Source organism: Cyprinodon tularosa, unplaced genomic scaffold (assembly GCF_016077235.1).
Source record: "Cyprinodon tularosa strain WSP-4 unplaced genomic scaffold, ASM1607723v1 ctg1753, whole genome shotgun sequence".
In the NCBI taxonomy this organism is placed as follows: Eukaryota; Metazoa; Chordata; class Actinopteri; order Cyprinodontiformes; family Cyprinodontidae; genus Cyprinodon; species Cyprinodon tularosa.
In genome coordinates, this window is record NW_024038577.1 from 1 (window position 1) to 60173 (window position 60173).

A 60173-nucleotide genomic window follows, 5' to 3' on the forward strand; every position below is an offset into this window, starting at 1 on the left:
TTGAATTCATCTGTGCAGTCAGTTCATCAAGATTATGATCCTGCCTTAAAATATTACTTTTGCTGTCGGAGCAGCTCAGAGCCCTGTACACTGGCAGTGCGCTGTCACTGGAAATCCCCTTCAACGGCAGCCTCTGGCCTTTGTTGCCTCTTGGGGGTTTTCTGCTACTGTTCGCAGTGGCTTGAAGGTTTTTTTCATATACGTAATCCTAACTACAGGCACCAAAAATAATGAACGTATTTTTGCAAGTAGTTTTCGACATTTTAAGTTAATTTAGTCGTTAATAAACTGTTTTATAGGAGTGATTATAACACTGTCGGTCTCCCTGTCAGCTCCTAGATCAGCTTCTCTGATTGGGTGATGTGATGCATCTAATGCTAAAGTTCCATTTCAACACCTCCAGCAGCTGCTGCTTTGACAGCGCATCCCCCGCTACAGATGCTCATGAGGCGCTGCCCCGGCTGCATCAAGATGTGCTGCTCCTGCTGCTCTAGACGCATTGTAGGACCTTTTGATGTGCCTTGATGCATGTCAACCATAGACTTTGCATGTAAACCAGTTACTTTATGCTACTTCTACAGTGTGCGGTCTGAAAGTAGCATAAGAAGTTTTAACTTATTTAAATAAAATGAGAGAAGTTATTGTGGTCTGAATTCCACATTGCTTACTGGCAATGCATATTTTGCACATGCTCCTTGGAGCTCTGTGGACTTCACTCCTAGGTGGAGTGAAAATATTGTAAATTAGGAGGACAGGGAGGTTTGCACTTGCAGCACAGTGGAGCGGGGCAGAATAAAGCCGAGCTGGATCAAGTGTAGATTATGCCTATATGGCTACAAACACAATTCTACATTCCAACTGGATAGCAACAATATATAGTTACCAAATACAATGCAATCATTCAGGTAAAATCATAATTTTGTTTATAAGTCCGAAGTTACTAGATCTAATTTGTGGCTAAACTTTAATTTTATGAAAAGTAATGTGCATAATATGCAAAAGTGATAGAGACAGATGAAAGATAATGTCATTCTACAAAAAACTTAGTGAAGGAAGCTAGCCTGGGTGCCAGTCCGAACTTAGTCCCGCCCACAAGGTTTGAGTTCGGGGAAGTTCTGTCTGGCTCTGCTCCATAGTAGCGCGAGTATTAAAGCCCACTGTCAGGCGATCCAATCAAATTGTCAGGGCGGGCTTTATACGATGATGGACAGATGAGCAAGAGTAACGTTATCAACCACGTGACCAAAGCGCGCTTGGGTGACAACAATAATGGCTGCCGCTGGAGAGTTTGGGTGAGTAGATTCTGCTATTAGGTCTGTTCTAGAAGATATCGACAGCAAATTAATTTTAAAAGAGGAACAGAGAAATGCGATCAAGGCTCATCTTCTTATTCTAGGCGTGCAACTGCATGCTTTGATTTTTGTGGACAACAACTATGCCTCGCTTAAGATACGTCACGCACTCCGTTGCTCTTATTGGTTGTAGGTCTATCCAATTGAGTGCAGAGGCATTTTTTTTCCTGGTTCATTCGAAACACGCCCCATAATCACAGCTCTATGGAGCAGTATCAGACTCATATTCTGACTAGAATTGAGTCGGACTATGTCAGGCTAGAAGGAAGCTTGTTATTTTCAGCTGTTTTTTTTTCAATCATCTTTAATTTTCTCTTCCCTCTCATAATCCACCCTTTGTGTTGTTCCATCTTAAAACATCTAGTAGAAATACTTTACAATTATGAACAAATGGGGCCAAATATAAAAGATCATACTTCCATCTTTAAAAAAAAAAAAACACACCTTGTAAAAATTTGCAGAACAACAATGTCCAGACTTCTTGTATGTACTATAAAAGTGCAGCTAATGCAGAACTAGCTGAAATGTCAAAAGAATGCTTATAGTTTTGACATGTGCCAGACATGTATAACAAGGATAAATACAATAAAAAAACTAAACAGCAAATTTTATCATCAACACAGAGATGTAATATTTAACAGTATAGACAGGCTATATTTGTAATTCTAAATCCTTTAGTTTGTTAAAGACATGCTACTCGGGATGATTAGGGTGTTTTATAGTCATCTCAGTTGATACAATCTCAAAACCGGAGAAAGATACGGATCAAACTAAGAATAAACAGGTAGATTAGATAAAAGAGGTGTGTTTTGGTATTTAGTAACACAGCAGGAATTTTTTCTGCAATCTTCATGGTGTTTAACATATTTTAAGTTCATTTGCATCTTAGTGATTTCATGCTCCATGATCTGAAGAAAATCCTCCAAGGTCCAGATGTTGTCCCCTCTTGTTTCATTTAACACTGTGTGTGCCGTTGGCAATGTGCCATCTGCTCTAAAGTCTAATCTTGATTAACTGACAATTCTCAACATATTTGTTTCAGAGTTATACTTTTTCATTACAGATATTCGCTCATGCTTTTTGTTGTTTTTATTTTGTTTTGTTAAGTTCACTATTTTTTCTAGTCATATCCTGCTTTTATCTAAAGCTTTGTTTTTAATCTGTTCCATTTGGGGGAGTGTTGGCCTAGTGGGTTGGCGCAGTGCGCTTGTGTTCTGAGAAGGTTGCAAGTACCTTGTTTGATCTCCACAGCATCCATTCTGGGTTCCTGAGCAAGACCCTTAACCACACACTGCTCCGTGGGCGCCACACAATGGCAGCACCCTGCTCCCCAAAGGGATGGGTTAAATGCAGAGTTCATTTTGTTGCTCTGTACTTGTGACAGTGTAATGACAATAAAGTTTAATTATATACTTTCCAGCTCTTATCACACTGCTTTCGCATTTTATTTTTCACTATTTGATTTGTCCTTTGTTTTCTTTCATCCTACTTCTTTTTTTCATGACTTCTCAATTTTCTCTACCTTTCAGTAAACTTTTGTTAATAGTAATTATTGAACATAATTGATCTCACAATGGAGAAATTCACTTCTGCATCATAACCTATCCCCTTAGGGAGCAGGGGGCTGCCACTGTGCGGCGCCTGGGAAGCAGGATTAAAGGTCTTGCTCAGGGACCCAGAGTGCAGGCTGTGGGGATCAAATGGGGTACTTGCAACCTTCTCAGAGAACAAGCGCACTGCTCTAACCACTAGGCCCCCTTTTTTTTAAATAATTATAATAATTGCACATCATTGATCTCACAATGGAGAGATTTTCTTTCTTGACCCTCACTTTCCCCTCCTTTTTCTCTTGCAGAGGATGCTTAATGTCCGTGCTTACTCTTTGCCTTCTTACTTTGAACTTTTAGATGCCTATGGCCACACAATGGAGGGAAGTTTTACATGGTTTTACTGTTTTAAGTAACAGCCACCACGACCCACATTAACCCCAAGTCAGTGCGTGTCTTTTGGCTATGGATCTCTGCAGCTCTGCTCCTCTTGTCTGCCTTACTGATATTCTTGCAAAGCCTTTCAGTTAATGTTAGGTTGATGACCATGCATTGATTGTTTATATAAGCCAAATTCTTTTTAATTCCAGTTCAGCTTCTTAAACTGTAAGCCCGACAAGCTGCTGTTGTTATCCTGAACTCCCACTTACTTTGTAGATCAGAGGCTTTCTTATCAATATGGCCCCTGTGATGAGAATACAAAGCAAAACAACTTGATCTTTGGTCCTGAACATTGGGAGACCCTGGAGCGATCTGCTCAGTCCACTCCTCCTCACTTTATTAACACTTACCGTATTTTCACGACTATAAGGCGCACATAAACGTCCTTTTTTCCCCTCAAAATGTGCGGTGCGCCCTATGGTGCGGTGCGCCCTATGTGTGTTGCAACTGCGACTTTTGAGACCACCTCATTGAGCAGATGATGAAAGAGTGGCTGAATGTAAGGAGACCAGGTGGGTTTTTTTCCACTCATCACCACACCATCGCTGTTAATCTGACTCCATGCGTGCCCATCTCACAGCTGATGTGAAAAACATGGTGAAACAAATTAATGCTGTGCTCGCTGTGAACCGGACGCAGCAGGTGCAGCAGAAGCAGCGAGTTTACATGCAAAGTCAACGGTTGACGAGCGTATAGACGCAGCAAAAGGTCCCGCAGCGCAGCAGGTGCAGCAGAAGCAGCGAGTTTACATGCAAAGTCAACGGTTGACTAGGGTATAGACGCAGCAAAAGGTCCCGCAGCGCGTTTTGAGCGAGTCGGGAGCGCACCGCCAACGCGCTGCTGCTGCTCGAGATGGAAAAAATTGAAGTTTTGCTGCTGGAAGCGCCGCATCAACGAATCAGAGAAGCTGATCTGGGAGCTGACAGCGAGACCGACACATCGCTCTGATGACATATGATTTTAAAGCAAATGAAAGGGCTGGATGGATAAGGAGATGATGAAAGCGTGGCTGAGGGAGGTGTAGGCTATGTGAGGAGACCAGGTGGTTTTTTTCCATGCATCACCATCGCTTTTAATATGTGACTCCATGCTTGCCCATCTCACAGCTGATGTGAAAAACATGGTGAAAAAAAATAAACGCTGTGCTCGCCGTTATCTCGGGGGTCTGACAAAGGAACTTCAACCGCTCGACATCGGTGTGAGGCGGCCGTTCAAAGTAAGGCTGCGAGCGGCGTGGGAGCGATGGATGACAGACGGAGACCACAGTTTCAGGATAAGTGGAAGGCAGCGCCGGGCAAGTTACGCCACAGTTTGCGGATGGATTGCAGATGGACTAACGTGTCTGCTGGCTCTGTTGTTCAAGCTTTTGCAAAAGCCGGCATTATTTCTGAGGAGCTGCGCTGCATGGAAAGTGACTCTGACAGCGAAGAAGGGGAAACTGGCATGTCTGATTTAGCGCAGCTGTTTAATTCAGAAACAGAGGATGATGACTTTGATGGGTTTGATTAATACTTTGTAATAAATACATGAATAAAGCACAATCATACTCAGTTTTGCTCCCGCTCTATTTTTCTACCTGAAAACTTAATTCAACAGCAGCCTCTGGGCCGGGTCTCCTCCTCTTCACCGCGGCGGCTGGCAGGTGTTTTTTCATCTAAATAATCTAAATCTTGCAGCTATATTTGCTGTGATCAGTGGGAATAAAGTAGTTTTAATATGTTTTTAAGTGAGAAAATACACCTGAAAACTTCATAATTGCAGTCAGTTCATCCAGATTATCTATTTCTGTCGGAGGCTCTCAGACCCCCACATACCAGCGGTGCACCGACAGCAGAAATCCATTCATCAGCAGCCTCTGGGCCTGGTCGCCTCCGGGTTCACCGGCGGCTGCCGGCAGGTGTTTTTCATCTAAATAATTTAAACTGCAGGCACCAGGATACCAGTAATAAAAGCGAACATATTCCGTCGGCAGGTTTCAGGATTTTAAGTTAATTTAGGAGTAATCACAGCGCACTGTCATCTGCGATGTGTCTGTCTCATGGCCAGCACCCAGGTTTGATTAATACTTTGTAATAAATACATGAATAAAGCACAGTCATACTCAGTTTTGCCCCCGCTGTATTTTTAAATACGCAGTAGAGGTATTTAAAGGTAGTAGAGGACATGTACTGGTATATAAAAAACGCGCCCTATAGTCCGGTGCGCCTTATGTGTGTGTTAAATACAGAAATGGGACACATAACTGAGAGTGCGCCTTTTAGTACGGTGCGCCTTATGGTCGTGAAAATACGGTAAGTGCTCTGCTATCCACTTCACCAACCTTATATTTGAAGATACCAGAGGTTACTGCAAGTGGGTCTCATCAAAGACAACGACAAGACTCCCTACAGAGAGGTGATTCACCACCTACCACCTGAACTGGTGGAGTTCAAGCAATCATTTTGACTTGAACACCAGCAGAACCAAGTTGTTACTGATTTGAAGAGAAGCAATTGAACAAAACATCCCCTGCTCTTCATAAATGGAAAGACAATAAAGCGTATTGAGAGCATCAAGTTCCAAAGCCTTTGTGTTTTCTATGACCTGTCCTAGATGAAGGACATCTTGGCCCTGGCCATAAAAGAAAGCTAAATAGAAGATTTTCTTTACACTGAAGGTAGTCAAAATTGCACAGTGTGTCGGATGTGGAGCTTAGTCTGATCCATACCACTGACAAGTTATAAAAGCGAGGAAGAAGACCATCTCTGCTGATTCCTTCCTACCTGTTAAAGGACAAATATGATTAATATTAGACTTTATTACAGGAGTTACGATCATATGGTCATGTTGTCAAACTAGAGACACTCTCACTGAACATATTTCTTTAATTTTTGTACAAGGCTGTATTAATGATTTAAAACTACTAAAGGGTAAGGTATTAGAGCCCCATGAGAACCATAAAATGAGTATCCTCTCCTGGGGGCTAACAAATAAATTATTTAAAGCCCTGCAGGAGAGATTCTGCTTGTGTTATTACAGAAGGTCAGAAAGACTTCCTAGAATAAACATACCAGGGAGATCTGGTGAGTGACCTCCCGCGAAGTTTCCAACAAGCTGTCCGATGAGAGAGCTTATCTGTGTTGTTTTTATGACTTAAGAATTCTAGAAATGCTCAGGACAAGCTGTTTCTTCCGCCTATTTTTCTTTTGTTAAAAACAAAGAACAAATGACACCCAAGATGTCTTGCAGTAAATAAGTTGGTAAGAAGCCCTAGCATGTCAAGATGGCATTGGATTGGAGGACCGGGGCCAGCCGTCCCTTTTTTGAAGATGGTATTAGATATCAAGGAGGATAAATGCTTTGCTCAATTTAGATAGTTACATCGAATCAGATTATATGCGCTTTTATTGCAAACACTCCAAAGGAACAGTCTTGTACGTCTTGTACCTTCTTTCCTCCAATGTCATAATTGAGAAATGTCAGTCTCTCTTGAGGTATGATTCGCAGGTTTCTTGAGAGAGTAAAGGAATCTAGTCGTCATTGTCCTTATTTTCTAAGTTCAAGCAATGATGTGATTCCCCCTTAATATTGGGAGCGATAAACTCTGAGTATAATTCTTCTGTGATGTCAACACGCCTTTGCTGATTATTCATAATCTATACCCAAACGTCATGCTCGCACGGGTGGTACCTGGAGTAGTGGAATAAAAATGAAAAAGTAAGGTCCAAAACACCTTTTTTCCTAAGTGTAACTATGTTAGAATATTTTATCTTCCTGTTACAATTGGGGGCTCTTTGACCGGGTTGCAGAGAAATCGTCTGCGCTCGTGCTGTTTTTGTGGTCCCTGATCTGATCCGTTTCGGGCCGCGAGCTCTTTTCTGGTGGAATAAAGACATATTAAATGTTGATTTATTTTTTTCAGTTGGCTGAAAGCGCCGTGTGTCGTAAGATACCGGGGCTGATTTGTCTGTGTGCGGCCACACAAATACATAAGTACTGAGCAGAGGATAGATAGGATCCCTCCCTAAAATGAGATATGTTCCGGTTTGTTTCAGGATTAGAATATAATACACACATTACAGGGAAAGCTGGCAATTTCAAGGTACAGAGCCTATTTACTTAACTCTGACTTTTAACCTAGGGTTTTTTAAAAAATGTATATTCCTTTTTTACCACTGAGTGAACACTTCCTGAGTGTCCTCTAAAAAAGAATTTCTGAGTGTCTGGTGATTAATTACAGGGCTTGTATCAGCCGGAATTTCGACTCATCTCAGTCTGGACTTATAATTTTTTGGGTTAAGTTGAGATCGAAGTTGTATCACTCAGGGAAATATGAACGAATAGCAGTCGGTTATATTGGACCGAGTGTGTATCACCTTCGTTTTGAGGAAAAAAAAGGACTTAATTAGCGGTTGTCTTCTCCTTTTCGTTTTGCACCCTTACATGGGTGGTTGCTTTATAGTATATATAAATGGACTAAAAAAAATTATTATGATTTAAAATACGAGTTCCATGATCGACACTCTCCCAGCTGAAAAAGACAAAAAATTCCTTTTTTTCACTGCGGCGGATTGTATTAGAACGAGACATAAAGCTTAAATTGAGAGGCTTATTTTTCCGCCTCGTAGCTTGGCGAGACCCAGCGTCTGAAGTGAGAAGAACTAGTAGACAAGTTGAAATGAGAATAAAAGGGATTGTGAGTATACAGTCAAGTTTGAAAATTGACAATCTTATCTAAGTATGCGTCATACATTCTCCTTTAAGCCTGCACCTGACTATTTCTTTCTTTCTTCTTTTGTCTGTTCTTTTTCTTGACTGAACTTACAACTTTGTCTAGTAGTTTCTGTGTTTTGTATGTGTTCTTTATGTGTATGTGGCCTGAGTGTTCTTGGTCTTCCCTCGCCGTTATACTGTAGCCTATGTTATTCGCCAACCGACTTCCTGACAGGTCTTAATCGTCTTGTTCTGTGTCTGAAAATGGAGTGCTAGAAGCGTTGTAGTGCGTGTGAGTGTGAAGTGATTTGATTGATTCTAAACATTATATGTTCATGAAGATATTGATTAAATATTTTTCTGATTGTTGTATTTACTAATTTTCAGTATCAGAAATGTCATCATGTGTGACATGAGCGAGTCTCCGAGATCATATTGTAATGCAAGTTTTGTGAGACACAGCAGGGGACATAGATTGACCCACCCCTTTATATTGCAATCATTGGTGAGTCTGTGCTTCATTTCTGTATGCACACCCCCTATTTCCGGCTTCACCGTCTTTCAGTGATTCTTGGATTTTGATGTGAGAATGTGCTTTAAGGACGTGTGTTATTATGGTGTTGTAAATCGAAAAGTAAAAAAATAACAGAGTTTACAGATGTTTTTCACTTTCTCAAGGGTGAAATGTGGTTTGCAATCAGTTTCCAAGGCTAGATGGAGCACTGGAATGATCCAATATGGGTTTATTATAATACTTGGTAACCTTGAGACATATACAAATTAAAATTATCTGTCTTAGGTTTTTCGCTGACAGGATGGAACACCCTCACTGATTGTAAAGAACAAAAAATGAGAGAACATATGAGGATGTGTTTTCATGCGTAACAGTGTTTTATTTCTACACTGTTAATGGTTGGGACAATGTTGAAACACTTAAGAATGACTTTGATATTTTCCTTGTAGGACTATATCTATCCGATGTGACAGACCACTTTTCGCAAATTACATGAGCCACAAATGATCGGTTTTTTTTTGTGGTTTGTTCCCAACAGGTGGGTCTCGGTTAAGTCCCATTTAATAACAGTGTGATGCTATCATGAAATACGGTTGTGTGTATCATTTGGAGTTTTTATCAAAGGTTCACGTCAAAACAAACAATTATTAGAACTATTGGATAATAATTCTATTTATTATTTAATCTTTTTTCAACCATAGGTGTCATAGATATTTCGTGTTTAAAGAATGACTTTTGTTTTAATGGAAGAATTTTGGATTTGAAATACTGGGGTAACATCCTGTACCATCTTCTTTTACAATGTGTATGATTGAGATGTCCCTGCTTGAGTGTGTGAATGAGAGGTGAATGTGTAGGTCATATGGTCCTTTAAGAGGTTTTTAGGATGCTTCTCTATTTTACAAATATGACCTCAGTTTTTAGTGTGGAGCTGTGATGATTATTTATTTGCTTATTATATAAACATTCTAATTTAGGTACACTGAAAGGTTTTGTTTTCATAAAGTATGTTTTTACATTACTGCTTATTATCCATAGCACAATTTTAATTTACAGGTGAATTGAACGATTTCATAATTTTGAGGTGTCCAATACTGGTAGAGACTCAATCATCTGCTTTTGTTGCCGTGAAATTGATATATTGAAACGAGATTTCAGCCATGGCTGTTGACTTAAATAAGCAAATAGATGTAGTATATTAGGAAATTGATTATCTCTTTCTACTATATACAGACTAACCAACACTAACATAGAACTAACCTATAATATGCTAAAAAATAAACCTTGAGTTTCAAATATTTCAAAGGGTGACTGATTGGAATGTTGAAATTTTTAGAGCATAAGGGGGGTAATTTCTACATCCATTTGTTGTTTTGTTCTCCACCTCGTATGAATTTAGTTTTTCTTCTTTGAGTGGAAATAAGAGACACTAATATAACACAATTGAGTGGTATGTATAAAGAAATATGTTCATTACATAGGAAGTGGAAACTTGATTGTACAAAATCTCATTCCTAGTTTTGAATAACAAGTATGGATAAGACATTTGGAGCAATGGATGAACTCTTATGATTAATGTTTGGTTTTTTCAGCAAATTATTATATACTTAAAAGTGACCTTAGAATGATTCTACAATCTTGTTTTCAAAATGAAATTTTATTATATCCAACAGAGGACAGAAGCAGAAGTAGACCCTAATGACACTGGTAAAAGTTACTGTATATGGTTTAAAGGTTAAATTAGTTAATACAATTAATTTTGTGATTTTTTCGCGAGTTAACAATAGTTTGAAATTAATGATTACTTCGTTAATGTACAGTCATATGTGCCTTCAGCTTTCTTAACTACAATATGGTGTATGTGATCATAGAAAGCTTTCTACTAAATTCAGAATTAATCATCTCAAATTGAAAACGGTTTCAAATAACATCATGCCTGTTTTATTTTACAATTTAAAATTGTTTGATAGATGTTCTGGCATTCACTGTTCCTGACTATGATTAATACAATTGAGTTAGTTTACTTAATTGTGATTAATTTTGAGAAAATTTTGTTGATAAAACAGCTATGAAATGTTCTCGATAAAATGTACAGAATTTCTGAAACATTTCTGTGAAATAGGACTTTTGTCTTAGAAAGCGTGGGACAATGATAAGGATGTATTGGTAGTATATTATGAACCATACATTCAATTCATAATTAGTTGGACTACAATGGGCAATTCCATCACAACTTTTAAGAATTAACAGTCTTTACTGTATCATTCGTAGAAGTTTTGTTTTCTAATTCTTTACAATTGAGTTTTGTGAGAGGTTGTGATTTTAGAATTCTTTGAAGTTCTGATATTGCACAAAGCAAGTGAATGTCATTCGAGGTATATGAACACTTATGATTTATGATACAGGTTAAGTGTCTTTATTCTTATCTTATTTCTGTTCGGGACACATCCGTATTCGTGACTATTTTAACAAATTTCTCTAAACTAATTCTTATATTGAGCAAGTTCAGGATTTGGGCAGGTTATGATGCCGTTGTTGTGAATAACAACAACAAATCAAGCCACCGACACGTGGAGAGGAACCACAAGATCAATTTTATTTATGACATTAGTGACAAAGTCTAACATAATTGTCAAATTTTAGTTTTTTAGAGCTTTTTAATTTACTAATTGTATTTATTTTTCTCTGGACAGTTCCTCCTTTATCCGATCTGACTTGATAGGCAACTTGAGGGGCAAAAGAGGGTACTTTTAAGCTCAAGATCATGGGAAATGTTTTGAAAGGGATCATTCTTTGATAACCGCCTCATGACCTGCTAGTTGTAGCTTAGCAACAAAGAACTCTATGAAGAGCGAACAAGAGCCCCATTCTTCTGCTCGGACCTAGTTGTAATGAGAAAGCCGAACATGCTGTTACATTACATCTTTTACGAAAGGTCGAGAAATGCGAACTGTTTCTCCTGCCTTACAAGGAAGTGATGCAAGTCACGTGATTAGCAAATTGCTGCTCATGAAGGACCGTTTGCACCAGATGTCTTCACTTGCTGTTGCTTTTCATCGAGCGCGGGCTATAACAAGAAGGACTCTAGGCGTTAACTCTGTGGTGAGTCTTCTAATGGCTGGAAATCAGCAATGAGCAGTCAGGCACCTGTAAACAGAGTTACTACAAAGATCATATGACAAACCATTCGGTACACTGGTGGCTCAGATAGATGACTGAGTCATAGACTGGAGTTTCTAGTTCCTGCGCTGGTCCGATCACGAAAAGAGCTGACCAAAGTTTCATCAGAAGCGGGACACTGTATCCATATGTTATCTCTGCGACACTGCTGGAATGACTGCTATTCCTTGGATTCTCTCCAGTTTCTGATTCATGCAGATCTAAAGAAATTTGGTGAGCATGGAGCAAGTTTCGTCGTACAGGCGGGGTCCCTGTTTGTGTTTCGTCATGTGTTTGATCCTGGATTTCTCTTACCTCTGTTGCATCGTGACCTTGTGCACCAGAGCCCACTCCTGGGGTTCTTCAGTCGCATTTTGGAGCGAAATGAGGAGTGCCGAACACAACTTGGTATGGTGAATAAGAGATTCTTAGTCTTTTCTTAAATTTTGTAGTGTGGTGAATGCCATTGTTCTCCTTCTTATTTTAGATATATGCACAGAGGTGCCGCCCCAGTATTTACTTCACGTCACAGCAGCCCTGCAGTTGTAATTCTAGTGTTGAGAGTCTATGACAACCCACCATCTCCTGGGGTCAGTTTTAGGTTTTAACGGATGAGCAGTAGGGGTGGTTGTTCACTAAACTGTTACGTACACTTGCATTATCTCCATGATTCACTCAGAGTTTAGCTCAACATAATGCTAGTGTGTGCTCTTATTTTCCCTTTTCGTGCCTGAAAAGAATGGGCAGGGACTAATGATTCTGCCAATTACATTTTTTTTTAACTATAGCTGAATTGCATTGTGTGTTACGCTTCATCTACTAGGGAAGATGATCTAAATTTTTATTTGCATAGTACAGTGGCTACCATTCAGTAAAACTAAATTTAAAATTTAAATGGAATTTGAAATTAAGGTGTTAAAGTGGATTGATGGGTGTCTATGGAGCTTACTGAGCAAATGACACCAAGTTCTGTGTTGATTTCATAAATTTAATCAAACATTAGAATTCTTTGATTGAGGTGTGCAGATTGTAACAGTGACTGGGACACCATGTTTGAATTGCATCCAACTGTGTTACATGAGGCTAAAGTTAGTGGTGATAGCGGATTTCATCTCAATGAGTTGTATAGGATTTTTATTGTATTCTATGACAGAACATTTGTTCTGTTATAGAAACAGGGGGACATGAATGGAATTGATCTGATAGGCAAATTTTTAGTTTGGATCTCTGCATTTACTTTTCGGAAAAAGAGGTTATTGAAGTTAAATCAAAATACATTAAATGTTTTACGGTGTATTACCAGCATTAAAGATGAGCTAACTATTTGGATATGAAATAAGTAAAATGTATAAATTGAATATACTAAACAAAATATTGACTATCAAATAATTTACATAAAATAGTGTTCTTAAACTAAGGAAGGTGATCATTGGATTGTTGTATCTCTATTCATATGTTTTAAAATAAGTTGTTTAACTAAGACATCCAGGAAGGTCTAAACTAAAGATTTAAATATTTAATAAATTTAGCTGTATTGAATCTCTCTCCAAAACTGAAAAGGCATTGATAATTGATAAACAATATAAAAAGGGTAATACATTATTCAATTAAATATTTTATAAATAGGTTTTCAAATGAATAAATGGATCAAAGGTAAAAATGGTTGAAATTTTTGGGATTTAAAATATGATTGGAATAAAGTAGGTCATTTTTGATATTTAGTGACTCATGTAAAGCAGGCTGATCATTCTTTAAGGTTTTAAAAAATAGAAAATATGATGATTGAAATTAAATTGGTCTAAATTGGAGATTTACAAATTAACAGTTATGGAACTGCTTCTAAAATACAGTTAAGTTTTGGGTTTAACATGATAGGAAACTTTCATTTCTCATGTAGGCCTTATATAAAAAGAGGGTCAAAGGATTGATAAAATACAACTCCAAAGTAGCAGATTTATAATACAAAAGGAAGACAGTGAAGCTGTCATAAAGTGTAGGATCAATCATTAACCAATCAACAGGGTTCTCTCCATATGAGCTCCAGACAGGACGGATGTTTCCAGGACCTGCTACCCGCATTCCAGGATGGAAAGGTAAGCTTGCACATTTATCTCATAAAGATTTCTTCAATGAGTTACAGGTCCTGGCAGCAGAATTTACATAATACCAGACGTCACAGGAACGTCCAGGCTCGGGATCAGTTCGGGGAATCGACTGGGTGCGCCTGATGGTCATCAAAAGAAAGTGGTCTGAACCTCGCTTCGCCAGACCATACCGAGTCGTGGAGAGTACATCTCATGCTGTCCGTCTACAAGAGAGAAGGAGACACGTGGTTCCATTGGAGTCAGTGCACATCAGCTGAGGAGCCACGGCGCACGCTGCAGGGCATACAGGAGAATCTACAGTCTCAACCTGCGGTCGAGGAGTGTCTGAGGGCCATCACAGCGCGGAGGAGGATCTGCATTTCCGGGCAGAAGTCTGCCAAAACCACTTCATTTTCCTGAATTACAAGGCTTAAAAGGCCCAGACAGGCACAATAATCCTGTTCCGGTGTCCTTCCATTGAGAAAAGGAGATTGCACCCTCTCCTTAAACTCACTGTTAAATTGGCATAATACTCCAATTTTCAGTCAGCAACGGACACTCAGGTGGAAAACCTGAGGTTTACAACCGAGGAGGAACACGTGAAGGATCCAGCTACAAGATCATCATTAACTTATCTTCTTTTTATTGCGTGTTTTCGTTTTTTGCGAACTCTTCAAGAACATTCGTTTCTTTTTGCGCGTATTTTTGGATCGTTTCCTGACGAAGAATTTATATTCATTTTTGAAAGACTATCGATGGAGCATAGAGACGAACTCTAACTTCTTATTGTTGAATTGTGAAAAAAAGAAAAAAAGGTCTTTTGTAATTTTTATGTGTTTATGATGTATTTTTTTATGTTGTTATTGTTTTGTATTGACAAATTGTAATTTTTGTGGCGAGTATTGTCTTTTGAGTCTGCTGAGCATTTTTTGGTAATTTCGAGATATCTTGCTTTGGTTTTCTTATTTTATACTTGGGCTAATATTTCTATTGTGTGTTTTCTTCTATTGACATAACTGAGTTTTATGATTTTTCATGTTTGATAAGTGAAATGTATTTTTAGTTTAGTTTTTACTGGTTAAAATTTTGTGGTTCATCAGGTGAGTATTAAATTGTTGGACAGCGCAAGATACATTTGATAAGTTTAGATTATGGAGTTCTGCTTCAGACACATGGCCTGGCAGGGGACCTAGGAGGTGCTGTTTAAAAAGGGGACTGTTATAAAATTGGGCTAATGTTTTAGTTTTTTAGTATACTAAATAGTTTTTTGGTTCCTCTATTAGAAGGCTTAATCATTTTATTTGTGAGGTCTGTATGTCTCAGACCTCAAAACGGGGACTGTTAAAGAAAAATGATTATTCTTAGACTTTATTACAGTTAATCTTATGGCATGTGTAAACACTCTCACTTGAACATATTTCTTAATTTTGAACAAGGCTGTGTTAATGATTTAAAACTACTAATGGGTAAGTATTTAGAGCACCATACCATAAAATGAGTATCTCCTGGGGGCGAACATTATTTAAGCCTGCAGGAGAGATTTCTGCTTGGTTTACAGAAGGTCAAAAGTCTTCCAGAATAAACAACCAGGGATGGTGAGGCCCCCGCATTCCACAAGCTGTCTGTGAGAGCTTATCTTGTGTTTTATGACTTTAAGAATTCTAGATGCCAGGACAAGCTTTCCGCCTTTTCTTGTTAAAACAAAGAAGCAAATGACCCCAGATGTTTGCAGTAAATAAGGGGAAGCCCTAGCAGTGTCAGAGATGGCTTTTGGTTGGAGGACCGAGGGCCAGCCCTTTTTGAATGGATTAGATACAAGAGGATAAAGCTTTCTAAATAGAAGTTACAGATCAGATTTTGCTCTTGCAAACTCTCCAAAGATGTCTTGTACGTCTTTGCTTTCTTTCCTCCTATGTCAGGTAATGGAATGTATGTCTCTGTTGTTCTGCAGTTTCTGGTGTAGGTTTGTGCATTGTCTTATTTCTAAGTTTATGCAAGTTTATAAACGCTGTGCTCGCCGTTATCTCGGGGGTCTGACAAAGGAACTTCAACCGCTCGACATCGGTGTGAGGCGGCCGTTCAAAGTAAGGCTGCGAGCGGCGTGGGAGCGATGGATGACAGACGGAGACCACAGTTTCAGGATAAGTGGAAGGCAGCGCCGGGCAAGTTACGCCACAGTTTGCGGATGGATTGCAGATGGACTAACGTGTCTGCTGGCTCTGTTGTTCAAGCTTTTGCAAAAGCCGGCATTATTTCTGAGGAGCTGCGCTGCATGGAAAGTGACTCTGACAGCGAAGAGGGGGAAACTGGCATGTCTGATTTAGCGCAGCTGTTTAATTCAGAAACAGAGGATGATGACTTTGATGGGTTTGATTAATACTTTGTAATAAATACATGAATAAAGCACAATCATACTCAGTTTTGCTCCCGCTCTATTTTTCTACCTGAAAACTTAATTCAACAGCAGCCTCTGGGCCGGGTCTCCTCCTCTTCACCGCGGCGGCTGGCAGGTGTTTTTTCATCTAAATAATCTAAATCTTGCAGCTATATTTGCTGTGATCAGTGGGAATAAAGTGGTTTTAATATGTTTTTAAGTGAGAAAATACACCTGAAAACTTCATAATTGCAGTCAGTTCATCCAGATTATCTATTTCTGTCGGAGGCTCTCAGACCCCCACATACCAGCGGTGCACCGACAGCAGAAATCCATTCATCAGCAGCCTCTGGGCCTGGTCGCCTCCGGGTTCACCGGCGGCTGCTGGCAGGTGTTTTTCATCTAAATAATTTAAACTGCAGGCACCAGGATACCAGTAATAAAAGCGAACATATTCCGTCGGCAGGTTTCAGGATTTTAAGTTAATTTAGGAGTAATCACAGCGCACTGTCATCTGCGATGTGTCTGTCTCATGGCCAGCACCCAGGTTTGATTAATACTTTGTAATAAATACATGAATAAAGCACAGTCATACTCAGTTTTGCCCCTGCTGTATTTTTAAATACGCAGTAGAGGTATTTAAAGGTAGTAGAGGACATGTACTGGTATATAAAAAATGCGCCCTATAGTCCGGTGCGCCTTATGTGTGTGTTAAATACAGAAATGGGACACATAACTGAGAGTGCGCCTTTTAGTACGGTGCGCCTTATGGTCGTGAAAATACGGTAAGTGCTCTGCTATCCACTTCACCAACCTTATATTTGAAGATACCAGAGGTTACTGCAAGTGGGTCTCATCAAAGACAACGACAAGACTCCCTACAGAGAGGTGATTCACCACCTACCACCTGAACTGGTGGAGTTCAAGCAATCATTTTGACTTGAACACCAGCAGAACCAAGTTGTTACTGATTTGAAGAGAAGCAATTGAACAAAACATCCCCTGCTCTTCATAAATGGAAAGACAATAAAGCGTATTGAGAGCATCAAGTTCCAAAGCCTTTGTGTTTTCTATGACCTGTCCTAGATGAAGGACATCTTGGCCCTGGCCATAAAAGAAAGCTAAATAGAAGATTTTCTTTACACTGAAGGTAGTCAAAATTGCACAGTGTGTCGGATGTGGAGCTTAGTCTGATCCATACACACTGAGCAAGTTTAAAAGCGAGGAGAAGCCATCTCTGCTGATTCCTTCCACCTGTTAAAGAAAAATGATTATTTTTAGACTTTATTACAGTTAATCTTATGGCATGTGTAAACACTCTCACTTGAACATATTTCTTAATTTTGAACAAGGCTGTGTTAATGATTTAAAACTACTAATGGGTAAGTATTTAGAGCACCATACCATAAAATGAGTATCTCCTGGGGGCGAACATTATTTAAGCCTGCAGGAGAGATTTCTGCTTGGTTTACAGAAGGTCAAAAGTCTTCCAGAATAAACAACCAGGGATGGTGAGGCCCCCGCATTCCACAAGCTGTCTGTGAGAGCTTATCTTGTGTTTTATGACTTTAAGAATTCTAGATGCCAGGACAAGCTTTCCGCCTTTTCTTGTTAAAACAAAGAAGCAAATGACCCCAGATGTTTGCAGTAAATAAGGGGAAGCCCTAGCAGTGTCAGAGATGGCTTTTGGTTGGAGGACCGAGGGCCAGCCCTTTTTGAATGGATTAGATACAAGAGGATAAAGCTTTCTAAATAGAAGTTACAGATCAGATTTTGCTCTTGCAAACTCTCCAAAGATGTCTTGTACGTCTTTGCTTTCTTTCCTCCTATGTCAGGTAATGGAATGTATGTCTCTGTTGTTCTGCAGTTTCTGGTGTAGGTTTGTGCATTGTCTTATTTCTAAGTTTATGCATTGTCTTATATTGGATTAAACTCTGTAATTCTGTGATGTCAACACGCCTTGCTGGTTTTCATATTACCAAACGCAGCTCGCCGGGTGGACCTGGAGAGGGAAGAAAATGAAAAGCCAACCTTTTTCCAAAGTTAACTATGTTAGAATATTTTCTTCCTTTACACACCCTATCCAGACCCTGTTTGTAGCACTGCCTTAAGGATGGTAACGTCCATACATTTTTTCTTTTCTTACACTGTAAGCAATTGCTGTAAATTTACAGCAAATTTTCAACACTAAAATACTGTTTTCATGTTTAACAGTTCAGTACTGTAGTAAGCAATGCATTGTGGGCTTCTTAACTTGGAGCAACAGGACAGAGGCCGTAAACGGTATGCGGCTGTTTTAAATAACTGGATACTACAGTATTTTCCGGAAATTTTCCAGAAGACGACTGCAGAGCACACAACATGCTACCATCTGTCTTCATCACAAAGATTCCGGTGTTGCATCTAAAAAATTTAACGGTACGTAAATCAAAATCTTTTTTTCTTTGCATCTGGGTTTGCTATTTTATTTATATTGCCAACAATGTTACAATGTTACGCTATATGTAAGCTATCAGTGATGCTTAAATTTGAATAGGGTAGTCAATATTCTACTATATTCTACTCTGCTACTCTACTATTTTGTTGTTGTTGTTGTTAAATCTTGGTTAACTATAATATACAGTAGCCGGACGACAGCTTACACACACGCATGCACCACTTTACTCCACTCTGATCTTAGACTAGTTTGATGATTTTAGGTGCTTCATTGGTATACAGTAAATCCAGAGAGAGGGACAAAGCCCAAAAGGGGGAAGGTTGTCTCCAAGAAGAAAGGTGTGATTCCCAGAAGAAGTCTTCCACAGTCAACACACACGTCTCCATGCTCCTGAAGAAACTCCTTGACTTTGAATGGGACTTCATATAGATCAGTGTGTTCTCCTTAATTCTGCTGTCTGTCCATGTGTTGTTTCGACAATCTGGCATTGCCACATTAAACCACAACAGTTTATTAGTTTTATAAGCATTAGCTTGGAGAATATATTGTACATTCCTGATTGTATAATTGTTTGTTATTGTTTGACAGCGGATCCTCTGGAATAATTCTGCAGAGGAACAGCGGCTAACAAACTGAACATCTCTCCTGGATCCACAAGATTTGAATCAGGGTGGTTCACACCCACCCAGATTCCCGGGACTATTACTACTACTATCTCACAGGACTACTTTAAGAAGTAAAGTAAATTTTCTTCCCTAAATGTTCTCTTTTATTCATATGACTGTAATGATGTATACATCCACATGTTCTAACTGTACTGTAATAGTTTTGAAATGGCCTTGATGCAAAATGTTCTTACGTTTGTTTTCCAAATGTTGTCAATTCTGCATACAGTATTCTGCATTTTCACAGAAATCAGAAAATACATTGCAGATTGCATAATATACATGTTTTAAGTGGAGTTTAGAGGAAAATTTTAATCTACCTGGCTCTACTATTTTAAGAGGGAAAAACACATGCTGGTTTGCTGAATGTTTTTACTCATAATCAAAAAGGTCTTAATGTTCCTACTTTGAAGTAGTCTTAATAATGTTTAAACTCTTATTTCCTCTGTATTTGTTGTGTTGGTCTTTTTCTTATGTGTGTTAAAGACAATGTTAAATAATATTGACATTGGCTCAAAGTCATTTAGTCAGCTGTCTCTGTTTGCTACTCGAAATATCTTCTCAGCATCACCCAACACGTTATTTTTTTTCTCAATTTTTTTTAAAGTAGCAATATTCAGTATTATATTGCCTTTTGTAATAAATTATTTTAATTCTTTTTGATCTTATTGCTTATTTTGCACAACTGTGCAACTGTCTGTAGAATAATGAAGTTCTTATATTGATTGCATGTATTCAAGGTTGATATTTTAGGAAACTGCTAAACTGAATTATTGTAATGTGTATCTACTGTGCCTCTCTACAGTAAACTTAAACAGAATATTATTGTAATTTCCAAATAATAGAAATATGATGCATTTATTTTTTACTGTATTAGACAGTGAAATCATTGAACCGTGAGAAAACAGACTACTACTGTAAAGTCAATTTACGGTATAAAAACCCAAAATTTACAGTATATCGCTGGTGTCCTAGCTGCCAGCTTCTTACCGTAACTCATAGAAATACAGAAATATACCATATTTCTGGTTTACGGTCTACTACTGTAATATAAATTTACAGATGAATACCGTAAAAATAACGGTATATTGCTGGCGTCTCTGCTGCCAGCTCTTTACTGTTATTTTACAGGACAATTATTTACAGTGTAGATCTTAATCTTCAAATTAGGTCAATCATAAGTGAGGTTAAAGTTCATGTTTCTATTCACTAATTTGTTAAAGTTACTAAGGTTTTATGCATAGTCATTGCTCCTGAAATGTTGCCCAATGTTACCAATTCTTTTGTCAGAACAGTTTCTCCAAGGCTCTGCCCCCTCTATGCAAATCATCCATAGATTCATTTTTAAATTTGTTTCTAACAAATTACATCAAAAATGTTGTTTTTTACTCATGGTTATTTATGGATGGTAACGTCCTTTCATTTCAGTAACCAAAACTAGTTCCAATATTGTTGAGCTAGTTCCACCATAAGTCTAATGGGTATGATGGAGAATGTCTAGAGGGACTTAGTGGTTGTCAGGATATGCATTCTTGTTTCTCTTCAGATTGCATAAATCTTTCGCCTTTTACTAAAGATTTTCATGCAGGGGAACAACAAGAGTTATACTAAAGTTTTGATGCCCTACTAAGAGGTAGGGTAATATCAATGTCTTATAATAAAGAGATTTAGTCTTATACTGCAGTTTTAATGCTTGTTTTTGTTCCCAATCAAATCGTGTGATATGTTTAGGCTTTTCTTAGATCTTAATCTTCAGATTAAGTCAATCATAAGTGAGGTTAAAGTTCATGTTTCTATTCCCTAATTTGTTAAAGTTACTAAGGTTTTATGCATAGTCATTGCTCCTGAAATGTTGCCCAATGTTACCAATTCTTTTGTCAGAACAGTTTCTCCAAGGCTCTGCCCCCTCTATGCAAATCGTCCATAGATTCATTTTGATCTATGTCGTTTTTTTACTCATGGTTATTTAAGGATGGTTACTTCCATACATTTCTGTAACCAAAACTAGTTCCATTATTGTTGAGCTAGTTCCACCATAAGTCAAATGGGTATGATGGAGAATGTCTAGAGGGACTTAGTGGTTGTCAGGATATGCACTCTTCTTTCTCTTCAGATCGCATAAATCTTTCGCCTTTTACTAAAGATTTCCGTGCAGAGGAACAACAAGAGTTATACTAAATTTTTGATGCCCTACTAAGAGCTAGGGTGATATCAATGTCTAATAATAAAGAGATTTAGTCTTATACTGCAGTTTTAATGCTCGTTTTTGTGTCCAATCAAATCGTGTGATATGTTTAGGCTTTTCTTAGGTCAATCATAAGTGAGGTTAAAGTTCATGTTTCTATTCCCTAATTTGTTAAAGTTACTAAAGTTTTATGCATAGTCATTGCTCCTGAAATGTTGCCCAATGTTACCAATTCTTTTGTCAGAACAGTTTCTCCAAGGCTCTGCCCCCTCTATGCAAATCGTCCATAGGTTCATTTTGATCTATGTCGTTTTTTTACTCATGGTTATTTAAGGATGGTTACTTCCATACATTTCTGTAACCAAAACTAGTTCCATTATTCACTGCATGAAAAGTGAGATTTTCGTCCCCGTAAACCCCCGTAAACTCCCGCAGATCTGCCTGATTTTCGTCAGTTTCCGACAATTTGCAACCCGTGCTTGTCCGCGTTTGTCATGCCACAAATTGTCGGAAACGTACCGTGACGTATGTGGAGAGCGATCAGCTGTACTAATGGCCCTAATTAGCATATGAATGCAGCAAACCCGCGCGGCTGGCCAGGTCTGGCTTGAATAACCTACTCAGTATTGGCTGAAACCACTATTCTCAAACAAATGAAATCGCTCGTGATTGGCAGCAAAACCACACGTGGCCACGCCAGGCTTTAATTTTCTTACTGAGTATTGGACGGAACCACTTCTTTTTAAACAAGTAAAGTCGCTCGTGATTGGTTGGCATATATATATATTTACATATATATATTTATTCATATATATATATTTATTCATTCATATATATATATATATTCATATATTTATTCATTCATATGCTGTGTATTTATGTTATCCTACACTACTACACAATTATTATGCTACCATCAAGGACATGAATGAATTTATACAGGAAATGAAGATTTGCCAGGAAGCTGTTTATGCAAAGAAAGAGCTTTATTAAAACACACAACTATATACAACGCGTATCCAAACACATGCGTATCTAAAAATTACAACTCCGTAAACGGTCCGTTTGCTTCCTCGGGGTTGGAGGTAACTGGCAGCATTCCCTCCGAGGCAGGTCCGATGTGCAGACGCATACTGTGCGTGGCCCTGTACTTCGGCATCGCTTCTAACCGGGACTGCAGCTTAACACAGAGTTCAGTGAGATCCGGCCTACGAAATGGCGGCAACCGTACAATCCATCCAGAGACACCGCCGACGACGCCATCTTCTTCGTCGGACATGAGGTCGACGGTGGCGGACTTACAGAGTTCCACTTCCTCATCTGCCAGCACACTCTGCCTCGCCTTCAGCAGCTGAAAAAAAAACAATGAATCAGCGCACTGCATATGGACACAACACATCTATTAATGCACCTGAAAAATAGTCACCAAATAAAGTCTTACCCTCTTTCTTCTGGCCCGACTCCGAGCAGATAGCCTGGCAGCCGCGTGTATCTGAAGCTCCTGCGTACCGTCTCATAATACGTCTTACAGGCAGCTGGAAAACAATTAAATGAGAGTGGTATGAATAAAAAAAAAAATCAAACGCAAGTCACAGTAACAAGGAAGGAGAAAACATTAAAACAAGTCACTTACACACAATGTCGTCTTTATCAACATCGTGCAAATCCGAGCAAATAGGAGGTCACCGCCTCATTGTGAGGCGACTGTAGTCTGTGAAAAAAAAAAAAAAGTACAGCTATGGTTGGTATCCATCCGTATCCATGTCCTTTTACCGCAGAATGAAAGCATATTCTTTAAACCTTACCCCTGCTCCGGTTCATAGCGCCTGCAATTATTCTCCGTGTTGTTAAGACGGCATATTGCTTCCTGTGAATCACAAAAAATACACTTTAATAAAGCTTTAGGCTAGGCTGCTTTTAGCTTACCTAGCTAGGCTAGGGTGTCTTTAGCTTGCCTAGCTAAGCTAGGCTGCTTTTAGCATAGCTACCAGTAATCGAACATATATTTACCGCCAGCGTGGCGTTGTGCACCCGTCTTCTCTTCCTCGAGTTCGTATATCCCGCAAAGTTGTCTCGCAAAGCTGACGAGACAGTCCGCTGATAGCAATCAGCAGTTTCTTCTCGTCAGTCTGCGGGCTGGCCGAAAGTTGTGGACTAAGAGCAGTTGGAGGCGAGTTGAACGCGAGACGTCGTGCAGCCATTGTTCACGTAACAACAAAATACAAACACGGTAACTGGAGATGAAGCTCTTCTGAGCATAGATATCCATAATAAAGGTAACACAAACATGTCTGCTAATATGCTGGTCTCGCGAGAAGTCGTAGTGCACAAAAGCTCACACGTGATTGGACGATGGGGCCGAAGGCTCATCAGGCTCCTCCAATCACATACGACGTCATTGTTATACGGAAGGACTCGCGAGAAGAGCTCGCGTCGCTCCATTGTGGAAGGTGGCGGTAATGCACCTATAAATTGTTTGCAATTGCAATTGTTTGTCTCCATAAGATTGAATTTGAGCAGGTGGACATTAGAGATAATAAATGCAACAACAAGTTTTTGAATCAATATTCTGTAAATAATTTGTACCCAGGAAGAACAAAAAGCACAGCTCTCTTACAAAATTTTAAGAAATCTATGATAGTCAAAATTAGGACAAATTATTTGAAATTCCCAATTCCTCCTAAATATAAAGAATTACAATTTAAAATAATAAATAACATATATCCTTCAAATGAGTTTTTAAGACAGAGATTTAAGTTTAATGTTGAGAATTGTGGCTTTTGTACAACTCAATTGGAAACAACTAAACATCTTTTTTATGAATGTAAAGAAGTATTAAACTTATGGGATCAACTTCGAACCTTTCTGTCTTCTAAAACAATAAATTTAGATTTTATTTCCTGGCAAAACATTCAATTCGGTTTATCCATTAAAGAAAAAAAATTTGGAATTTTTAATCAATATTCTAATAATTGTAACAAAGTATTATATCCATAAATGTCGCTATGCAAAATGCTCCCTCTCAATCTCTGCTCTCAAAAATGAACTTTCCCTTTTCAAAAGTTGTCTGAGAAAGATGCAGAATTTAAATGCAATTAAATTGTTTGAGTTAATTGAAGAATTTCAGTTGGTAGTCCCCACTGATTAATTTACTTTAACTACTATTATTATTTTATTTATTTTTATTTATTTTATTTTATACTTTGTTCCAGCCTGTGCATTTAATTTTATTTTTCAAAAGCAGGAGTTGTGATATTTCTTCTTGTATTGAAATATTTGTTATTGACTTGTTATTTGAGATTGTTATTGTTTTCTTATATATTCAATAACAAAAAAAAAAAAAAGTGGAAATCTAAAAAAAAAAATTAACCATTACAGCCAACTGATTCTGATTAAAACTAATTTTTGAAGTAAATTATTTTGTGTATTTTTTTTTACATAACATTTGCATACACAGTAATCTAGCGTACTTTAATTAAATAAATCAATTCAAGCTAAAATGTAAGAGTCTATAATTAGGCTATACTGAGCCTGATCTATTTCTACCATCTATTTGGGGGATATTTATTGCCACACTTTGGGCCACTTAATACCAATTTAGCATGCTGACCTATGTCCTTAAGACCACAGTGTACCAATCTTCTGATGGCTACTTCCAACAGGATAATGCGCCATGTTATAAAGTGAATCATCTCAGAATCATTTCTTGAAACTTTTCCACTTAAGTAATTGTGAATTGAGCATATTGACAGACAACATTTTATTTTTTATCTTAAATGCAAATTTAAAAAAAAAATTACTGCTCTAAATGTATTGCTCTGTCAGCTAAAGATCTGTTTTGGTCTCTATACTTTAATTAAATGAATCAATTCAAGCTAAAATGTAAGAGGCTATACCTGATCTCTTTGTATCAGAGATTTTCTTACCCAGGGTTGCATTTGTATAGCTCACAGCATGTTCATTTACATGTCAAAGCCTCCCCTAGAATTCCATGGGGGGGAGGCATGGGGGGAACACTGCCTAAGAAATTCCACGTCAATTTCTGACAATTTACGGGAGTTTTCGGCGAAGCCTGCAAATTGCCGTAAACTGCCGCTAACCTGAAGTTCCACGACAATCTACAGTGCTGTATATTGACGAAAATCCCACTTTTCATGCAGTGATTGTTGAGCTAGTTCCACCATAAGTCAAATGGGTATGATGGAGAATGTCTAGAGGGACTTAGTGGTTGTCAGGATATGCACTCTTGTTTCTCAGCAAATCGCATAAATCTTTCGCCTTTTACTAAGGATTTCCGTGCAGGGGAACAATAAGATTTATACAAAATTTTTGATGCTCTACTAAGAGGTAGGGTGATATCAATGTCTAATAATAAATAGATTTAGTCTTATACTGCAGTTTTAATGCTTGTTTTTGTTCCCAATCAAATCGTGTGATATGTTTAGGCTTTTCTTTGATCTTAATCTTCAATTTAGATCAATCATAAGAGAGGTTAAAGTTCATGTTTCTATTCCCTAATTTGTTAAAGTTACTAAAGTTTTATGCATAGTCATTGCTCCTGAAATGTTGCCCAATGTTACCAATTCTTTTGTCAGAACAGTTTCTCCAAGGCTCTGCCCCCTCTATGCAAATCGTCCATAGATTCATTTTGATCTATGTCGTTTTTTTGCTCATGGTTATTTAAGGATGGTTACTTCCATACATTTCTGTAACCAAAACTAGTTCCATTATTGTTGAGCTAGTTCCACCATAAGTCAAATGGGTATGATGGAGAATGTCTAGAGGGACTTAGTGGTTGTCAGGATATGCACTCTTGTTTCTCTTCATATCGCATAAATCTTTCGCCTTTTACTAAAGATTTCCGTGCAGGGGAACAACAAGAGTTATACTAAATTTTTGATGCCCTACTAAGAGGTAGGGTGATATCAATGTCTAATAATAAATAGATTTAGTCTTATACTGCAGTTTGAATGCTCGTTTGTGTTCCCAATCAAATCGTGTGATATGTTGAGGCTTTTCTTAGATCTTAATCTTCAAATTAGGTCAATCATAATTGAGGTTAAACTTCATGTTTCTATTCCCTAATTTGTTAAAGTTACGTAAGTTTTATGCAGTCATTGCTCCTGAAATGTTGCCCAATGTTACCAATTCTTTTGTCAGAACAGTTTCTCCAAGGCTCTGCCCCCTCTATGCAAATCGTCCATAGATTCATTTTGATCTATGTCGTTTTTTTACTCATGGTTATTTAAGGATGGTTACTTCCATACATTTCTGTAACCAAAACTAGTTCCAATATTGTTGAGCTAGTTCCACCATAAGTCAAATGGGTATGATGGAGAATGTCTAGAGGGACTTAGTGGTTGTCAGGATATGCACTCTTGTTTCTCTTCAGATCGCATAAATCTTTCGCCTTTTACTAAAGATTTCCGTGCTGGGGAACAACAAGAGTTATACTAAATTTTTGATGCCCTACTAAGAGGTAGGGTGATATCAATGTCTAATAATAAAGAGATTTAGTCTTATACTGCAGTTTTAATGCTCGTTTTTGTTCCCAATCAAATCGTGTGATATGTTTAGGCTTTTCTTAGATCTTAATCTTCAAATTAGGTCAATCATAAGTGAGGTTAAAGTTCATGTTTCTATTCCCTAATTTGTTAAAGTTACTAAAGTTTTATGCATAGTCATTGCTCCTGAAATGTTGCCCAATGTTACCAATTCTTTTGTCAGAACAGTTTCTCCAAGGCTCTGCCCCCTCTATGCAAATCGTCCATAGATTCATTTTGATCTATGTCGTTTTTTTACTCATGGTTATTTAAGGATGGTTACTTCCATACATTTCTGTAACCAAAACTAGTTCCATTATTGTTGAGCTAGTTCCACCATAAGTCAAATGGGTATGATGGAGAATGTCTAGAGGGACTTAGTGGTTGTCAGGATATGCACTCTTGTTTCTCTTCAGATCGCATAAATGTTTCGCCTTTTACTAAAGATTTCCGTGCAGGGGAACAACAAGAGTTATACTAAATTTTTGATGCCCTACTAAGAGGTAGGGTGATATCAATGTCTAATAATAAAGAGATTTAGTCTTATACTGCAGTTTTAATGCTCGTTTTTGTTCCCAATCAAATCGTGTGATATGTTTAGGCTTTTCTTAGGTCAATCATAAGTGAGGTTAAAGTTCATGTTTCTATTCCCTAATTTGTTAAAGTTACTAAAGTTTTATGCATAGTCATTGCTCCTGAAATGTTGCCCAATGTTACCAATTCTTTTGTCAGAACAGTTTCTCCAAGGCTCTGCCCCCTCTATGCAAATCGTCCATAGATTCATTTTGATCTATGTCGTTTTTTTACTCATGGTTATTTAAGGATGGTTACTTCCATACATTTCTGTAACCAAAACTAGTTCCAATATTGTTGAGCTAGTTCCACCATAAGTCAAATGGGTATGATAGAGAATTTCTAGAGGGACTTAGTGGTTGTCAGGATATGCACTCTTGTTTCTCTTCAGATCGCATAAATCTTTCGCCTTTTACTAAAGATTTCCGTGCAGGGGAACAACAAGAGTTATACTAAATTTTTGATGCCCTACTAAGAGGTAGGGTGATATCAATGTCTAATAATAAAGAGATTTAGTCTTATACTGCAGTTTTAATGCTCGTTTTTGTTCCCATTCAAATCGTGTGATATGTTGAGGCTTTTCTTAGATCTTAATCTTCAAATTAGGTCAATCATAAGTGAGGTTAAAGTTCATGTTTCTATTCCCTAATTTGTTAAAGTTACTAAAGTTTTATGCATAGTCATTGCTCCTGAAATGTTGCCCAATGTTACCAATTCTTTTGTCAGAACAGTTTCTCCAAGGCTCTGCCCCCTCTATGCAAATCGTCCATAGATTCATTTTGATCTATGTCGTTTTTTTACTCATGGTTATTTAAGGATGGTTACTTCCATACATTTCTGTAACCAAAACTAGTTCCAATATTGTTGAGCTAGTTCCACCATAAGTCAAATGGGTATGATGGAGAATGTCTAGAGGGACTTAGTGGTTGTCAGGATATGCACTCTTGTTTCTCTTCAGATCGCATAAATCTTTCGCCTTTTACTAAAGATTTCCGTGCAGGGGAACAACAAGAGTTATACTAAATTTTTGATGCCCTACTAAGAGGTAGGGTGATATCAATGTCTAATAATAAAGAGATTTAGTCTTATACTGCAGTTTTAATGCTCGTTTTTGTTCCCAATCAAATCGTGTGATATGTTTAGGCTTTTCTTAGATCTTAATCTTCAAATTAGGTCAATCATAAGTGAGGTTAAAGTTCATGTTTCTATTCCCTAATTTGTTAAAGTTACTAAAGTTTTATGCATAGTCATTGCTCCTGAAATGTTGCCCAATGTTACCAATTCTTTTGTCAGAACAGTTTCTCCAAGGCTCTGCCCCCTCTATGCAAATCGTCCATAGATTCATTTTGATCTATGTCGTTTTTTTACTCATGGTTATTTAAGGATGGTTACTTCCATACATTTCTGTAACCAAAACTAGTTCCAATATTGTTGAGCTAGTTCCACCATAAGTCAAATGGGTATGATGGAGAATGTCTAGAGGGACTTAGTGGTTGTCAGGATATGCACTCTTGTTTCTCTTCAGATCGCATAAATCTTTCGCCTTTTACTAAAGATTTCCGTGCAGGGGAACAACAAGAGTTATACTAAATTTTTGATGCCCTACTAAGAGGTAGGGTGATATCAATGTCTAATAATAAAGAGATTTAGTCTTATACTGCAGTTTTAATGCTCGTTTTTGTTCCCAATCAAATCGTGTGATATGTTTAGGCTTTTCTTAGATCTTAATCTTCAAATTAGGTCAATCATAAGTGAGGTTAAAGTTCATGTTTCTATTCCCTAATTTGTTAAAGTTACTAAAGTTTTATGCATAGTCATTGCTCCTGAAATGTTGCCCAATGTTACCAATTCTTTTGTCAGAACAGTTTCTCCAAGGCTCTGCCCCCTCTATGCAAATCGTCCATAGATTCATTTTGATCTATGTCGTTTTTTTACTCATGGTTATTTAAGGATGGTTACTTCCATACATTTCTGTAACCAAAACTAGTTCCAATATTGTTGAGCTAGTTCCACCATAAGTCAAATGGGTATGATGGAGAATGTCTAGAGGGACTTAGTGGTTGTCAGGATATGCACTCTTGTTTCTCTTCAGATCGCATAAATCTTTCGCCTTTTACTAAAGATTTCCGTGCAGGGGAACAACAAGAGTTATACTAAATTTTTGATGCCCTACTAAGAGGTAGGGTGATATCAATGTCTAATAATAAAGAGATTTAGTCTTATACTGCAGTTTTAATGCTCGTTTTTGTTCCCAATCAAATCGTGTGATATGTTTAGGCTTTTCTTAGATCTTAATCTTCAAATTAGGTCAATCATAAGTGAGGTTAAAGTTCATGTTTCTATTCCCTAATTTGTTAAAGTTACTAAAGTTTTATGCAGTCATTGCTCCTGAAATGTTGCCCAATGTTACCAATTCTTTTGTCAGAACAGTTTCTCCAAGGCTCTGCCCCCTCTATGCAAATCGTCCATAGATTCATTTTGATCTATGTCGTTTTTTTACTCATGGTTATTTAAGGATGGTTACTTCCATACATTTCTGTAACCAAAACTAGTTCCATTATTGTTGAGCTAGTTCCACCATAAGTCAAATGGGTATGATGGAGAATGTCTAGAGGGACTTAGTGGTTGTCAGGATATGCACTCTTGTTTCTCTTCAGATCGCATAAATCTTTCGCCTTTTACTAAAGATTTCCGTGCAGGGGAACAACAATAGTTATACTAAATTTTTGATGCCCTACTAAGAGGTAGGGTGATATCAATGTCTAATAATAAAGAGATTTAGTCTTATACTGCAGTTTTAATGCTCGTTTTTGTTCCCAATCAAATCGTGTGATATGTTTAGGCTTTTCTTAGATCTTAATCTTCAAATTAGGTCAATCATAAGTGAGGTTAAAGTTCATGTTTCTATTCCCTAATTTGTTAAAGTTACTAAAGTTTTATGCATAGTCATTGCTCCTGAAATGTTGCCCAATGTTACCAATTCTTTTGTCAGAACAGTTTCTCCAAGGCTCTGCCCCCTCTATGCAAATCGTCCATAGATTCATTTTGATCTATGTCGTTTTTTTACTCATGGTTATTTAAGGATGGTTACTTCCATACATTTCTGTAACCAAAACTAGTTCCAATATTGTTGAGCTAGTTCCACCATAAGTCAAATGGGTATGATGGAGAATGTCTAGAGGGACTTAGTGGTTGTCAGGATATGCACTCTTGTTTCTCTTCAGATCGCATAAATCTTTCGCCTTTTACTAAAGATTTCCGTGCAGGGGAACAACAAGAGTTATACTAAATTTTTGATGCCCTACTAAGAGGTAGGGTGATATCAATGTCTAATAATAAAGAGATTTAGTCTTATACTGCAGTTTTAATGCTCGTTTTTGTTCCCAATCAAATCGTGTGATATGTTTAGGCTTTTCTTAGATCTTAATCTTCAAATTAGGTCAATCATAAGTGAGGTTAAAGTTCATGTTTCTATTCCCTAATTTGTTAAAGTTACTAAAGTTTTATGCATAGTCATTGCTCCTGAAATGTTGCCCAATGTTACCAATTCTTTTGTCAGAACAGTTTCTCCAAGGCTCTGCCCCCTCTATGCAAATCGTCCATAGATTCATTTTGATCTATGTCGTTTTTTTACTCATGGTTATTTAAGGATGGTTACTTCCATACATTTCTGTAACCAAAACTAGTTCCAATATTGTTGAGCTAGTTCCACCATAAGTCAAATGGGTATGATGGAGAATGTCTAGAGGGACTTAGTGGTTGTCAGGATATGCACTCTTGTTTCTCTTCAGATCGCATAAATCTTTCGCCTTTTACTAAAGATTTCCGTGCAGGGGAACAACAAGAGTTATACTAAATTTTTGATGCCCTACTAAGAGGTAGGGTGATATCAATGTCTAATAATAAAGAGATTTAGTCTTATACTGCAGTTTTAATGCTCGTTTTTGTTCCCAATCAAATCGTGTGATATGTTTAGGCTTTTCTTAGATCTTAATCTTCAAATTAGGTCAATCATAAGTGAGGTTAAAGTTCATGTTTCTATTCCCTAATTTGTTAAAGTTACTAAAGTTTTATGCAGTCATTGCTCCTGAAATGTTGCCCAATGTTACCAATTCTTTTGTCAGAACAGTTTCTCCAAGGCTCTGCCCCCTCTATGCAAATCGTCCATAGATTCATTTTGATCTATGTCGTTTTTTTACTCATGGTTATTTAAGGATGGTTACTTCCATACATTTCTGTAACCAAAACTAGTTCCATTATTGTTGAGCTAGTTCCACCATAAGTCAAATGGGTATGATGGAGAATGTCTAGAGGGACTTAGTGGTTGTCAGGATATGCACTCTTGTTTCTCTTCAGATCGCATAAATCTTTCGCCTTTTACTAAAGATTTCCGTGCAGGGGAACAACAATAGTTATACTAAATTTTTGATGCCCTACTAAGAGGTAGGGTGATATTAATGTCTAATAATAAAGAGATTTAGTCTTATACTGCAGTTTTAATGCTCGTTTTTGTTCCCAATCAAATCGTGTGATATGTTTAGGCTTTTCTTAGATCTTAATCTTCAAATTAGGTCAATCATAAGTGAGGTTAAAGTTCATGTTTCTATTCCCTAATTTGTTAAAGTTACTAAAGTTTTATGCAGTCATTGCTCCTGAAATGTTGCCCAATGTTACCAATTCTTTTGTCAGAACAGTTTCTCCAAGGCTCTGCCCCCTCTATGCAAATCGTGCATAGATTCACTTTGATTTATGTCGTTTTTTTACTCATGGTTATTTAAGGATGGTTACTTCCATACATTTCTGTAACCAAAACTAGTTCCATTATTGTTGAGCTAGTTCCACCATAAGTCAAATGGGTATGATGGAGAATGTCTAGAGGGACTTAGTGGTTGTCAGGATATGCACTCTTGTTTCTCTTCAGATCGCATAAATCTTTCGCCTTTTACTAAAGATTTCCGTGCAGGGGAACAACAAGAGTTATACTAAATTTTTGATGCCCTACTAAGAGGTAGGGTGATATCAATGTCTAATAATAAAGAGATTTAGTCTTATACTGCAGTTTTGATGCTCGTTTTTGTTCCCAATCAAACCGTGTGATATGTTTAGGCTTTTCTTAGATCTTAATCTTCAAATTAGGTCAATCATAAGTGAGGTTAAAGTTCATGTTTCTATTTCCTAATTTGTTAAAGTTACTAAAGTTTTATGCATAGTCATTGCTCCTGAAATGTTGCCCAATGTTACCAATTCTTTTGTCAGAACAGTTTCTCCAAGTCTCTGCCCCCTCTATGCAAATCGTCCATAGATTCATTTTGATCTATGTCGTTTTTTTACTCATGGTTATTTAAGGATGGTTACTTCCATACATTTCTGTAACCAAAACTAGTTCCAATATTGTTGAGCTAGTTCCACCATAAGTCAAATGGGTATGATGGAGAATGTCTAGAGGGACTTAGTGGTTGTCAGGATATGCACTCTTGTTTCTCTTCAGATCGCATAAATCTTTCGCCTTTTACTAAAGATTTCCGTGCAGGGGAACAACAAGAGTTATACTAAATTTTTGATGCCCTACTAAGAGGTAGGGTGATATCAATGTCTAATAATAAAGAGATTTAGTTTTATACTGCAGTTTTAATGCTCGTTTTTGTTCCCAATCAAATCGTGTGATATGTTTAGGCTTTTCTTAGATCTTAATCTTCAAATTAGGTCAATCATAAGTGAGGTTAAAGTTCATGTTTCTATTCCCTAATTTGTTAAAGTTACTAAAGTTTTATGCATAGTCATTGCTCCTGAAATGTTGCCCAATGTTACCAATTCTTTTGTCAGAACAGTTTCTCCAAGGCTCTGCCCCCTCTATGCAAATCGTCCATAGATTCATTTTGATCTATGTCGTTTTTTTACTCATGGTTATTTAAGGATGGTTACTTCCATACATTTCTGTAACCAAAACTAGTTCCAATATTGTTGAGCTAGTTCCACCATAAGTCAAATGGGTATGATGGAGAATGTCTAGAGGGACTTAGTGGTTGTCAGGATATGCACTCTTGTTTCTCTTCAGATCGCATAAATCTTTCGCCTTTTACTAAAGATTTCCGTGCAGGGGAACAACAAGAGTTATACTAAATTTTTGATGCCCTACTAAGAGGTAGGGTGATATCAATGTCTAATAATAAAGAGATTTAGTCTTATACTGCAGTTTTAATGCTCGTTTTTGTTCCCAATCAAATCGTGTGATATGTTTAGGCTTTTCTTAGATCTTAATCTTCAAATTAGGTCAATCATAAGTGAGGTTAAAGTTCATGTTTCTATTCCCTAATTTGTTAAAGTTACTAAAGTTTTATGCATAGTCATTGCTCCTGAAATGTTGCCCAATGTTACCAATTCTTTTGTCAGAACAGTTTCTCCAAGGCTCTGCCCCCTCTATGCAAATCGTCCATAGATTCATTTTGATCTATGTCGTTTTTTTACTCATGGTTATTTAAGGATGGTTACTTCCATACATTTCTGTAACCAAAACTAGTTCCATTATTGTTGAGCTAGTTCCACCATAAGTCAAATGGGTATGATGGAGAATGTCTAGAGGGACTTAGTGGTTGTCAGGATATGCACTCTTGTTTCTCTTCAGATCGCATAAATCTTTCGCCTTTTACTAAAGATTTCCGTGCAGGGGAACAACAAGAGTTATACTAAATTTTTGATGCCCTACTAAGAGGTAGGGTGATATCAATGTCTAATAATAAAGAGATTTAGTCTTATACTGCAGTTTTAATGCTCGTTTTTGTTCCCAATCAAATCGTGTGATATGTTTAGGCTTTTCTTAGATCTTAATCTTCAAATTAGGTCAATCATAAGTGAGGTTAAAGTTCATGTTTCTATTCCCTAATTTGTTAAAGTTACTAAAGTTTTATGCATAGTCATTGCTCCTGAAATGTTGCCCAATGTTACCAATTCTTTTGTCAGAACAGTTTCTCCAAGGCTCTGCCCCCTCTATGCAAATCGTCCATAGATTCATTTTGATCTATGTCGTTTTTTTACTCATGGTTATTTAAGGATGGTTACTTCCATACATTTCTGTAACCAAAACTAGTTCCAATATTGTTGAGCTAGTTCCACCATAAGTCAAATGGGTATGATGGAGAATGTCTAGAGGGACTTAGTGGTTGTCAGGATATGCACTCTTGTTTCTCTTCAGATCGCATAAATCTTTCGCCTTTTACTAAAGATTTCCGTGCAGGGGAACAACAAGAGTTATACTAAATTTTTGATGCCCTACTAAGAGGTAGGGTGATATCAATGTCTAATAATAAAGAGATTTAGTCTTATACTGCAGTTTTAATGCTCGTTTTTGTTCCCAATCAAATCGTGTGATATGTTTAGGCTTTTCTTAGATCTTAATCTTCAAATTAGGTCAATCATAAGTGAGGTTAAAGTTCATGTTTCTATTCCCTAATTTGTTAAAGTTACTAAAGTTTTATGCAGTCATTGCTCCTGAAATGTTGCCCAATGTTACCAATTCTTTTGTCAGAACAGTTTCTCCAAGGCTCTGCCCCCTCTATGCAAATCGTCCATAGATTCATTTTGATCTATGTCGTTTTTTTACTCATGGTTATTTAAGGATGGTTACTTCCATACATTTCTGTAACCAAAACTAGTTCCATTATTGTTGAGCTAGTTCCACCATAAGTCAAATGGGTATGATGGAGAATGTCTAGAGGGACTTAGTGGTTGTCAGGATATGCACTCTTGTTTCTCTTCAGATCGCATAAATCTTTCGCCTTTTACTAAAGATTTCCGTGCAGGGGAACAACAAGAGTTATACTAAATTTTTGATGCCCTACTAAGAGGTAGGGTGATATCAATGTCTAATAATAAAGAGATTTAGTCTTATACTGCAGTTTTAATGCTCGTTTTTGTTCCCAATCAAATCGTGTGATATGTTTAGGCTTTTCTTAGATCTTAATCTTCAAATTAGGTCAATCATAAGTGAGGTTAAAGTTCATGTTTCTATTCCCTAATTTGTTAAAGTTACTAAAGTTTTATGCAGTCATTGCTCCTGAAATGTTGCCCAATGTTACCAATTCTTTTGTCAGAACAGTTTCTCCAAGGCTCTGCCCCCTCTATGCAAATCGTCCATAGATTCATTTTGATCTATGTCGTTTTTTTACTCATGGTTATTTAAGGATGGTTACTTCCATACATTTCTGTAACCAAAACTAGTTCCAATATTGTTGAGCTAGTTCCACCATAAGTCAAATGGGTATGATGGAGAATGTCTAGAGGGACTTAGTGGTTGTCAGGATATGCACTCTTGTTTCTCTTCAGATCGCATAAATCTTTCGCCTTTTACTAAAGATTTCCGTGCAGGGGAACAACAAGAGTTATACTAAATTTTTGATGCCCTACTAAGAGGTAGGGTGATATCAATGTCTAATAATAAAGAGATTTAGTCTTATACTGCAGTTTTAATGCTCGTTTTTGTTCCCAATCAAATCGTGTGATATGTTTAGGCTTTTCTTAGATCTTAATCTTCAAATTAGGTCAATCATAAGTGAGGTTAAAGTTCATGTTTCTATTCCCTAATTTGTTAAAGTTACTAAAGTTTTATGCAGTCATTGCTCCTGAAATGTTGCCCAATGTTACCAATTCTTTTGTCAGAACAGTTTCTCCAAGGCTCTGCCCCCTCTATGCAAATCGTGCATAGATTCACTTTGATTTATGTCGTTTTTTTACTCATGGTTATTTATGGATGGTTACTTCCATACATTTCTGTAACCAAAACTAGTTCCAATATTGTTGAGTTAGTTCCACCATAAGTCAAATGGGTATGATGGAGAATGTCTAGAGGGACTTAGTGGTTGTCAGGATATGCACTCTTGTTTCTCTTCAGATCGCATAAATCTTTCGCCTTTTACTAAAGATTTCCGTGCAGGGGAACAACAAGAGTTATACTAAATTTTTGATGCCCTACTAAGAGGTAGGGTGATGTCAATGTCTAATAATAAAGAGATTTAGTCTTATACTGCAGTTTTAATGCTCGTTTTTGTTCCTATTCAAATCGTGTGATATGTTGAGGCTTTTCTTAGATCTTAATCTTCAAATTAGGTCAATCATAAGTGAGGTTAAAGTTCATGTTTCTATTCCCTAATTTGTTTAAGTTACTAAAGTTTTATGCATAGTCATGGCTCCTGAAATGTTGCCCAATGTTACCAATTCTTTTGTCAGAACAGTTTCTCCAAGGCTCTGCCCCCTCTATGCAAATCATCTATAGATTCATTTTGATCTGTCGTTTTTTACTCATGGTTATTTAAGGATGGTTACTTCCATACATTTCTGTAACCAAAACTAGTTCCAATATTGTTGAGCTAGTTCCACCATAAGTCAAATGGGTATGATGGAGAATGTCTAGAGGGACTTAGTGGTTGTCAGGATATGCACTCTTGTTTCTCTACAGATCGCATAAATCTTTCGCCTTTTCTTAAAGATTTCCGTGCAGAGGAACAACAAGAGTTATACTAAATTTTTGATGCCCTACTAAGGGGTAGGGTGATATCAGTGTCTAATAATAAAGAGATTTAGTCTTATACTGCAATTTTAATGCTGGTTTTTGTTCCCAATCAAATCGTGTGATATGTTTAGGCTTTTCTTAGATCTTAATCTTCAAATTAGGTCAATCATAAGTGAGGTTAAAGTTCATGTTTCTATTCCCTAATTTGTTAAAGTTACTAAAGTTTTATGCATAGTCATTGCTCCTGAAATGTTGCCCAATGTTACCAATTCTTTTGTCAGAACAGTTTCTTCAAGGCTCTGCCCCCTCTATGCAAATCGTCCATAGATTCATTTTGATCTATGTCGTTTTTTTACTCATGGTTATTTAAGGATGGTTACTTCCATACATTTCTGTAACCAAAACTAGTTCCATTATTGTTGAGCTAGTTCCACCATAAGTCAAATGGGTATGATGGAGAATGTCTAGAGGGACTTAGTGGTTGTCAGGATATGCACTCTTGTTTCTCTTCAGATCGCATAAATCTTTCGCCTTTTACTAAAGATTTCTGTGCAGGGGAACAACAAGAGTTATACTAAATTTTTGATGCCCTACTAAGAGGTAGGGTGATATCAATGTCTAATAATAAAGAGATTTAGTCTTATACTGCAGTTTTGATGCTCGTTTTTGTTCCCAATCAAACCGTGTGATATGTTTAGGCTTTTCTTAGATCTTAATCTTCAAATTAGGTCAATCATAAGTGAGGTTAAAGTTCATGTTTCTATTGCCTAATTTGTTAAAGTTACTCAAGTTTTATGCAGTCATTGCTCCTGAAATGTTGCCCAATGTTACCAATTATTTTGTCAGAACAGTTTCTCCAAGGCTCTGCCCCCTCTATGCAAATCGTCCATAGATTCATTTTGATCTATGTGGTTTTTTTACTCATGGTTATTTAAGGATGGTTACTTCCATACATTTCTGTAACCAAAACTAGTTCCAATATTGTTGAGTTAGTTCCACCATAAGTCAAATGGGTATGATGGAGAATGTCTAGAGGGACTTAGTGGTTGTCAGGATATGCACTCTTGTTTCTCTTCAGATCGCATAAATCTTTCGCCTTTTACTAAAGATTTCCGTGCAGGGGAGCAACAAGAGTCATACTAAATTTTTGATGCCCTACTAAGAGGTAGGGTGATATCAATGTCTAATAATAAAGAGATTTAGTCTTATACTGCAGTTTTAATGCTTGTTTTTGTTCCCAATCAAATCGTGTGATATGTTTAGGCTTTTCTTAGATCTTAATCCTCAAATTAGGTCAATCATAAGTGAGGTTAAAGTTCATGTTTCTATTCCCTAATTTGTTAAAGTTACTAAAGTTTTATGCAGTCATTGCTCCTGAAATGTTGCCCAATGTTACCAATTCTTTTGTCAGAACAGTTTCTCCAAGGCTCTGCCCCCTCTATGCAAATCGTCCATTGATTCATTTTGATCTATGTCGTTTTTTTACTCATGGTTATTTATGGATGGTTACTTCCATACATTTCTGTAACCAAAACTAGTTCCAATATTGTTGAGTTAGTTCCACCATAAGTCAAATGGGTATGATGGAGGGACTTAGTGGTTGTCAGGATATGCACTCTTGTTGCTCTTCAGATCGCATAAATCTTTCGCCTTTTACTAAAGATTTCTGTGCAGGGGAACAACAAGAGTTATACTAAATTTTTGATGCCCTACTAAGAGGTAGGGTGATACCAATGTCTAATAATAAAGAGATTTAGTCTTATACTGCAGTTTTGATGCTCGTTTTTGTTCCCAATCAAACCGTGTGATATGTTTAGGCTTTTCTTAGATCTTAATCTTCAAATTAGGTCAATCATAAGTGAGGTTAAAGTTCATGTTTCTATTTCCTAATTTGTTAAAGTTACTAAAGTTTTATGCATAGTCATTGCTCCTGAAATGTTGCCCAATGTTACCAATTCTTTTGTCAGAACAGTTTCTCCAAGTCTCTGCCCCCTCTATATCGTCCATAGATTCATTTTGATCTATGTCGTTTTTTTACTCATGGTTATTTAAGGATGGTTACTTCCATACATTTCTGTAACCAAAACTAGTTCCAATATTGTTGAGCTAGTTCCACCATAAGTCAAATGGGTATGATGGAGAATGTTTAGAGGGACTTAGTGGTTCTCAGGATATGCACTCTTGTTTCTCTTCAGATCGCATAAATCTTTCGCCTTTTACTAAAGATTTCCGTGCAGGGGAACAACAAGAGTTATACTAAATTTTTGATGCCCTACTAAGAGGTAGGGTGATATCAATGTCTAATAATAAAGAGATTTAGTTTTATACTGCAGTTTTAATGCTCGTTTTTGTTCCCAATCAAATCGTGTGATATGTTTAGGCTTTTCTTAGATCTTAATCTTCAAATTAGGTCAATCATAAGTGAGGTTAAAGTTCATGTTTCTATTCCCTAATTTGTTAAAGTTACTAAAGTTTTATGCATAGTCATTGCTCCTGAAATGTTGCCCAATGTTACCAATTCTTTTGTCAGAACAGTTTCTCCAAGGCTCTGCCCCCTCTATGCAAATCGTCCATAGATTCATTTTGATCTATGTCGTTTTTTTACTCATGGTTATTTAAGGATGGTTACTTCCATACATTTCTGTAACCAAAACTAGTTCCGTAATTGTTGAGCTAGTTCCACCATAAGTCAAATGGGTATGATGGAGAATGTCTAGAGGGACTTAGTGGTTGTCAGGATATGCACTCTTGTTTCTCTTCCGATCGCATAAATCTTTCGCCTTTTACTAAAGATTTCCGTGCAGGGGAACAACAATAGTTATACTAAATTTTTGATGCCCTTCTAAGAGGTAGGGTGATGTCAATGTCTAATAATAAAGAGATTTAGTCTTATACTGCAGTTTTAATGCTCGTTTTTGTTCCTATTCAAATCGTGTGATATGTTGAGGCTTTTCTTAGATCTTAATCTTCAAATTAGGTCAATCATAAGTGAGGTTAAAGTTCATGTTTCTATTCCCTAATTTGTTAAAGTTACTAAAGTTTTATGCATAGTCATGGCTCCTGAAATGTTGCCCAATGTTACCAATTCTTTTGTCAGAACAGTTTCTCCAAGGCTCTGCCCCCTCTATGCAAATCATCTATAGATTCATTTTGATCTGTCGTTTTTTACTCATGGTTATTTAAGGATGGTTACTTCCATACATTTCTGTAACCAAAACTAGTTCCAATATTGTTGAGCTAGTTCCACCATAAGTCAAATGGGTATGATGGAGAATGTCTAGAGGGACTTAGTGGTTGTCAGGATATGCACTCTTGTTTCTCTACAGATCGCATAAATCTTTCGCCTTTTACTAAAGATTTCCGTGCAGAGGAACAACAAGAGTTATACTAAATTTTTGATGCCCTACTAAGAGGTAGGGTGATATCAATGTCTAATAATAAAGAGATTTAGTCTTATACTGCAGTTTTAATGCTGGTTTTTGTTCCCAATCAAATCGTGTGATATGTTTAGGCTTTTCTTAGATCTTAATCTTCAAATTAGGTCAATCATAAGTGAGGTTAAAGTTCATGTTTCTATTCCCTAATTTGTTAAAGTTACTAAAGTTTTATGCATAGTCATTGCTCCTGAAATGTTGCCCAATGTTACCAATTCTTTTGTCAGAACAGTTTCTCCAAGGCTCTGCCCCCTCTATGCAAATCATCCATAGATTCATTTTTAAATTTGTTTCTAACAAATTACATCAAAAATGTTATTTTTTACTCATGGTTTTTTATGGATGGTAAGAGTCCTTTCATTTCAGTAACCAAAACTAGTTCCAATATTGTGGAGCTAGTTCCACCATAAGTCAAATGGGTATGATGGAGAATGTGTAGAGGGACTTAGTGGTTGTCAGGATATGCACTCTTGTTACTCTACAGATCGCATAAATCTTTCGCCTTTTACTAAAGATTTCCGTGCAGGGGAACAACAAGAGTTATACTAAATTTTTGATGCCCTACTAAGAGGTAGGGTGATAACAATGTCTAATAATAAAGAGATTTAGTCATTTACTCTAGTTATAATGCTTATTTTTGTTCTGAATCAAATGGTGTGAGATGTTTAGGTTTTTCTTTGGTCTTAATCTTCAAATGATGCCAGTCATAAATGAGGTTAAAGTTCACTCATTTCTACTCCCTAATTTCTTGAAGTGACTAAGTTTTATGCATTGTCATTGCTTCTGAAATGTTGCCAATTCTTCTGTCAGAACAGTTTCTCCAAGTCTCTGCCCCCTCTATGCAAATCGTCAATAGATTCATTTTAAAAATAATTTCCTACAGATTACACAAAACATGTAGTTTTTTACTCCTGGTTCTTTATGCAGTACCACCAGAACTGATGAAGCTAACTCTACTTTAGACTGTCTCCTGCTCAATATGTTTCACATTATTGCATATAACTTTTGCAAAGATGAAATACAATTTTCCTGTAATTGTTTTGACTTTTTTATTATTTAACCGCCAGCCCTCTCCCCAATCTGGATTCCATTATGTTAATGTAGTAATATGCAGGGATGATTACAGTTCATATAACTCTGATTTTACTGATTCTGATGCTTATTTGGGGATTTGCCATATTCCTTATCCTGATGACCCTATTAAATAATTGGTTATTATTTTTTTTCTTGGTTTAAAGTCAGTAGAATCGTAAATAAAATTGAATTTCAGATCTCTCATCCTTTTTTTTTGTTGGTTTTTGTTGCTGTTCATTGTTTTTGTCATATAAGACCAATGTATTGTGCATTACTAAACATAATTGATCCTTTGGTTTAAGTGCTAGCTACATGACCCTTCACATGAACATGTGTGCTTTATTACCTGATAATTTTAGCCCCTTCTGCATTAATTTTAATCATGATCTGTCTGCTAAGTATGTATCTTGTACTTTGTATTGATCTATGCTGTTTTATAACCCTGGTTAGCAGAACTGTACACAGATAAAACTGCCACATTCCCATTCTTAGAACTTTCTTTTTTCCTTTTTTCTCTGTTCTTCTGTTATTGTTCTATAGTTTTATCTTCCCATCCTGTGTTTTTAAGATAAAGGTTAAGGCATGGTATGGTACCCCCCATTGCTCTTTTCTCACTTGCAGGTTCATCACCCCTGATTGGCTGTCTGTCCTACTGCTGCAAGATTTAAAGATACTAAAGAGGAGACACGTCTGAAAAAATATCAAGAGTGTGTGCCAATTTGAGAACCTCTATATCAGATTTCAAATTTTCTTTTTCTTTATTGGATACTTTTCTTACTGATTGTGTAAGTGTATCTCAGTAAAGGCATAAAAGCAATATCTCTCCAGGCACAAAAAGCTGAGCACAATATTGTGTAATTGTGGCAGTGCAGATAAAATCCAGGTAGAAGGACTTTTGATCAGGAAACATCTCGGCCAGCCTTTTCAAGAAATGCCTCCTAAAAAAATAAAAGTAAAATGAAATAAATAAATAAATATATGTAATATAAGAAACTACACGATATGAAATCATTATAGTTATAATTTGTTATTTCTTTTTACCTTAGTTTTGTTGTAAAAATAGAGTGCTTTTCATAAACATACCTTCCTCAGCTATCATTATTTTAATTTTTCTCTCATGTTTTCAATAAAAATGCTGGATATGGCTAAATCTGCTTTTTGGATATAGAAGTAAGTTAACTGTGATTTCTTAATGATTTTATGCTTATTACTATTTGCAAACTTTGTTTATATAACTTTCAACTGAATTAAATAATACGCTATGGCTGTACAGAAATGCCATTCTATGCAAAATAAAAGTAAATAAATATTATTCTGCCTTTTGTTTATTAAAGTATTTGGGAAAGAAACAGGAAACATGTACTAGTGAAAAGGTTTATGTTCATTCCAAATTTGCTCTTTAGATTAATTTGTTTGCTCACTAAACAGGCTTTGCCTTGTAGTTAGAGTTTTTCTCTAAATTCTGAAATCCTTAGTACCTATTTTTGCTTTATATTTCAGCTTGTAAGTCCGCCATGCTCCACTTTCTTCTCTTTGCTTGTGACAGCTGGAGAAGGTGTGGAGAACAGTCAATTGAGGTACATTAGTGACAACGTCATGCTTCACTGTATCTTCCATTAAATCTACTCATGAATCAAATTAGCCTTTGCTCCTCAACTGTCACTTGTATTTTTAAACCCATTTACTCGCAGTATAGCCCTATTATGTGGCTCTGAAAATACTACAAAAAATAAATGAAAGAATACAAGTAAAATGAGCATTATGTTTTTATAATTTTTTTACTTTTTTTCAAGGCTGCACTTAAAAAAAAAAAAAAGAAATTGTCCAGAGAGCTGTTCTAAATGAAATTTCTTTTTGTTTTACACTCGTGTTAACAAAATGACAAATCTGTCTAAGTCTATGTTCTTTTAGTGGTGATGGCTAACTAGACTTTGCAGATGGCTTGGAACTAAAGATGTATGCTTCTTATTTTTTCTTTTCAAATTGTTTAGCTCAGCGTTTGCTGCCTTAGATTGGATAATGATCCCAGCCAACCCCTCATATGGATGAAATCAGCTTTAAGTGAGGGGTGGATAGAGAGAGGATATAGTGAAAGGACGTTAAGGAAATAGTTACACCTGTTTAGATTTTTTGTCAACATAAATAAAAAATCTGCCAATGAAATGACAGCAACTCAATTCAGTCAGGCATTTAGACATGGTGAAGAACACATTTTTTTCTACCGAGCACATTGTTTTACCAAGCATTATAAATTAATGCTATATTCGTTGTTGGTTGCAGAGAGGATGGCCTGATTTTATCTAGCCAAGGCGTTCTACCACATAAAAGCTACATGGTTGCCCATAATCCTTTATGTGACAGGATGTTGTCATGGTTTTGGTTCTGTTCAAGAATTATCTCTGAGTTTTCATAGGTCTTATTTCCATTTCCATTTGACCAGTTATTTTTTATTGTATATGACTTTTTTTTAGATATTTCTTGTTGGCCCTCTTGTGTCAGTTTCCTTTTCCCTAGCTCCCTTTTTGCCTCCTCTGTTCAGACCTGCTCCCAATCTGCTATTTAGCCTGGACTTTGTTTCTGTCTCCCATTTATTCTCCTCCTATTCAGTCATTCTTTGCTGGTTTGTCATAATTTATTTGCCCTTATTTGATAAATATTCCTGGTTTTTGTGGATTTATGTTTTGGATTTGTTTTGGATCAGCTTTTTGTGTCTGCTCTTGTGTACTGTCAAACCTCCTCCTCTACTTGACAGATGTAAAGTCACAGCTCACCTCATAAAAAAAAAAACATTTTTTGTGACGTTCTTTTTTTTCTGATGTTTCCATTATTTGGGATGACCATATAAATCTTTATGGCTGTCCTCTGCTTCTTATCAATGATTAGAATGTCTGGTTGGTTGGTCACAACCATTCTGTCTGTTGTTACCTTGAGGTCCCAAAGGATCCTAGCTCTGTCATTATCCACCACCTTGGTAGGCTGCCATTTTGACCTGGTGGTCTCTAGTTAATATTCTGTATAGATATTTCTGTACACTATACCTGCCACTTAGTCATGACATTCCATGCATTTGCTTGCCTGCCAGAGCCTGCTGTGAGATGCTTTATTGTTTCTGGGTCCTCTTTACATTCCCTGCAACGCAAATCTTATCTGGTATTTTAGCGCTGGCCTCCATTGGCTCTGTTCGAAAACCTAGGACGCATCCTTAGAAGACCGGATTCGAAGGCCGATTACGTCATAGCGCGGCGCCGAGGTCTGGTCGGATTCCAAGAGTCCTCGTTATGCGGCCTTAAAATGCGTCCTTCTTTTTGCCCGATTTGAAGGACGGGTCCGATGTATCCTCGGTATTCTTGGATATCCCAGGATTAATTGCGAGACCAAGCAAGCTGTGATCAGAGGAAAGGTTACTTGGCGCCGAACAGTGGTGAAAATTGGAAGTTCAGTTTAATATAATACAACTCTGTGAATAGTTCCGTCTGAAATGAATGAAAATAGTTGTTTTAATGGTTACTGAGTCATATATGTGGCGGTAATGTTTGGTTTATCTAAAGGTTTTAATCTGTTACTGTTTAAATGGGTTTGGCTGTAATTTAAGGACAGATACTAATATATTTGCAGGGTGGGGACTATAAATCTGATAGGATTTTTATCTTTTTATTGCTATTTTGCACAATATGCTTAACTTTGTATTTTTTGTTGTTGAATATTAGAGATTTTGCAGATATATTTTTTGTAAATATATTGTTTAGATTTACTTATATCTTTCTACCCCTTTTATAGAATAGAATAGAAAATCCCTTTATTTTCCCACAATGGGAAAATTTACAGCAGCAGAAAGATTACTGAAAGTGGTCACACAAATGTGGACCTTAGAAAAATGTATAAGAATAACATAATAGGGAAGAGTTAAAATATAAACAATAAAATACTGTAAAGTGTTTTAACAATATAAAACTGGGGAATAAATAACCAATATGCAGCTATGGACATTTTTACAGTAATGGATATTTGAAAACAGCAGCAGCATCAGAGATGTGCAGAATGACAGCAGCATGTTATTTAACTGACTAAGGTTTCTATCATTACATTTGATTTTATTTGTTCCTGCTCCCGGTGGTTGGAACATTTATTCCACTCTGGATTCTTGTGAGTGTAGTCTTTGTTCACCTCACAATAATAAATAAATAAATAAACAGTTTTGAAAACTTCTGTATTCATTCTTTTCCTGCTTTGTGTGTCAACGTTCACGGTTGCTAAGCAACAGAGCATACTGCGGTAAAACTCGCCAAAGGGTAGACCTGGTCGAATTTACAGCCAAAACTCTTCCGGTCTCCTTATTTTCAAGGACTTCGAAGGATCCAGTCTAGGTAGACCGCGTCCTTGGAGGACCCGTCCTAGGTTTTCGAACAGAGCCATTGGTCTGTCTCTCAAGCCCTGCTCCTGTGCTGCCATGATCAGTATCTCTGTGCTGTCCTTCAGTCCAGCCCTCTTTTGCCATTGGTGGGCTTTGGTAATATTAGCCACTTCAGCTAGCTGTGAGTGGTATGTCCTATGGTGGTGGGGTTTTTTTTCCAAAGAAGGAATCTCCTGTTAATGTTCTTTTATTTTTATTGTCTATGATATTGACCTATAGTTTCATCAGTTGATTCCATCTTCCTAATGTATTCTTCAAACTTGTATATTTCATCTTCAATGGTGGATCTAATGCTAACTTGGCCTCTGCCTCCTTCTTTGCACTTACTGTGTGGTCTGTAGATACTTGATTTACACTGGAAACCACCTTACATGGGGATCAGCTTTTGTTTTTTGTCTTCAGTGGCCAAAGTTAGTTCCTTTGGCCAACTTATGAACCCAACAGGGTATGTGATTAATGAAAAGGCATAGGTGTTGATTGCCTGCACCTCATTCCTAACATTGAGCTAAGTTCTTAGAACGACCCTTAATCATTGCAGGTATTTGACCATTGTTGCTTTCCTAGTGGAATCTTCGTGATTGCCATTTGCCTTCGGTATTCCAAGCTACTTGTAGAGCTCTTTAACTTTTGCTATTCTCCCTTTGGGGATTACAATTTCCTCTGTGGATGACCTTCCCTCTCCTTGTTACCAACCAGCCATATTTCTACAGTCGGATGACTTTCTGATGTCCCTGCTCAGCAAATCAAGGTCTCACTCAATCCTAGCATACAGTTTGATCTCATCCATGTATAGAATGTTACTAATAGTGGCCCCATTACTGAGTCAGTATCCATCGCCAGTCTTGTTGATTATTTGGCTAATGGGGTTCAGGCCTATGTAGATCAGCATGGAGGACAGGTGGTATATTTCATATTTGATGGAGATTTTCAAAGTTGGCTTGGAGTTGGTGGTGTGGTTTTTACCTGCCCGATGGAGTTTGCAATGAAGGCTCTTGGAGTATTGTCAACCTTTTACAGATTTTGAAATCAACCCAGACAGTGCACAAGTTTGTTTGTCAGGTTTTGCAGTCTCAGTCCCTGTTCAGTCAACCAGTCCTTTGGTGTTTTTACCAGGGCTGTGAGCCACACAGGGTGGGTCTGGTTCTTGAGCAGCCAGGTCAATGCTGCTAGGTGTTCATGTCATTCACCTTTTCTTTCTTCAGCCAGTAGTTGTGGATCATATCTGGGCCTGGTACTGTCCAGGTATTCTTAGTTGGTCTGCTCTTTGGTCTTTTAGCCATTGGAGTGGAGAACAGGCTGTTTATTTGTCTGGCTTCCCCCACTTTGCTGTATATTTCTCCAGCATTTTATTGTCATTATACTGTCACAAGTACAGAGCAATGAAATTAACTAACTGCATTTAACCCATGCCTCCTGTATTTAACCAATCCCCACAGCGGCGCCCCGGTAACAGTGTAGGGGTTAAGGGTCTTGTTCAGGGACCCAGAGTGGCAGGAACCTCAGGATTCCGAGAGCAACCTTTAGGCCGCCACTAGTGTGAAGGGTGCTCAGCAAATCAAGGTCTCACTCAATCCTAGCATACAGTTTGATCTCATCCATGTATAGAATGTTACTAATAGTGGCCCCATTACTGAGTCAGTATCCATCGCCAGTCTTGTTGATTATTTGGCTAATGGGGTTCAGGCCTATGTAGATCAGCATGGAGGACAGGTGGTATATTTCATATTTGATGGAGATTTTCAAAGTTGGCTTGGAGTTGGTGGTGTGGTTTTTACCTGCCCGATGGAGTTTGCAATGAAGGCTCTTGGAGTATTGTCAACCTTTTACAGATTTTGAAATCAACCCAGACAGTGCACAAGTTTGTTTGTCAGGTTTTGCAGTCTCAGTCCCTGTTCAGTCAACCAGTCCTTTGGTGTTTTTACCAGGGCTGTGAGCCACACAGGGTGGGTCTGGTTCTTGAGCAGCCAGGTCAATGCTGCTAGGTGTTCATGTCATTCACCTTTTCTTTCTTCAGCCAGTAGTTGTGGATCATATCTGGGCCTGGTACTGTCCAGGTATTCTTAGCATGGTCTGCTCTTTGGTCTTTTAGCCATTGGAGTGGAGAACAGGCTGTTTATTTGTCTGGCTTCCCCCACTTTGCTGTATATTTCTCCAGCATTTTATTGTCATTATACTGTCACAAGTACAGAGCAATGAAATTAACTAACTGCATTTAACCCATGCTTCCTGTATTTAACCAATCCCCACAGCGGCGCCCCGGTAACAGTGTAGGGGTTAAGGGTCTTGTTCAGGGACCCAGAGTGGCAGGAACCTCAGGATTCCGAGAGCAACCTTTAGGCCGCCACTAGTGTGAAGGGTCTTGCCTAATAACACACCTTGCAAGCTCATTCCCCCCAGCTGGGATACTAACCCAGCCTTCTTGTTTGACTTACCACTTGAGCTAGCTACGTATATCAAGCGTATATCTGGCAGATTTAAATATGTAATGTTACATTTACATGTAAATTAGTTAGATTTTAATTGTACACGTTTAACGCAAAGGCATGATACAGGAAATGATACATCATCTCTACTGCTGTAGAGAGGATGGAAATAAGGAACACATTATGTTGGAATGTCTGAAATATGAGCTTGCCATTGTTCTCAAAGATTAAAGAAAGGCTCGTGAAGCAAGAAAAAAAATATTACTAAATATCAAGAAATTATGTATAGTATTTCATCTTATGCTAGGCTATATACAAGTAAAAACGCTTAGGATTCTAAATCATCCTGAACCATACTTGAACCATATCCGATGGTAGCATCAATACCACTTTTAGCTTTTTCATGTTAGTCAAAACTAGAGGATGAAGAAAAGGACACTACTGAAGAGAAAAGGATACATTGCAAATTAGCTTTCAATTACACTCTGATTTATGTCATTCTGTTTTTTTCACCATTGGTTTCTTTTCCACTTTGTCATATTTAATCAGTGTTGCATTTTTTGAGTAACTCTCTGTTGCCCCCTTCTGCAGGTCTCCTGTCCCATAACTCGCTTCTAGTTACTTCTATCCACACCTGCACTGTATCAGCTAATTAGCCCATTCTTTTTTCTGTCACCCGTATATACACCTCTTGTGCAGTTCCTCATTGACTGATTCTCTTCATTACTTTATTCCTTATGTTAGTGTCCCTGAGCGTAATCTGGTTTTTGATTCCTAAGTTCATTGCCCGTTGTTTCTGGATTATTTGCTTCTGTGCTATCAACATCTTAATTAAATCTGCAAAAAATAATCTCTGACTCTGCATCTGGGTCCTCAACAAACATCCACTAAACCTGACACTTATGTTGAGAAAAATTTATTGAAATTGACTGATTATTGTTGATCACTCTATTTTATTAGAGTGTCTGTAAACCCTGGTTGACCTTTCTGGTACTACACTGGACTGGTTTAAATCTTACCTGAAGGACAATGACCTATACAAACATGCAAACAACAAGAAAAATTACCATAACTATTCAGATGACATACAGCTTTACATCACAATGTCACCAGGTGAATATGAACCCATCAGAGCATTGGCTAGATGCTTAGAACAGATCAAACTATGGATGTACCATCATTTTCTACAATTGAATAAAAACAAAACTGAGGTAATAATCTTTGGACCAAAGGAGGAGAGATCCAGAGTTAGCTCACAGCTTCAGCTAATGCAGCTAGAAACCACTGATTATGGTCAAAATTATGGTGTCATGATGCAATTAGACTTGAAACTTCAGAGGCACTGAAGGATCTAGAAATACTGATTCATGCATTTATCTTAAGTAGGATCAATTACAACAATCTCTTCAGAGGTTTGGCTAAAAAGTCCAATAGAGAGCTGCAGCTGATCCAAATCACTGCTGTCCGTGTTTTGACTAGAACTAAGAACGTAGAGCATCTCAGCCCAGTTCTAAAGTCCTCAACTGGCTCCCTGTAGCTCAGAGAATAGACTTTAAAAATCCATATGATAGTCTAAAAATCACTGAATGGACCACACCTCATATTAATACATAAAACATTTGTTGCTAGTGTGTTAAACTCCCAGACCACTCAGGTCTTCTAGTTCAAGCCTGTACACCCAAAAATAGAACCAAACATGGAGAAGCAGCATTTAGTTCCTATGCTTCATTTATCTGGAACAAACTTCCAGAAGACTGTAAAAGTGCTGAAAGCCTGAGTTCTTTTAAGTCAAAGTTAAAAACCCATTTGTTTAGTGCTGCCTTTGACTAATGAAGTGAAACTGTTAACTGAGGTATTATTATAAGGTTGTGGTCAAATTGTTGTATTTTTGTACACACTATATTATCTTTGTTTGCTTTTATTTCATACAATTTAATGATCTAATTCATGTAGGGCACTTTGAACTGTCTTTGTAGTGAATTGTGCTATACAAATAAGCTTGTATTCCCTTCCCTTGTCTTGATTAAGAGATGAATTTTCATTGCCTATGGATCCGTCTAAAATAACCTTTGACCCCCTTTGCTTACTCCCAACAATAAAATTCTAGCTCAGTCGCTGTTCATATGCTTAATCAAAACACCATCAACATCAACCAACACAGCTGTATGGTTATCCCCATTGATAAATATCATATAGTTAGTTCTTTATCTGCTTGTTATTAATTTATAATTTGGATAATTGATCATTCAACCTTTTTTTTTTTTTTTTTTTGGTTTCTAAAGTCCATCCATAGGTCAAATTTTCATCAGAGTATGAGAGGTGTGGAGCAGCCTGGTTTCTCTAACACTTTAGATTTTAATATTTAAGCAATATTGCAGATATTCTGGGGCATTTATGTGAATAATAACTGAAAAGTGCACTGTAACGTTTAAACAATGAACTCCTGCTATTACATTTAGATAAACCTGACTTCATTTGACCTCCCTATCAAAGCAGAAATAAACCTTCAGACAGATTTACATGTTTCTTTTTTATATAACAAGAAAGCTAAACCACTGTGAGCTACTCTGCTGTGAACAGAGTCAAGCAGTAGAAAATGTATTACACCTGTGAATAATAATCTGCCTAATATTTGCATTTAAATACAGTTTTATTGCTGTTTCTGTGGAAGCTGTTATGCTTGATAGATGTGGCTTCTTCTATCAGGAACAGCCTGTTCTTATCAGAAAAGACATTGACAACATGATGGAGAAGTTTAGTGCATGGTTAGTTGAGAGGTAGGTATTAAAGGAGAATTCCGGTTTTTAACACTTTTAGCCCATTTTCTGTAGTGTCCAGGATGAAATCGAATGATCGACACCAAACTTTTGACAATTGGTCCTGTCTCTGCTTTTTGGCTCATTTAGAATCCACCCCTGGCTGCTTCAGAATGGCTTCCATAGTGCATGTTCGATAATGTCCTTAAAACAACTTTAAACGTTCTTTTTTAAAAATATGCTACTCACCGGGTCGTCAGCGCTGTTCAATGACGTTCCAAAAAAAGTTTCGTAAAGAAAAAACGTTCCTGTAGTGTTTTATTTAGCACTTTGTAAATCCCATTGAGTTCTGTTGGAATAGTCAATATTCCCCTGCCACCGGAAACGGAAATGGGGCCGGTTTACACAGTTGTAGTCTTTTCGCTTCACTCTGTGTACTCCGACGTCGAGGTGCTAACATCTCTGTTAAACACTTTAAAAAACTCTGAAAATGGAATACGTAAGGTGGATTCTTGATTCTCGACGTCGGAGTACACAGAGTGAAGCGAAAAGACTTCAACTGTGTAAACCGGCCCCATTTCCGTTTCCGGTGGCAGGGGAATATTGACTATTCCAACAGAACTCAATGGGATTTACAAAATGCTAAATAAAACACTACAGGAACGTTTTTTCTTTACGAAACTTTTTTTGGAACGTCATTGAACAGCGCTGACGACCCGGTGAGTAGCATATTTTAAAAAAAGAACGTTTAAGGTTGTTTTAAGGACATTATTGAACATGCACTATGGAAGCCATTCTGAAGCAGCCAGGGGTGGATTCTAAATAAGCCAAAAAGCAGAGACAGGACCAATTGTCAAAATTTTGGTGTCGATCATTCGATTTCATCCTGGACACTACAGAAAATGGGCTAAAAGTGTTAAAAACCGGAATTCTCCTTTAAGGCAATGACAACGCTCACTACTAAACAGACTAACAACCAGGTCTAAACATTATTAAAGCAACACTGAAAAAAAAGATACTTTGTATCAACTTGAAAAAGTTACTGTAATTTGTTACACCTAAATTTATTACTTTGTCTCAAATTAAGTATCTGATGTGGTTGAAACTGTACATTTTGATTTACTAGAAATATATTTTTTACCTTAAGCCAAAGAAAGAAACTACATTCATACAAAGTAAAACTATAACTTATAACAGATCATTAACCAGTTTTATGCTTTTTTATAATCTATTTTTTCTATTTGGAAAAATGAAATCTGTACAATTACATACAAGTATAAATGTAATTTGGAATAAAGTAGTGACAAAAATGTAAAACTGTATTTATTTCAAAGAATAAAAACATAATTCTGATTCAACTATATTGACCACAGACAGGATTTATAAGTCATGATAACTTAGAGCTTGACCTTTAGTTGTTATAAGATCATTAGTTTGATCCTATTTTCTTTTTAAGCTAAGTTCCTCTGAGTTCGTACAATCGTCTCCATATGATAACGGAGCAATTTCTCTTGATGACTACAATGCCTGTCCATCATAATCCTTGTTATTCCAAAACTGAGCAGACTGCATTAGTTGGAACAGCTGCCTTGCTCATGGTGGTGCTGTGCTGCTCACACCTATTTTCAATTAGTCAGGTAATGAGGTCACATTCACATGAGTTACAGCATGTGGAAGGATAAATGCCTAGTGACACTATTACCTTTGACTTGAAGTAGATATTTACTTGGAAAATAATTGCTTTAGTTGATTGTTTCTGTGATAAGTGATTTTTAATTCCAGGTAAAGTGAAATTATTGGTTTCAAACCACACATGCATTTTTTAAGTTGAAAAAACATCAACTTTTAAGTTGACCGAATTAAATGGACATTTCACTTCTTTCAGTGAAGAGCATATTCAAAGTGATGCTCATGAGAAGAAAATAAGGTGTTACAACTAGGGTTGTCCCAATATGACAAAAGGTATCGGCTATGGGTCCAGATCAAGGCTTTTTTGTATAATCTGTATTGGAATCACAGATTAATCACTGTCTATGATTTTAACAAGTGGAATATGCAGTTTCCAAAAATAAACTATCAACCATGCATATCCATTAGTGGATCTAGCAAAGCTGGGCTAGATAGAAGCGAGGCTGCCATTCACAGGCCTACTGGGCCCTCTGACCATCATCAATAGGCAATGCTTGTGAAGTGTCTTGCCTAAAGACACAACAACATTGAAAACTAGAGCTGGGGCTTGAACCTCCGACCCTTCGATTGCAGGACAAACTCCTGCATCCGACACCGCTGTCGCCCCACCTAGGTGCCAATGTGAGGCACACACACAAGCAAACAATTGCAACAGAAAATGCTACAAAGAATTCCTTTAATCACACAAAGGATGATTTTCCTCCAAATAAGTAATACTGATAAAAAAAAAAATGTTTTCATGGATGTCTACATTATTGTCGGGATCTGGAGATCTGCCACCTGTCTCCAGCAGAGAGCGCTGTGGGCTTCCTGAGCTGGAGTCCTCAGCACACCTGGGGATCATCAGCTCATCAGAAGACCTCCCTACATAAGCAGCAGTCAGACCTTCCTTCGACGCCGCAGTGTTGACCTAGTTTGGTTAGCGAACCTGAGCCTCTGAAATCCTTGTGAATTCTAGCTGCCTCTTGAGAGAAACTAGCCTTCTAACTTGTTCTTGTCTTCTTTACTCGCAGAAACCCGACTGAAGTCTGAAGCTCTGGATGAGCATAACCTGGAAATCTGCCTGCCTGCCCACGTAAGCCAAACCTGAAGGTCTCAGTCTGGATTCCTCCGTCAGTTCTCTGGAAAGAGCTAGGAAACAAACCCAAGTCCGAAAACTCTCTTGCTAGAAGCTAGACGCTGCTGCTGCTGAGCTCTCTGCTACTTTCACAGTCTCTGGACCCAACCGGTTCCCCCTCTCAAAGGATCTGTTAGAACCTCTTCAAGGTACGATCAGAATTCAACTCACTCGTCAAGCCATAACCACCTGGCTAACCAAACTCTCATCTCTCCAGATATAAGAGTAACCAGTCCCGGACATGCACCACAACTAGTTCCTGATTAACTCTGTGTGTGTTTCCCAAATAAACATTGTTAAACTTTCCTCTGTCTCCGTTAGTGTTCTGCATGTGGGTTTTTGTTCATTAAACCAATCACGACAATTATAGTGCTGTACATGTATTGGTCATTATTTTGACAAGTTACTGCATATTTGTTGTGGTACTTCTTTGTGTCTAAAACCATCTATTTGGTGCCCTTCTCAGCTTAGAATTAGAGCATCTGATTTTTTATTTTTTTCAGTTTTGGCTTCCCCTTTAATGTTGCAACACTATCTCTCAATCAACCCTAGAGTACCGTCAGTAATTGGCCAATCATTGGTTGTGATGAAAGGCGCTGGACACAACTTCACTCAGGGCCAACCTGGTTGTGTCCTTTATTATTCTTCCTCTGTCTGTAAAAAAAAGTGGTCTTTAATGTTGCATTTTCAGGGAGTGATCTTGCATTTTCAGATTTTCAGAAGCTCTGGACAAAGGTTTAAAAATCAACCAAAAGGAGAACATCTAACCTTGACATACCTACATAGTGAGTTGAAACGATTCCAGTTATGCTCTGTAGTTTTTTACTGTTCAAAAACCTCCCCATACCATTGTTGTCAAGTATGTCTCGGCTGCAGTGGCCCCAGGAATTGCTAGTGCTAGTGGCTCAAACGTATATGGTTCACGGCTGTTGGCCTCCTCTACAAAACTTCGATCCCATTTTAACTATATTTGTTGAGAACAGTGAAGTAAGATCCTCTGCCTCGCTGTCACTGCCAGTTGTTTTACTACTGTTTGAGCTGTAGGTGGACTTTTCTTTCTCTGTTTATATAGACACTTGTCCGAAAAGTGTTCCAGCTAAGCCAGAGTTCTTTGGGTGGTTTTCAAAAAGAGATGATCACGCTTTAATTTCCCTTTCCCTTCTTTTTTTAAAGTTGTTCATGTGTTTTTTCTCTAGGTATGCCACAATGGTGAATCTCCAGTTGCCTTGAAACGCCTCCCATCTCACATGCTCATCCCACTTATCTCATCCAAGTGTATAGACTTAGCCAAACTGTGTGACAATCAGATTTAGATTTTCAAGATTTCAAGGACAGGGAAGATGAGTTACTATGGATAAAAGAAAAATTAGTTGTTTTCAACAAGCCTATTAATTTAGGGGTGTTCACGAGATTGCTTCTGACTGTGATCTGTAAGAGAAAGCTCTTCCTCTCTTAGTTGAAGATGGGATATCCTCTGGGAAATATATATCAGCCTCTTGTTGCTCTTTCATCAAAACTGTTGTTACCCTGTGATAGCTATTTGTCCTCATTTTTTTTAACTCAATCTTTATTGTATCTTTTGAAATTGTTTTTTTGTTCCACCGTGTCTTCTTATATGATGCCACCTACTACAGCTGCTTATAACATGTCACATAGGGTCTTTATTGCCTTTATTTTGGCACAACTTTTGCAATGGGTTATTTGATTAAAGTTTTATGATAGCCATTTAAAAAAAAGTCAAAATAACACTAAATGATTAAATGTACCACAGTATCTATTCAAAACAACAGGAAGGCCTATTTCTGAAGTTAGTGAGATCATTGTCAGTTTTATAAAGTCTGAAAAGACTCAGGCATTCTGTCTGTATTCTGGGCATGCAATAAATTAAGGAAATTATTTTACATAATAAATATTGTCAGCTGAGTTTTTCTCAATAATGCCCTTTTTATAAGTGCTCACAAATGAGCATTGCAATTATGTCCATTTGGAGTTATCGTTGTCAAATTGTGATAAATAACCTTTGTGATATCTCAAAGTGAGAAAATCTTAAAGAAAGCAACCCCTCAGAATTTTGTAGATCAGTGGCTCAAAGAGTACGGCTCAGGACTCCCCGCTTCCACCACAGATCCTTCCTCTCTTTCACCCCTCATCTCCTCTATCTCTGGTGAAGATGGCGGAGAGAGAGCAATCTGCTCGGTCGCAAAAACAATCACTGCTGGGATAGTTCTGCTGGTTATGTTTTTGTCACTGTAAACTGCCCGTTTGCCTCTGTTAATTGCAACCCAAACCATGCCCAGCCCAGATCTGTTATTATTGGGATCATCCTTAATACATTTAGCTACAAACCATCTGTAACCTGTGTTCATCTGTATCCTCACTTTAGAGAAAGTAAACTAGAATAAAGTTTTCTCTGTAGAATTTGCGTCAGTGCACAGTGCCGATCTCTTCATCAATTGAGCAGGTCATGGTAGCTATCACTGAGCCTTTAAAAGTGTGACTTCTTTATGTTTAATTTAAAGAATTTGTTGTGTTTCGTAATTTAACACAAGGGCATGATGTACCATCAAGAGTGAATTCTAAGTCCAAGTTCTATTTTATGATAAATACCCATAGATTTTTCAGTGTTTTAGATACTTTAAAGGCACCCAAGAAAGTTAAATTGGGTTTAGCTAAAGTCATGCTGAAAATGAATTGATATTCTTCTACATTTTCCTGAGGCTAAATTGCATCTCATCTTTTTAAATGCAGAACAGAGACTATAGTCCACTAGATGCTACTGTATAATTGGCACAACATTTATATGTTGGCATTGCTCACCCTAATATCCCAAGGAGGGTGTGCTCTTGTAAACGGTACTTGTAAACTTGTGTTCTTTTTAAGGTTTTCCCAGAAACTCCCGCTAATAATCTACAAAGAGGAGTGACACGCTTAAACTTTAGTAGAGTAGTTAGAAGTATGCCTAAAAATCTGTGCTTTTTCCACCTTTGGGTCTATTAGATACACCCCTACAGCTTCTCATTCAAGTACATACTGCCCTCAGGATGACTGCAAATCATTTTACAGAGATCATCAAAACATGGCCTGTTGGGGGTTCTTTCACAGCAGGAGCCCAGCTTCACCCACACAATATCCTGGGTGATTTTGTGCATCAACACTTGGAAGTGTTGGGATAGCTCTTTAGAAAATAAATGTAGTGTAGATCAGCCACCTATAGCACAGTGATATGAAAAAGTAATTTTCCTCTTTAAAAACAACTGAAAACACCTGACAAAAACATAATTTTCATTTATATTTATTTAAAAATGAAGCGCTATTATCTAAGCCGCTCAGAAAAGTCAGCAAAGACATGACAATAAATCTCATATTTATCATAAATAGATCCTAAATGCAACATATACAGTCAGAACAGGACGAGCGCCAGTCTAAAACACATGTATGTTAAACAAGTTTTCATATCAGAAATACTTGACCTGAGAAAGAGCTGAATACGCATTATGCTGGATTTCATTTACTAAGTAGAATACTATCCAAACAAATCTTGTAGGTTAAAAATGTAGAACATCTTGTGGGTTAAAACTGTACTGTTAAAGTTCCTTTTATGGGTGATATTTTATAGACATGCTTTAAAATACTAGGGTTGGTACTTTAAAATCGACTATGAATAGACTCAAGCCCTCAATCTCTTATATAAGATGGGGCGTAGTTATTTAGTGCTTTTTATTTGAGAAGGAGAGTTTTTATTTCTATTCTGGATTGAACGCAAAGCCAAAGAAGGGAAGATAAGATAGGAGAAACCTTAAATGAATTATTAGAATTTCATTTAAGGAAAAAATCAAAACATTAAACTAGTCTTTGGAAGATTTTTTGGTGCTTGTGAAGCAAAGAGGCATATGTTTTTACTGTGCACCAAGTGACAGGGGGGTGTGGCTGCTGGTTACAACTAGGGGTGTAAATAATAATCGTTTTGTATCGATGCATCGATCCAAAAGCCGACGATCCGATGCATCGACACGTCCGCAAGATAATCAATTCATGTTTTTTTTTCCTCCGGTCTAGTTTTATCCATTTGCTCCTGGGCGTAATTCTCCCTCCCGTGCTGCGGTGCCGCTAAACCTATTTTGCCCTCCTACCGCGCTTCCTGGTTATACTCTTACAGCAGTTTGTTGCAGCAAGCTTCACACAGACATTTTTAAATTATGCTTAGTATTGAAGCGTGGTCTGAGCTACACACTGTGGGTCTAGATACGGCCGAGGCGGCGAGGAAGTGGGGGCGAGTTTAGTCCGACGACGAAGGAACATGAGGGCAAAAAGAGCGGAGATTCAGCTGGAAAAAGGGTCACAGCGGTCTCGCGCACCTCGCTCTTCTAGCAGGTCAAACTTCACGAGTTGTTTTCCGCAATTTCGGTTATAAAAACAAAACAAGCCGGCCTCCTGTCTGCTGCACTATTTGCGGTCAGCTACAATCTGGGAGAGGTGCAGCGGAGCGTCTCTCAAGTGGGCGGTGACGTCGACACTCTGAAGCCTTCTTCTTCTTCGTTTTTTTAATGGCGGTTGGCAAACAACTTATAGGTGCATTACGGCCACCTTCCAGAATGGAGTATGGACCAGACAAACTATTATATTCTCCCTAAAATACCCGTTCTTCTTAGAAAATTAAAAATACTACCAAAAACTACATCCCCAGATTACCTTTGAAACAATTCCCTTATATCTAGTTTATTTTTATTCCTGTCTAACTCTCTAAGCAACATCTCTCTTTCCTGAGTATATTTATTACATTCTAAAAAAATATGTTGGACAGTTTCTCTGGAGCCGAGGTATTGCATTGAACTCATTACACTGATATTGTGCAGTATTTTTGCAGTATTTTTTGATGCAACTTTTCTACTTCTGTTATTTGCTGTTGTTTCTAAAGAAAATGCATAATGATATTACAGCTTTCATTGATTTATTTCAAACTTGAAACTTTGTTTAGCCTGTAAGGTGTAAAAAAAAAATTATAAAAAAAAAAAAAAAAACGATTAATCGATTAATCGAATCGAATCGTAGTGTATTCTTGAGTATCGAAAATAATCAAATCGTTGGGTCAGGAAATCGATACTGAATCGAATCGCCATGATGGATGTGATTTACACCCCTAGTTACAACATGATATTACCTAAAGCACTTCAAAAGCGAAAAAATACCTTGTAATAACGCTGTTATAAATTATAAAATGTATTGGAAAGGTATACTATAGCAACACCTCATGAATTACTTTTTGGGTGTAAGGCATTCTAGCTGACAAGGCCAACACTGGGAGCCTGGTGGACCAAAGCCTCTAGAAACCACAGACAGTAGGAAAACAGAGCAGCAAGTAGAATTCCCACCTGAGCCCCAACATACCGAGAAGACACCAGCTCACTAAGGCTTCACTGGGAATATATTGAGTATGGAGCGGTTTAAAAAAAGTGAAGAGAAGACTAAGAAACAATAGGTAATGAGGGAAAATAAAAAGACATAGTATTATCACTGTCTTTCAATGTTAGAGACACTTTCATACTTGCTACAAAATGCTGCAAATAGGGACACATCTAGGCTTCATCATTTAACATTGAAATAGGCTTTTTTTTAGGATGATCAGATTCATTTGTAAATAAATATATATCCATTGCAACTTTGACACTGTTATTAAGGCTCAAATGCTTTGAGATAATTTTTTATGATATTTTTCACAATGGTGGCTTTTTATATACTGGGGCTTTTTATATTTTTAGAAGTTTGTATTTGTGGCTTGACTTGCATTCTCTTATGTCTGTGCCAGGCCATTTCTGTGCAAATTCAGGTATACAGTAAATAAATCAATTCAAGCTAAAATGTAAGAGGCTATACTGAGCCTGATCTCTTTGTATCAGAGATTTTCTTACCTTTTAGAAAAATGTCACTTGGAGTAAAACCCGCCCTGCAACCCTGATTTGCATTTGTATAGCTCACAGCATGTTCATTTACATGTTAAAGCCTCCCCTAGAATTCCATGGGGGGGAGGCAAGGGGGGAACACTGCCTAAGAAAGTTCACGTCAATTTCTGACAATTTACGGGAGTTTTCGGCGAAGCCTGCAAATTGTCGTAAACTGCCGCTAACCTGAAGTTCCACGACAATCTACAGTGCCGCATATTGACGAAAATCCCACTTTTCATGCAGTGCCATTTAAGGCTTTATA

At 37.4% G+C, this 60173-nt stretch overlaps 30 non-coding genes across 30 annotated transcripts; all 30 read left to right on the plus strand.

The window, feature by feature from the left end:
- The first annotated feature begins 20793 nt into the window (after positions 1 to 20793).
- Positions 20794 to 20905, plus strand: LOC119781365. The gene has a single exon (XR_005280560.1). It is a non-coding gene; the product is annotated as a U5 spliceosomal RNA (small nuclear RNA).
- Positions 20906 to 21358: 453 nt separating this feature from the next.
- LOC119781357 lies at positions 21359 to 21472 on the plus strand. Its single transcript, XR_005280552.1, has one exon. It is a non-coding gene; the product is annotated as a U5 spliceosomal RNA (small nuclear RNA).
- A 4220-nt stretch (positions 21473 to 25692) lies between these two features.
- LOC119781361 lies at positions 25693 to 25804 on the plus strand. The gene has a single exon (XR_005280556.1). It is a non-coding gene; the product is annotated as a U5 spliceosomal RNA (small nuclear RNA).
- Positions 25805 to 26257: 453 nt separating this feature from the next.
- On the plus strand, positions 26258 to 26371 carry LOC119781349. The gene has a single exon (XR_005280544.1). It is a non-coding gene; the product is annotated as a U5 spliceosomal RNA (small nuclear RNA).
- Positions 26372 to 26822: 451 nt separating this feature from the next.
- LOC119781353 lies at positions 26823 to 26936 on the plus strand. Its single transcript, XR_005280548.1, has one exon. It is a non-coding gene; the product is annotated as a U5 spliceosomal RNA (small nuclear RNA).
- A 453-nt stretch (positions 26937 to 27389) lies between these two features.
- On the plus strand, positions 27390 to 27503 carry LOC119781359. Its single transcript, XR_005280554.1, has one exon. It is a non-coding gene; the product is annotated as a U5 spliceosomal RNA (small nuclear RNA).
- Positions 27504 to 27937: 434 nt separating this feature from the next.
- LOC119781360 lies at positions 27938 to 28051 on the plus strand. The gene has a single exon (XR_005280555.1). It is a non-coding gene; the product is annotated as a U5 spliceosomal RNA (small nuclear RNA).
- A 453-nt stretch (positions 28052 to 28504) lies between these two features.
- LOC119781366 lies at positions 28505 to 28618 on the plus strand. The gene has a single exon (XR_005280561.1). It is a non-coding gene; the product is annotated as a U5 spliceosomal RNA (small nuclear RNA).
- A 453-nt stretch (positions 28619 to 29071) lies between these two features.
- On the plus strand, positions 29072 to 29185 carry LOC119781368. Its single transcript, XR_005280562.1, has one exon. It is a non-coding gene; the product is annotated as a U5 spliceosomal RNA (small nuclear RNA).
- Positions 29186 to 29638: 453 nt separating this feature from the next.
- LOC119781338 lies at positions 29639 to 29752 on the plus strand. Its single transcript, XR_005280534.1, has one exon. It is a non-coding gene; the product is annotated as a U5 spliceosomal RNA (small nuclear RNA).
- Positions 29753 to 30205: 453 nt separating this feature from the next.
- Positions 30206 to 30317, plus strand: LOC119781355. Its single transcript, XR_005280550.1, has one exon. It is a non-coding gene; the product is annotated as a U5 spliceosomal RNA (small nuclear RNA).
- A 453-nt stretch (positions 30318 to 30770) lies between these two features.
- On the plus strand, positions 30771 to 30884 carry LOC119781339. The gene has a single exon (XR_005280535.1). It is a non-coding gene; the product is annotated as a U5 spliceosomal RNA (small nuclear RNA).
- Positions 30885 to 31337: 453 nt separating this feature from the next.
- LOC119781340 lies at positions 31338 to 31451 on the plus strand. Its single transcript, XR_005280536.1, has one exon. It is a non-coding gene; the product is annotated as a U5 spliceosomal RNA (small nuclear RNA).
- Positions 31452 to 31904: 453 nt separating this feature from the next.
- On the plus strand, positions 31905 to 32016 carry LOC119781356. Its single transcript, XR_005280551.1, has one exon. It is a non-coding gene; the product is annotated as a U5 spliceosomal RNA (small nuclear RNA).
- Positions 32017 to 32467: 451 nt separating this feature from the next.
- LOC119781342 lies at positions 32468 to 32581 on the plus strand. The gene has a single exon (XR_005280537.1). It is a non-coding gene; the product is annotated as a U5 spliceosomal RNA (small nuclear RNA).
- A 453-nt stretch (positions 32582 to 33034) lies between these two features.
- LOC119781343 lies at positions 33035 to 33148 on the plus strand. The gene has a single exon (XR_005280538.1). It is a non-coding gene; the product is annotated as a U5 spliceosomal RNA (small nuclear RNA).
- A 453-nt stretch (positions 33149 to 33601) lies between these two features.
- Positions 33602 to 33715, plus strand: LOC119781344. The gene has a single exon (XR_005280539.1). It is a non-coding gene; the product is annotated as a U5 spliceosomal RNA (small nuclear RNA).
- Positions 33716 to 34168: 453 nt separating this feature from the next.
- On the plus strand, positions 34169 to 34282 carry LOC119781345. The gene has a single exon (XR_005280540.1). It is a non-coding gene; the product is annotated as a U5 spliceosomal RNA (small nuclear RNA).
- Positions 34283 to 34735: 453 nt separating this feature from the next.
- Positions 34736 to 34849, plus strand: LOC119781346. The gene has a single exon (XR_005280541.1). It is a non-coding gene; the product is annotated as a U5 spliceosomal RNA (small nuclear RNA).
- A 451-nt stretch (positions 34850 to 35300) lies between these two features.
- On the plus strand, positions 35301 to 35414 carry LOC119781347. Its single transcript, XR_005280542.1, has one exon. It is a non-coding gene; the product is annotated as a U5 spliceosomal RNA (small nuclear RNA).
- Positions 35415 to 35865: 451 nt separating this feature from the next.
- Positions 35866 to 35979, plus strand: LOC119781348. Its single transcript, XR_005280543.1, has one exon. It is a non-coding gene; the product is annotated as a U5 spliceosomal RNA (small nuclear RNA).
- Positions 35980 to 36430: 451 nt separating this feature from the next.
- On the plus strand, positions 36431 to 36544 carry LOC119781350. The gene has a single exon (XR_005280545.1). It is a non-coding gene; the product is annotated as a U5 spliceosomal RNA (small nuclear RNA).
- A 450-nt stretch (positions 36545 to 36994) lies between these two features.
- On the plus strand, positions 36995 to 37108 carry LOC119781363. The gene has a single exon (XR_005280558.1). It is a non-coding gene; the product is annotated as a U5 spliceosomal RNA (small nuclear RNA).
- A 453-nt stretch (positions 37109 to 37561) lies between these two features.
- LOC119781358 lies at positions 37562 to 37675 on the plus strand. The gene has a single exon (XR_005280553.1). It is a non-coding gene; the product is annotated as a U5 spliceosomal RNA (small nuclear RNA).
- A 451-nt stretch (positions 37676 to 38126) lies between these two features.
- Positions 38127 to 38240, plus strand: LOC119781352. Its single transcript, XR_005280547.1, has one exon. It is a non-coding gene; the product is annotated as a U5 spliceosomal RNA (small nuclear RNA).
- A 440-nt stretch (positions 38241 to 38680) lies between these two features.
- On the plus strand, positions 38681 to 38794 carry LOC119781362. The gene has a single exon (XR_005280557.1). It is a non-coding gene; the product is annotated as a U5 spliceosomal RNA (small nuclear RNA).
- A 449-nt stretch (positions 38795 to 39243) lies between these two features.
- On the plus strand, positions 39244 to 39357 carry LOC119781351. The gene has a single exon (XR_005280546.1). It is a non-coding gene; the product is annotated as a U5 spliceosomal RNA (small nuclear RNA).
- Positions 39358 to 39812: 455 nt separating this feature from the next.
- On the plus strand, positions 39813 to 39924 carry LOC119781364. Its single transcript, XR_005280559.1, has one exon. It is a non-coding gene; the product is annotated as a U5 spliceosomal RNA (small nuclear RNA).
- Positions 39925 to 40374: 450 nt separating this feature from the next.
- LOC119781337 lies at positions 40375 to 40488 on the plus strand. Its single transcript, XR_005280533.1, has one exon. It is a non-coding gene; the product is annotated as a U5 spliceosomal RNA (small nuclear RNA).
- A 478-nt stretch (positions 40489 to 40966) lies between these two features.
- Positions 40967 to 41080, plus strand: LOC119781354. The gene has a single exon (XR_005280549.1). It is a non-coding gene; the product is annotated as a U5 spliceosomal RNA (small nuclear RNA).
- The last annotated feature ends 19093 nt before the right edge of the window (positions 41081 to 60173 follow it).